We start from the raw sequence: 71,541 nt of genomic DNA on the forward strand, positions 1-71,541 counted from the left end.
ATGAGGCATTGTTTATATCCGGTATAGTGGGGCTCGAAAGGCGGGAGTGAAGTCGCTAGGATCGCTACAGTGGCGAAAGGGCATTGAAAATCGTATCGACCAGCAGTACAAAAAAAAAAAAAAAAGCTTGAACGCCCCACACGCAGGAGCATTCATATTCATCATAGCCTATTAAAATATCGCCCACCCTCTGTAAATCGGTCACAACGACAACACTTTATTTCAGAACTCATAGAAATTTGCATGAAAAGAAGCTTCGTGTGTTGCGCACCGTAATTCAGACTTTTCTTGCGCGCAAAACAGCAACGCGAGCTAGCCGCGCCCTGCAACCCGCCGGAAAGTTTCAGGTGACGTAGAGCTACTGCATATGCAACCCTCTGACTCTAAGTGACTCTAAGGTGACGCTGCGAACACTTCTAGAACACTGTAGTTTGAACGATCGGGTGGATCGGGCTCAGAAGTTCGTCAAAAACGCGCGCGCAGCCAGGGGCTCCGGAAGTATACATATGGGGGCGACGGAATGAACAGGGGTACTGAAAAATGCGTGCAGTTTCAGTTGGGTGTGGGAAAGATGACTCATTTGTGGGGATATTTGCAAGCAAAGGCCGAATATCTCTTACTCAATTTCTCTCGCCCCAGACTCGGTGCTGAACAAATGTCTTCACGAATCTCGTTGCTCTCAGCGAGTTAGAAGGCGCAATGATACGTCACCACGTGTACAAAACGGCCGCTGCATGGCAGCGGCTTTCGTGATTGGTGCTATGGATGTGGTTGCAGACTTTGAACATCGCAGGGAAGATGTCGTAAAAATATTATCGTAAGTTATTGAATTGTGCTTATTTCTTTCGTTGTATCTGAGAGCTGGAACTCTGGGGCGATTTTGAATGGCACGTGTGAAAATAAACTTCAAGCAAGCCAAGATGGAAGATGTTCGAATGCAAAATCTCAGGGGGGGACCATTGCATAGGGGGTCCCCCCCAGTCTAAACACAGGGGGGGTCAGGACCCCCCTGACCCCCCCGGGATTTACGCCACTGCTGGGGAGGTCGTAATCTTTCCATGTTTGGCCGAGCGATGGTCTGCAATTTGTTTGTCGTTGCAAAAATATTTTACGTGCTTCATGCTTTGTGTATGTCAAGAGCTAACATGCAGAAATTACACAGAGTGCTCGCTGTTTTTGTGTGGGGATCAAGTTGGGAGCGAACAAGCCGCACTAACTTGTTTCGGTCTGTCGAAAATGGTGGGCTAGGTTTAGCACATTTGTTTATACGGCAGATTGTGTCAAGATTTCTTTACTTACGGGACCAAAAGAACCCATTTCTGTTGACAGTGCTTCATGTAAGGCTTTGCGATGAACTACCAGAATTCATTGTGTCGTCGCGACGGTGTGTTTATGGCAGAGTGCGAGGGTTCCTAAAAGAAATTGTCTGGGCTGTTCAATTCTTGAAGGTGCGGTTTTCTATGGAATACCTGAGTAATGTTCCGCGGAAGCGTCTGTACAAGGATTTACGAGACGTTATGCTACCCATGCCGTTGTGTCGATCCATGTATTCTATAGGATCAGAGAGGAACGTGCTTAAAAGAGTGAAGCGAATGCCTGTGCGTGCATCGGTTAAGTCCTTCTTTTTCCAGCTGCACACGAACACATTACCTGTGAAGACTTGGCTTGAGGAAAGAGGTATTTCCATACCATGGTCTGCGAACTGTTCATTATGCAATAAGCCTGAGACAGTGGAACATGCATTCATAGAATGCTGGGACGCAGTTTTTCATTGGGATATTTTACAAAGGACTCTAAAGAAGGACCTGCCGATCACACCGTTCGGTATTCATTTTCTGGCAACATGAAATGAGGACACTGTACCGTATGACATGTTCACGCTGCTTTCCTTACACTGCTTGTGGAAAAGCAGAATGGATGTGAGGCACATGGAACTGATCCTAGGCCAGTAAGGGAGCACTTCATTGAAAGTATGCGTTATATGAAAGAATTGTATAGCTTGCAACAAGATGAACCACCCTGGATGAATGTATTGAATGAACTTGTAAACTTGAAGCGCTTTTAACTCTGTGTCAGCCAGCATGAGGCAGGCACTTTTATCGCCATTTATATGCCCTGCTAATATGTATTCCTTGTGTTTGTAAGTTTTGCCAAGCCGGTAATAAAGAAAAAAACATCCGGCATGGTCTAGTGGCTAGGATACCTGGCTCTCACCCAGGAGGCCCGGGTTCGATTCCCGGTGTCGGAAGTAATTTTTTATTCGCTTTTTATTTATTCTTTATTTGAGCGTGTCGATTCGATATTTTTGCGCTCGCGGTCGAATGAGCAGGAGGCGTGCTTCACTCATCCTCGCTCTCCGGCATGGTCTAGTGGCTAGGATACCTGGCTCTCACCCAGGAGGCCCGGGTTCGATTCCCGGTGTCGGAAATATTTTTTTTATTGGCTTTTTATTTATTCTTTATTTAAGCGTGTCGATTCGAGATTTTTGCGCTTGCGGTCGAATGAGCAGGAGGCGTGCTTCACTCATCCTCGCTCTCTGGCACGATCCTGCGGTTATCAGCCTTACCGTTGTGATGCTGTCAGCCGTCTCATCATGTGTGTGCCTAATTAAGACATAGGGGTGTCTCTGACAGGGCAGCAAGTCTTTTTTTGCAATAAACTGCAATAACTTGGACGCATTTTTGTGCAAAGAAAAATGTTCACGTGTATACGAACAGATGTCTTTTTTTTTTAGTTTGCTAGGAGGAAGCGCGAGCCGAACTACAATTACGCTTTGCACAACTACGTCTTCTGACCATTAATTTGGGCGCAGCGAGTCTATCTTCCACATCCTGGAGGAGTATTCAGTAATTCGGTTGGCGTTTCCCTCGTTATGATCCTGTGGTGCAGCGAAACTTAGAATTTCAAGAGTGCGGAAAAACAGGGACGTTCGTGTTTTTCCGCGCTGTTGAAACTTTCTTGACGATGAATTACGAACTCGCCCAAACGCTCACGTTAAATAGTTAGAATTTACGCCACCGAACCGGAGACATTGAACTCCACTGCCGAGAGGACCCTGCCGTTCTCATATCACGAATTCAAAACACCTGAAGAGCTGCGGTCTTATTTCGCATTAGGGTATATCGTAATCGTCGCTGAACACTTTTGAAAGTCTATCATTTTAGGAGAAAATATCGCACGAATGCAAATGATAAAATAGTTCTGTAATTGTTCCGGCAAAACCGTACAAGCCACTTGTAATAATGCAACCAATAATTATGACAGTGAAGAATGAGGTGGATTTTCGTCTATCTTTTCTTTTTCTCTCGCATGGTTTGTCACATTGTGAGAATTGAAAGTGCACTTGAATGCTCTAAAGGTTTTCCCCCCTTTACATATGATCATTCATTATAATTGTGTTAACTATGTATTGAAGTTTCACCACAACACAATGCTGCCCAGGCCAGTGCGTAAACTGCTAGCATGTGCATTATCTCAAGGTCTTTGCAATAAGGATGCAGTCTCAAGCCATATGTACAATACTGCACCGTACTTTTATTGTAACTAGCCTTCTTGTGACACTTCCCATCGTTTCCAGGATGTCTCTGTTTACTGACCAGCCCGGAGTCACTGGGTGGTTGGTCCATGGTCTAATGGGTAGAAAGTGTGGCTGCGGTCATATGGAGTCCATTATTATTCAAGTGTACTGGCACCGAATACAAAGAAACGCCCACACTTACATAGACGTCACAAAATATTTCCCACAAAACACAGTGACTAACATCTATGGTGAAACTAACAGACAATGTAGCTATGGTAAGTAAAGTGTTTTTAGGTCCACTTAAAGATTACTATTCGTAGTCTTTCAGTGTAGGGTACTAATTATCACACAAATGTACAGAAATTAAAGTGGACAAGAAGGCAACTTTTCGTTGGTACGGATGGAATCTACAGCTTTTGGATAATGCGTCCGAAGCTCTACCGCCGTAGCTCAACCGGTAGAGCGTGTGACGTGTTAACCGAAGGTTGCATGTTCGGTCCATACCAGTGACAAGTTGTCTTTTCGTCCACTTTAATTTCTTTACATTTATATAATAGTTACTACACTACAGCTAAAGACTACAAATAGTGTTGCCTACACCTTCCTTGGCTTCACTGTCAGTTAGCTTCGTTAAGTTATGTCTAATAAAGAAAAACAAGCCCTTGATCACTTCCACTTCTTTCATTCAAATGTCCATGATGCAAGACTACATTGACACTCGAACACATAACTTATCAGTGCACATAGCGCCCAGCAGACATTGTCTCACCACTAATTAAGGAGAGACTCATCAACTGGTTTGTGGGGAGACGTGGCTCTCCAAGCTGGACTTGGGAAGCCAGTTGATGACCCTAAATATGCCCGGTGGGCCTAAAAATCCAGTGAGGCACTGGAAGAGGGGCACCACCCACAGTAGCCAAGCAGACTTATTTCATTTAAGCTGTTTATCTCTATTACTATTCAAGTGTCCCACTTAAGCACGGATCATGCGGCAGTCAAAGGAATGTACATAGGTTATACACGTAAAATGCCGAAGCAAGACAACGCAGTACAAGGTAATAAAACCATTTAATTATGGAAAGACCTATAATGTGAATGGATAGTATCCTTGGCACGGTGTCACTTGTAAATAGTTTCCTCCGCATTTTCGTGGTGAGAGCAGACCCGCGCAGCTACGAACAGGTAGTCGCTCAACCTGTGGACAGTGAGTATACAATTTATAAAGAACCATTTTACACACGCAAGGTAGCACGAAAGAAACAAGAGACCTGAGGTAATGACTACCAGACACTAATAGCCGGAAATTTTTTGTTTCCGTGAAAACAAAGCTAAAAGGGTCAATTTAGCACTTCACTAATGCAGTACAAACACACCCATGCACAGTCTACAAGCTGAATAATATTCAGTTGTACATTGAGCCCATGACGTCTCTCATGGATTCCAAAGCCCCCTTCATTATGCATGCCAGTATAGTCATCAGCTATCTAGCTGACAGTCCATGTCCGTCACTCTCAAGCAATAGCTTTACACTCACTCCCCTCTCATCTTGTAGCAAAACAAGGAAGTGTCAGTTGTTAACATGTCTCACACATCATGTCAATGCTCCTTTGTCAGCATGGTGTATGCACGATGCAAACATAGAGAGGCCACGAGCAATATGACACCATGAAAAGAATTAGTCAAAAACGAGCAATAGGCAAGATCTCTAAAAAAATATTCGCCACACAATATAGTAGTATGCACTCCGGTGCATTCATTCAATTTTCAAGACAAGGTGCTGCATGCTGATAAAGCGTGACGTAGAGCATCGGACACATTATTTGAAGGTTGCAGGTTCGGTCCCTGTCGGCGACAAATTACCTTTTCGTCTACTTTCCTTTCTTCACATTTATATCATAATTAGCACAAATATCATACCCTATACTTTCCCTCGCATTACTGTCTGTTAGTTGTCATCAGTACTGTGTCTAACAAAGAAAAACAAGCCCTTAAAATTTCCTTTCTTTCAGTCATTTCAGTCAAGTGAATTACATGGCAATAACAGAAGTCTACATAATTTGAAGTTAAGGTCAATCCAGTCAGATGGTAGGTTTTGATGGCCAACCCACGTTGCAAAATTATGTTGCATCCATTCAGGTGAAAGCCTTTTTTTTTTAAGACTCTGCTGATTCAAGATATGCTGGCACCCCAAAACAGACAACTTTAAGAAAAAGAAGGGTTAATGAAAGTGGGCATTGATAAGACACGTAGCCACATGTGGCTGCATTAGGGTGCTCAGATAGCGTTATTGCGGCTGAACAAGTGCCCTGGTTTATTTGCACAAGCATGGCAAATACGTATAAATCTAATCGAGCAATAAGATCCGATTATTTTCCGATCACAGTTTCCTTTACTATGAATTTTACGGACTTTTCACAGGTCGCACAAAAAACTTTGAGGACGCTTAAGCTTCGCCTTCAAGAGTAAAACACGACAGCGTAATCGGGCCCTGAGCGCATTGCCATCTCCATAGAGTTTCCTAAAATTAACTAGAGGGGACTCTGGCGCTGCGAGTGTTCAGTCACCATGGGAATGATGGGTATAGTACACGGATTTGCCCAGTCTTCGTACTGGTGGGCTTCGAATGCACTTGTGGCTTTGTTTATTGCTGGGTTTTGGTTTTCTTCGGATAAAAGAATGGATCATTGTGAACTTCGAAAGCAGATTTTAATTGATGAGCCTAAAAAGGTTAAATTGGTGAAGTGGAACTGCTGACTTTTGCTGAACTTCATCTTGCAACAGAGCGGATGCAGGCGACGCGGAGCCAAACGGAGCCGAAAGAACGAAGTTTAGACAAATCCGTGTACTACCCATCATTCCCATGCTGGCTGAAGCGCCATGCGTTGCAGCTCCCATAGACACTAGCACCAGAGTTCCCTCTAGTAAGTATTGTAGGAAACTCTATGGCCTTCCCAATTGCTAACCTGGCTTCAGCTCTCGGTGGATGCCTCAACCGCGCCACAAGAAAACAAATGTCTGTGCGGGCAACACTGGCTGTTTGAAACTATTGTTGCTGTTTTTTTTTTGCTCTGAACATGGCTCATACCCAATGCAGGGGATTGGCCAAGTAGTGGGTGAATTTATCCGATATTTTCCTAGAATGCCTACTGCAAGTACGGTTGCGAAATGCCCACTACGCCATAATTCTTCCTTTTGCGAATCAGCGAAGGGCCTACTACCCGTCGGTAAGGCAACACGCGAACCTACACAGCTGCTCACTTTGTTGCTGGTTTTGCTGCTGATGATGATTAAATATGTCCGAGTGCTTTGTAATGGGTGGGCCTTTAAAACACCCACTCGTTGCGCAGTTCACGTTTTGACGCCTGGCTCGATTCTACACTTCTGCCACGCATTATTACATGCGTTAAGGAGACTCCTTCCGCTACATGACATTCCTATAGTGTTTTGTTCCGAACCAGTTTCGAGCAATACTGGGGTTCTGTGGTAGAACGCCTGCTTGCCATGCAGACGGCCTGGGTTCTGTTCTCACTCGAACTGAAGATTTTTATTATTTATTTTATTTGCATCTTTCTTGATTTTTCGCTCACAACCAACGATGCCGACACCGGAATTTCTAGGAAACAAGCTCTTTAACGCTATCGTGTTAAAATCTGTAGTGCCTATGAATTTCGATTCACAAAAGTAGCTTCACTTGTTGTTACGGTGACACAAGCTGGAGCGGGATGACTCTGTGAAAACAACTCACCTGCAAGAAAAACTGGATTGCTCTCACCACAGCACATGGTACTAAAGCTTCATTTCTTGTATAGAACAAGAAACTGCCCATCAGAAAGCTCAATATGTCAAATATGCCACTTTTTAAGCCATGCCACAGGTTTTTAATCTGCCAACACCTTAACTCACATATACGAAAACAAGAAAAAAGGAGTTTGTAAACATAAATTATTCAGCTGAACCACACTGTCATTACAAGTCTTGGGATGCTTACAACCTATGGTCTTTTTAGGCACATCGCTTTATATTAACACGATAGCATCGCTTTATATTAACATGCTTTATATTAATACAAGAGCTCGTTTCACAGAAATTCCGGCGTCAGCTTCAGTGTTGTTGGTTGTGAGCAGAAAATCAGTGTTGTTTGTGAGTGAAAATGAGAGATAGATGCAAATAAATAATTGAAAGACTTCGGTTCAAGTGGGAATCGAACCCAGGCCTTCTGCGTGGCAAGCAGGTGTTCAACCACAGAGACACGCCATTGCTTGGAACTGCTTCTGAAAAAAACCCTATATGTCATAGTCATGTGATGCAAGGAGTCTCCTTAACGCACGTAATGTTGCATCGCAGAAGCGTAGAATCGTGTCAAGCATCAAGACATGTGAATTGCACAATGAGTAAGGGGTTTAAAGGCACACCAAGAACTCAGACATATTCAATCACCATCAGCAGCAAAAGCATCAACAATCTGAGCAGCTGCGTAGGTTTGCGTGTTGCCTTATGGACACGTAGTGGGTACTTTGCTGATTTGCAAAAGGAATAATTATGGCGTAGTGGGCACTTCACAACAGTGCTTGCAGTAGGCATTGTATGATAGTTTGAAATGGCTAATTCTACGCGTACAGACATTCCTTTCCTGGCGGTATGATTGAGGTGTCCACCAAGAAGCGACGCCAGGCTACCGACCGAGAAGGCAAAGTGAACAGGACTCGATTATGCTATCGCGTTCTACTCTTGAGACAAAGCTCAAGCACCCTAAAACATCTTTGCAACTACTGGGCGCTTTTTATACACTAATTCTACACATTTCTATGTGTTTTAGTGATGTCTAATCTTATGTGGTTATGTGGCTGTAATAAATTGCAGTTTGCATCATTACTGGCTATCTTCGAATAGGCTATGATGGCACATAAAAAGAAAATTACAGCAAAAAATGCAAGTCAGTGAGCTAACAGACCTTTGTGTGAGGGTCTTTGCTCTCATGTGCTCACATGAACAGAAAGTTATGTTCACTAGAAGCAGTTTGCAACAATCAACTGTACCCATTTTACATGACACGATAACTACATACTACATAAAAGCATCCTTTCATAACCTTGGTAATATCTAAGTTTTTGTGTTCCTGTTTAACAATGTAATCAAGCACTGCCCAATGTTTTGAATAAACCAGTCAGAAGAAGGTGACCATGCAAGCTTGCTGTCTTTTTTTTATGGCGTCCTTGTCTCTAACTCCACGTCGTGCAACAAAGCAGAATTTGTAAGGTGACTCTTCAAACCTGACTTCATTGCAAATGAATAAAACGCATGAAGCAAGCACTCACCTGTTTATATATTTCATCACAACTTCATCCACCTCTTTTTCTAAGAAAAGTGAAGTCACTCTGAAAAAAAAAAAACATACTGTCATGATAATTGTGCACTATTTTTCACATTAAAGGGGTGGTGGTGTCAAACTTGTAGCTTGCGCATTCTTTGTTTCAAACGTTTCTCATTGCTCCAGGAAGCATGATACATGCTCCAAAAGTCACGTATTCTTACTAATTAATTTATTATCACGTTATTTATGTGAATGACTTTTATTTTCAGTTTCTGGGCGCCGAGTTGGACAGTGACATCACTGTGTAGGAAGCTTGAGCACGTGGGCCCACGAAGCTGTGACGCACGCAGTTGCTGCATGATCTGCTCTCGCATGCACGAGCAACCTTCCGGATGCCTTCAAGACTTACTGAAATTCTCTAATGGAAAATATTAGCGTACACAGTATTTCGGAATACGCAGGGGCGTTTGTGGAATAGTGGTTTACCAGAAGACGGTATCGGCATCTTGTGACGCTACATAGAACCACAATTATAGGTGCGTTTCTTTGTTTTCACTGAGTGAACATGGCAAAAATATGTTTAAAAAAGCAATGCATTTGGAACTACACCACTGTCAAGAACTGACACCAGCAGAGAAGTAGAATACACTAGGTTTCTGCAACAACAATTCGGTGCTTGCCTGGTTCATAGTCGTGCCACCAGGTGGCTTCACTTATACGGCCTCTCACGTTTACGGCTACGGTAAACCAGTATGCTAACGCAAAGATGTGTGCAAACAAACTAACATTCTGTAACATCACCTTTACAGGTTCGCATGACGATGTGAAGCACTTTGCAAAATGCCAGCAAGCTTGCCGGAGTTCGGCAACACGCTGAGAAAAACGAGCGAGTGTAGGTTCGCAGCCGATGCTCTCTTGGCTTGCCCCATAGTGGTGATGTGGGACACCACACATTGCGGGTCACCTTAATGCCGTCTGACATCACTAAAACCTTTGTTACGCTTCCTATGCAGTGACATCAGCGTCAGTCACGCAAGCGCTGGGTTTTGATCGCAAGAACGAGCCTTTAGGTACACTTAGCAAGAGAATTTAAATATTTTCATACGTCTACCATGTCCAACACAACGTGCTGAGTGTTCTTGCACACAGAGGAAGCTTACAGCAGACTTTTATAGCCTATAAATTTGGTGACACCACCTCTTTAAGCTATGCATGATTATTACATAATTACTAAGGAATTTAACATCCCAAAACCATGTAGTGCAGTGAACACCACCTATAGTTTGTGAAATAGTAGCAGCACATTGAATGGCAAGCACAGGAGTGTGAACAAGGTAAGAGCAGAGCAAAAACAGACAATATATACACAATAAAAAAATTTCTAGCTGCTAAAGTCAAAACTGCACTTGTTGCTTAGTTGAAAGCCATCCTGCAGATATGACTCCATTTTCTTTCATGACACTTTTGATTCAAGGTTTGACTGTATGTGCAAAGAAATCACCGATAACGTTTAACAAAATGCTTATATTCCTTAGCATGCACAAACGTAAGGATGTAATGCAGTTGGCAGCTGACAATGCTATGCAATGGGAAGCAACAAGGCTAACGATAGGACATGTGATTGCAGCAAGCAGCAGTGCGACCGCACATAAAGAACTCAACTAATTTTTACACCTATGCACCTTGATCAGATGCATTTGGCACAGGAATAAAAACGCAGTACAATACCTTCTTTCAGCACGCCGGCAGACTGAGCGGGCTATGTGGAGAGCTGCACCAGCTGGACTTCCGGACTTGAAACAACAGAAGAGGGGAGACTACTCAGTTCATCTGTCTACAGTACATTGCTCTCCTTAGGCGTACATAAATCATTCAGCCATTCAGTTATTCCAGACTAAATAATAATAATAATATTATTATCTGGGGTTTTACATCCCAAAACCACGATATGATTATCAGGGACGCCATAGTGGAAGGCTCAGGAAATTTCGACCATCTGGTGTTCTTCAACGTGCACTGACATTGCACAGTGCACGGGCCTCTTCCATTTCGCCCCCACCGAAATGCGACCGCCGCGGCCGGGATCGAACCCGCAACCTTCGAATCAGTAGCCGAGCATCATAACCGCTGATCCACTATGGCGGACAGCCCAGATTAAAGCCTCACTAGGCACGACGATCATCCATGTAGAGTACGGTCACGTGTATACAAGTACAGTCAAGTGAAACATTACACACCTGACAAGAAGCTTAGCCCCGTTCCTTAAAAAGATGCACATTAAATACCCTTGCTGTAAGACATGTTACGAGCTATTATGCCATTTTTGCAGTGCTGAACTGTGCAAGAACGTGTACAGAATGTTTCTTGTGCAATCAAGCTGATTGTGCTTACTATAGCTACACATGCTGAAAGAGACGATTACTCATGCTCTCACACATACACAGTAAATAGTAAGATTCTTGTTTGAGCACACTAAAATTTTCATAGACTAATATTTACCAGCAAGCTTCCTTACACAGATCAAGGTTTGATGTTTCTGCGCTGTCTGATGTTCAGTGCAAGAAAGTGCTAACAGTCCATTCAAAAGTAATCATGTTGCATAGTCATCTATGCATAAGACACACTATGAAGCAAGGGGCTACATTCTGATGTTCTTCAACGTGCTCTGATGATGTCAATCAAATTAGAAATGCTCTGTTATTCAAAAAAAAAGCGTCATTGTCTATTCGTTAATTACGGTATATTCTTTTTTGCAAAGAACACTTAGGCAATGATGCTATTTTACCTATGGATCAAAAGAGTCCAATAATGAAATAAAATTACAGCAAACTTGTACATATCATGTGTACTGCCTTTCTTCACGTTGTGTAGCATGGCCACGTCGTTCACGACCATTTCTGACAAGGATAGCTGCTCTTCACGAAGCATCTGTGCATACTACCATGGCAACTTATTTACACGTTTTAATACAGCAGTACATAAACACAGCAGACTAAAGGTCTGTGAAAAAAGGGCATTAATTCGAAGGAACAAGCCACAACAACACGTAATGGTTACGAGAAAAACTTGTGTTAGGGGATTCAACACTGAGTAACATGATTTGATCATTAGTTTAAACAATTCTACTTAGCAGTGGCACACAGAACAGCGAACAGAACTCAGTAATTCAGTTCGGCTAAACGAATTATTAGATTGTCTGCACTCGTCCAGTCTTCTTCCACTCTGATTTCTTGTCCTCAGCTTTAGTTCTCAAACGCCTCACCGACTAGCAGCCCAATGTACAATCCTTGAACGATTATACCACCTCAAGAACAATGTTGAGTGCAATTTCTCACTACAATAGTGATAAGAAATAGCCAGAGTGCTGACAGTGGTTTGTTACGTCGAGATCGAAAGAGAGCTATGGTTCCACTGTGCATAACCTAACAGAATGAATGTTACAGTAAAATCTCGTTAATTCGACCCCCGTTAATTCGGAATTTCGGTTAATTCGGACGCGGCGTCTGGTCCCGTCCAAAATGTGCATTGTTCTATGGCTGAGAACTCTCATTAATTCGGACAGATTCGACCGCACTTCGGTTAATTCGAACTCCCGACCGAGGTCGGGTCGAGACGGGGAAGCAGCAGCGGATACCGCCACGGCCGCGGTTCGGATATAATTCGGATTCGCAGCCGAAATCGACGGCGCATCTGAACAATTTCGAGATCGGATCATGGCCTCCGAGATTTAAAACGAGGTAACGAGATCGGATTATGGCCTCCGAGATTTAAAACGAGCTTTGCATCTCGGAGGCACATACACAATGAAAGGCAGTGCATCGCTACTGTCATCAGCAACAGGCAACATGGCGACGGTCCGTCCGCGTTATACAACGCTACAGTTACGGTCCCTAGAATATCGGACCGTACTGCCACTGTATCAACGCGATCAGCCAGCCATGAGTGGTGGATGATAAGAATAGCATAGAATATGGCATAAGGCATCGTTCCGCGATAGCACCCCTGGTGTTCCGCAACGTGCGCGGTGAAGCGTTGTGCAGGCCTGGCGTTCCGGACTTTCCGCACTCCTTTCTACGTACGAGCCGTGCAACATTTTCAACACTGACGAGACAGCGCCTGACAAGACGATCGTGTTTAAGGGGGGACCCGTGCGTCGGCGGAAATGGAGAAAAGAGCGGGTGACGGTTCTTCTGGCTACGAGCATGACCGGCACAGAGTAGTTGCCGCTGCTGGTGATAGGAAAGGCTGCGAAGCCAAGATGTTTGAACATTAAGCAGCTGCCTGTCGACTACCGCTTTAATAGAAAGGCTTGGATGACCTGGCTGCGTCAGCTAGACCGCCGCTTTGCGGCACAGTGTGCGCGGACCTTCAGGAACTTAGCAAAAGTGTGATTTCCTTGCACGTTGCCTCCGCGAAGCAAACCGCGATCACCGACTTCTTTAAGAAATAAAAGTCTGGTGGTGGCGGAAACATTTTCTAGTGTTTTGATCGTACTCGCGATAATTCGGACCCTCGGTTAATTCGGACATTCTCTATGGTCCCGTGAAGTCCGAATTAACGGGGTTTTACTGTATAAGATCGCAGACACTTACCACGGAGGCAACAAACGAGACTTAATGCCAAGCCTCGCTGACCATAACAGAAAGCGAGACATTTGCTGCATGTGCAAACTACGTAAAAGTTCACTTACTTGCCTTCACACATTTTTTGTAGAGTTGAACCTCACTAATACATTCCCATTTTATACAATTTCCTGGCACCAACATTTGTGATATCGTTAACGTGAAACTGCACAATGTTTTAGCAAATTTGTATTGTATGTTTTCCCGGATAGTCCTGCATTTCTTTAATTTTTTCAAAACATATGAAAAAGGTTCCATTGTACTCATTATGGGGCTGCTCAGAAACAGGCTACTACTACAACTAACGCGTAGACCACATCACACATGAAATCGGAAAAGTACACGAAGGTTTCTTACGGGAAGGATGAAATTCTTGAGTGGTGGCAGGTTCTCGGAATGTGCATCAATCCACTGTTCCAGCTCCTTAATGTGCTCGGCTGGAAACTCGGTTTTGGCTGTAAGATTAAATAAGAATTACTAATTTAAGTAAGCAAGATGATGTCAATCAAATTAGAAAACTACATGCTTCCTAGTTCTCTGCATTTGCACTTTCAATGCAGACCATACCATAACGAGGAACCTTTCTCCTTAAACTTGTTCTGGTACTGTTGTAAAAAAAAATAATAATAATGTGCTTCAGCCTGAATCACTTTTCTTATTTATATATACAGGTTGTTTCAATGGCGAGCTTAAGTAACACCTATTTAGAAATTGGCTTTTTCGAAGAGGGGAATTTTTCCTTCATAGCAATACCATCAGAATCAGGATGAGCAACATGCTACTGAACTGAATCGTCTAATTAACCTTGTAACTCATACATCTACCAGCCCTTCTGCAAACGGAAAAACTGAAGCAAGCTGCATGTGCACGTTGTAAAGCAGCACTTCGATCAGGAAGAATGCAACTGCTCTTGAAGCTGTAGTGCCACAAATTATAGTTTTCCATGTGCACGCATACACACCCTCAAGCAGATATCACTGTTGAGTTCAGAATGAAAAACAGTGGTGAGGCAATGCCACCCTTGTGTGGCATGGATAACGAGAGAGCGCTGCCACACTGCTAATGTGACAAACAGCAGCTAATGTGCCTTACTCTGCCTAAATGGGCATCTACTGTACTGACAACATTAGTGGTACCCAACAAGAGCTTCAGCTTAGAAATAGTGTAGGACAAATTTTGCCACTGCCTTTGTTTTTCGAAAACAAACTAACTTTTCAATGTAGGAGTGTGACCACACCCTGGTAAGCGATGAAAAATCCTTAAAACACTGGGTGTCAACGTTTTGACAGAGTGTGCAACTCGAAGCTGCAGCCTTGAAGAAGACAAGTCCACTAGCTGAAACGCTGGCTCCAATGACACCCCGTGTTCCAAGGATTTTTCATCGCTTCAAGTTTCATCTTCCCCTGAACTTCTACCTCATTTGGATTCACACCCTGGTAATAATTGATGCTTACAGACCAATGTGGTTGGTTCGAATTGCTATGCCAAAAAGCAGCAGTACACGGCAATTTTTCAATCAGTCGATCTGCTTGTTTCCAAACTACGCGTACACGACAGAACGAAAATAGGCAGTGAGAGAGTTTCCTTTCAAGTGCCCAACGTTTCTCAAAATGCGATACTCTAGAAACACGCAGAAGCCTACCTCTCTGCCCCTCCGATGCTGATGACAACGGCGTTGCGATAGAAGCCTGGAGGTCTTGGAGCAAGCACTGAACCTGCAGTTACCGTCGAGCACCATGAATTGAGATGCGACGCCAGAAAGAAAGCAAGTACGGCAGGCGAAGTAGCACAACATGCTGCTTCTAGTACTGCCTGCTTCACTGCAACTGTAGAAGAATGAGGCAAATCAGATAAGGAGGAAATATTTAAATTCCCCAAACTGCACACCCTGTAACCTTCTACAGCCTCCTATGCATCGCTCAAGTTTATGTACAGATCCCGCAGTGCAGTTCTTGTGTATTGATGATACAGTGAAGGTGTGAGAACACATATTTAACCAGAGGAAAGTCACATGTGAATGATATTGGGACCTATGTGCGTCTATGCTTCGTCCCCGTGTCATTTTCGCGCTTCTTAAAAAAGATGAACCATTTCCAACTAGGCCAAGCAGCCGTATTGCATATTGGGAATGCTCTTGTAAACAAATTGCTGCAAACTTTGTAATCAGCAGCATCGCCAGCTACTACATCAAGAACCTGCATGGCTGGGGTGAATATAGGTTGCTAGCCAACTTCACTGACGACAACACAAGATGAAAGAAGACACATCGCTGGTGTGTCGCCTCTCCTCCTGTGTCCTCCTAATGGCAGTTGTCTGGAAACGCTCCTCACCATGCGGAACCAATCAGATCAGGCAAGCACTATTCTGAATAGGTTTGTCTCTATGTCCCTGCTTATGTCCTATTACATATATGGTTTGACACCGACAAATCTTTAGAAGAAGAAAATTGGATGACACAGTTGGTTGTCCACTTTTAACTTAGCTGAACATTCAACATGCACAACATGTGTATCAATCGTATTGCCAACTCTATAGATGCAAATCTGCTAAACATTGCACAGATTATATGAAAGATGCCAAGGACATGAGTGGAATTGTAAATAGCGAAAGGCAACTTGCGGAGAGGCCCACTTGGGCTTTCTTTCTGGCTTCATGCTACAAACCAGCGGATGACATTTCTTTTCCTTTTGAAGTCTATAGCGTACACCCCTAAACCTCCAGAGGCATTTTGGCACCTTTCTGCACGAAAGGCGCTTAAAGAGACCCTCACCCATTTGAGCTGTTCGCTGACCTCTGGATGCTTTAGGATAGCGCGGACGTAGCCAATGTGAGAGTTGAGCTCGTCTGTGGCACCCAGGGCCTCGAAGACTGCGTCGTCCTTGCGCCGCCTCTGCCCAGTGTACGTTGCGGACGTGCCTGACACAACACACAGTCCACTACAGTACACGCATACGCGATTGTTGCCATCGAACATGCGACATTTCGACAACTTTTTATCTGCAACTCTGTGTTCTGTGCACACACGCTGATATTAGTAAAACCATTTGCTCTGACACGCAGCACATCTGCTATAACTAAAATCTACACATAACATTGTTTCTATATATATTTACTTATTATATATAATATAAATATATATATATATATATATATATAGTAAATATATAAGTATCGCTCTGGCTTATTACTAATTAAAGTAGCGCCTCAGCAATTCTGCTTAATGATAGAAAGATTTACAATTTAATCAGATACTGGCATAAACGTTATGTTGAGATTGCACATTACACAACACGAAAATACGGACAATTTGCACGCATATCTTTTAGTTGTACAGCACTTTCATATAACCGTTCCATAAATAGATTCGAAGGTATATCTGTTGGATTGGTTCCTTACTGTACATAACTGTTTGCTTACTGTGCATAACAAAAAGAAAATAAAAAAAAAGGCTGTGCACTACAGCATACATTACCCAGGTGAACATATGTAACTGGAAATACGCCTGTTTCAACTGTCAATAACTGCATCGGGATCAACTCCTGCAGTTACACAACTGGAAAGCAACCGATTCCAGTTACATGCGAACTCGTAGGCACGATGCTGGTTTTGCACTGGTACCCAACTATAGAGCCATGGCCAGCTGTACTGGAAGCAACCGAATAGACTAAATAATTAAATTTTGATTAAATAATTAACGTTCAACTCGAACTTTAATTGCCAAAGCGCTCTACCGTAAGCAAATGGTTCCTGTTGGACTCCAGCTGTGCGTGTGATAATTGCTCCGTGACAGGCGAGTCGCAATGCATTAGACTACGGAGAGTGCTTATAATTGTTCAGAACAGAACAGCGGCACTATCTTCTGCAGCCCATGGAGGAGCACTGCTGAGGGCTGCAGGGAAATAATATTCGAATAGAAGCGTGCGGCGTCTGCACGCCTGCGACCGCACGCTTACCTTTGTCACCCGTGCGAGTGTAAATCTTGGTTTGTCGGGGGCCGCCAGTACTGCGTGGAGAAACGTAAACTGTAGCAATCAGCACGCCACCAATGCTTCAGTTGTGTTAACGAAACTAACAATAACGTGTGAAATGTCACCTTATAAGGCGCGTGCTGCAAACCTAGAGTTTACGAGAGATCGAGCGATGTATCGCAAAGTGGACATTTCTCCCAGTAGTAGATGAATGCGGGCAAAAGTGAAACAACTTGTTGCTGGAGCCAGCAGCAGACATCAAAACACGCACCAAAAGAGCGCGTAGGCTTGGATTGACTTAGTACCGGCAGCAATTCTAAAACATGAAGGCCATAAAAGTATAGCCTTTGAGATTTCTGAATTAGACTCCGAGATCGGCGTCGCCTGAAGAAAGAGATTAGACGCCACTGAATAACAAAAACACCGTTTACTGTAATGAATTCAATTATAATTTAAACACGTATTCAGAGTCAATTAAAATGTTTTGTGGGCTTTTACATAGCTTCGATGTCAAGCAAACGCCGGCAAGCGCCATTGCGTAGGCCTCGTCTGCTAGCCTTCAGACATGGCGGAACATTCGACGTGTTTGCGCTTTTAGAAAGCGACAGCGCGTTTACCGCCCAAGGAGGCCTCGCGCACTTTGTAAAGCCGATCTAGTCGACCTCGTAAGGCGCCTTAATCTTAAACCATCCAACGCGGCTCGCCGCGTAGAGTACTCACTGCGCCATGAAAGAGACGTGCTGATGATGCACGAACGGAGTGTGTTCCGTACGCCGCCGGACTTCACGGTGCTTGCCGAGAAGTACTTCGACTTCTCGCAGCACGTCACCTACAACACGCTGGGCAAAGCCAAGCTCGACTTCAAGGATGCCGACTCGCAGCGGGCGCTCTCCAAGACGCTGCTCAAGCACTTCTTCGAGCTGGACGTGCGGTTGCCGCAGGGTCGACTGGTGCCGGCTGTGCCGCAGCGTCTAAACTACCTGCTCTGGGTCCAAGACCTGGTCGAGAAGGTCTTAGAGAGGAAAGACAACGTCGTGGCACTCGATGTCGGTGAGTGGGATGGACTCGATCGTCCCAGCTGTGCCCGGCCCCTGCTGATGATATTGTTGACACGTACGCTTCGTGCACTATGTGAAGTAAATAGTCCGATGTCATCAAGCGCTGCTCTCTCTTCATACGTTCCGGAACCCGGGGTTTGAAAACCGATTTTGTCTAGTTGACAACGGTTTCGCTAATTTTGTCCACTGTCAGTTATGACATGCTACGATGCGCCGTGTGGTTACAGTGAACAGTGTGGTGACGCACTACGCAGTATGCGATATCATGCATATGTAGTTCTACCCCGATGACGCAATACAGCCGGAGCTCTGACGACCACAGAAGAACGGGCGATTGTTCTTACGTGCAGTTTCGGTTCCGACGCTGTCGCCAGCAGTGCAGTGGTTTTGCTTTCTCTGTCGGGCTGCGATCAAGTGACCGACAGTGCGAGCTTCCTCCGCTTGCGTCCTAGACTTTCAAAAAAAAAAAAAAAAATGCTGCGTCTTTTTTTTTTCTATTACGTAAACGTCGAAGAGTGCGTGCAAAGTCTTTGCACAAACTGCATGTATGCTTGCTGGCACTGTGCAGCCAGCAGAGATAGCATATCTGTCTGTTTGCACAGTCAGTCTGTTTTTTTTGTTTTTGTTTTTTTCAATCTGCTTTATGTAGTAGAGCTACACAGTGCGCAGGATGCTTTCAGACAACTGATTGCATATAATATTTTCCAACGCTGCAGTGTGGTGCGTATGTAATATCACAGAGCGCACATGTTGAAGCTGTTATGTCCTTTCTTTGGATCAATACATGTTTCGCTGCAGGCACTGCCCATGATAACAAGCCTGTGTTGATTCTATTGCTGGATGAATTGAGCAGCCTCTCCCAAGGAACTCCAATTCTCCTTGTATTGCAGTCGTTGATTTCAAGTTGTGCGTGCATGTTTTTTTTTTTTCTTGTTATTTTTTCTTTGTTTTTTAATTTCATCCAGCATTTAATTCTGTCTACTGTGCTTTCCTTATAAAGCCAGTTATCCGCCTGTGCCGCGCATTAAGTGCCATGCCCAGCCCCATTTTGTCCTCTTTATGTAAGCTAGAATACTGGCTAACTGTGTTCTGAATTTGGGTCTAGGTAAACTGTTTGTCGGTAGAGGAGCACTACGTCATAGTCTAGCACACACCAAGCTGAACCTAGTAAGGCAACACACTATCGTTCACACCATCTGTGGCTTCTGGTGAGGGCTGACATATTGACGTGGCCTGACTGGCGCAACTTTCCAACAGGGACGGGAGCATCATGCGTGCTGGCGTTGTTGGGTCACAAGCAGTGCGGCTGGGACTTTGTGGGTACCGAGACGGATCCCATTGCCGCCACTTCGGCCACAGAAAATGTGACCCGCAACAGCCTTGAGGATCACGTCAAAGGTGAGTGCCTGCTGATGCTCCTTCTTTGCATGTACTCTTTACATTTTACCATGAAAAGCAGCTGTGATCTAAGAAGTAAGCTTATTGTGTTTGTTTGTCAAGCTTTCGTTCAGATATAGCCCTGGTATAACATTCAAACAAAAAGACAAAGAGAGAAATGGACACCAGAGCAGGTACATTCAGGATGAACCAGTGATCACATGAAGAGTATGCGAGAGGGACGAGTGTACTAAGGCTGCCAAGGAGTCAGTTGAACCAGTCAGTTGAGTCAGTTGAATTCGTTATTTTTCTTTCATATGGAAAGAAAAAGGATTGAACCACAGAAAATTAGAAAAAGCTACCTGAACACAGCGCAAGTATGACAAGGACACCAGAAGGAAAAAAGGACATACCACGACACTGTAGTGTGTCCGTGATGTGTCCTTTTTGGAAGGGACAAAAAAGGCTATTTGCTTTGGGAAAAAAAACCATTTGCTATAAAATCGCTTAGCTAAACTGCAATTGCAATCGGTTCCGTGGAAACCCACAGGGTTGGCTGCCCTGCAAAGGCATTGGCCCGGGACCGGGACAAATTTTTTGGCAATTAGGAAGCATTATTTCTGAGAAATCCGTATGGATTTCCTTGTGGCTTAGTGCTACGAATGGCTTATTGTCAGATTCCCTTCCTTAACTTAGCTAAACCACAAACAATTATGGCCTCTCATGTTCTCAATACTTTAAAACTGCCTCATGATCTTGAGGAGCCTGAAGTTGCTGCAATGTTTTTGTCGCTTTAAGCCTCACAAATGACTGTAGTCTGACACCAAAATCTTTGATTCTTTCTTGCATCAGGTCTTGGGCAAAGTTTGTTTTTAGAAGTCCAGAATGTAGTAGCTGACTGATTTCTCCAAGTCGAATTTTTCAAACCTACTCACATTGAACTGCCACCCATCCACTCTACATATCCAAAGTGCAATGGCCATCGAAATTTATGCCGCTGCTACTGAAGCATTTTACGAGGAAACTTGATTAACATTTTCCTGTTTCTCTGTTTTGCTGATTACTCTAGCTGCGATTCTAGAGCAGAGTGCCATTTCACTGCATCACAATTAGACAATAATGAATTAAATTCTGAGATTTTAGATGACATAACTGCAATATTACAATGGGTCCTGTCATAGTGGGAGACTCCATACTAATTCTGACTAGCTGGAGTTAACATTCACCTTATTTTAAGTATGTACTAGACAAGTGTTGTTGCATTCTGCTCCCATCTAAATGTGACCATCAGACTCGGGATTGAACCCAGTGCATGAACTTGAGTTCATCACCACAGTACCGTGGGCTGCTACGCCACCGTGACTGGTCCTGTTGTGCCTAATTGACATTCATCATTTTGAGTAACTGAAATATTTTGCATTTTCCACCAAAATTCAGTCCCCATTCCTTACGACTGCAATAGTACTTAAATTTTTCAGTTGGCAAGTCTGCCATCGTACATTGGCTGCTAATGCAACATGCTTTATACTCACAAATGCTCACTTCGTTTTCCGTGGATGCAGTGCTGGAGGTTGGCTCACTCGTTGAGGCTGTGGAGAAGACGGAGTCGCACAAGTTTGACGTGTGTGTCTGCAACCCACCCTTTTTCACATCGGCCGAGGAGGCAGATGCCAAGACGAAGGCCAAGGAGCAAGGGCGCACTTCTCCATCTTCGGACATGGGGGGCGTCGAGTCAGAAAAGGTATACCAATCTCGGAGAACCATCGGTGTGATTGGGCCTCAGGTTTGAATGTACAAAGCCCGATTGATGTTATGTTTCGTACATTTGTAAACCTTGTCAAGGCTTTCTTCTTATCCTTGCTAAAATTTTTCGGCACATTGAATTGAATTACAAGAGCTAGTTTAAAAAATCAACAAAAACTCAATAGAAGTGTTGTGCAATACAAACACTATAAAAACTGCATTTTCTCACGGATAACCCGCACAAGATATGCAGAACATTCACAGCTAAAGTCGAAGTGTGCGATATGCACGAATTTCGGTGTGTGGGTTGGCTTCACGGCACTGCTTCACAGTAATGCAAGGAAGGCATCTTTACGGCAATGCGCAAGGTTCTTTTTCATTTTTATTTTTCTGCAGTTTCTAGTAGGGGGTGCGAGTTATATGCGAGGAAATCAGGTACCACGGAACTACATGCATGCAGCTTTAGCACAAGCCTCATGTCTAAATAAAAAATGATGCTGATGTCAGGTGTGCACCCTCCATTTACAGGTTTGGGCAAACTCGGGAGAGACAGGCTTCTTCAAGGACGTCTTGCTGCGGGACAGCCTCATACTGCGGGACAAAATTGGGTGAGGACCGTGACCTTATGACACGATGTAAAATCCTCTTATTTTATGAGCTTCACAAGACTTATCACTGCAGCCAGTCGTCACAAAGGCCTTATCACACTTACGTTTGAACGCCACCTGTACTGAGAAGTTTTTGTTTTAAGTGCCAAACGAGCATAATTCATAATGCTCTGGTAACCTTTCGCGGCATCATGGGGAGTCATCAAAATGCGCATGACACCCTTCCCTGGCTCTTTCTGGGGCACTTCGCTTTTCGTTCTTTTGTATGGATTTGAAGACTATTCTCTTTTCTGCCGATGTCTGTGCATAAGCTTAAAAGGAACATCGGATAAAACATATTTAGTACGTATTCAGTGTGCTGCACCAGCTTAGTCCATTTGCTATAATCTGGGCTTCACTTTTCCAGCCTGTTAGCGTTGCACGTACCATTTCGTACCTGTGTTGTAGGCAGTCATTATCAAGCCATTCACTATGACCATTCATTATTTATTTTGCTGCAGATCCATAGTTATGTAAATTTAGTTGCATCGCAGTGAAGTCTGGAGAAGAATTTCTTAAGGCTATCTGTGCTTAAGGCTAACTGTGTGTTTCTTAAGGCTTTCATGGTGTGCACTCGACCTGGAATGGAAGTGTTCATAATTGTGTACTGTGTTCATTGTTGCATCATTAACAAATGTAGTACGTAATCCTCAAAGGTTGGTGTGCAGGCAACCCCTCCCTCTCCTCCTCTCCGCCCTTGACCCGTAGTGTCGCGTTTGCGAAATTTTATCAGTTGTAACATTCTCAATATGTAAGGTGTGCTCAGTATCAGCGCTGTAGTCCACTTGTGACTATGAAAAAGAAAGGGATAGTCAGAGTACTGTTCTTTTCTCCTGATAATTGGGACCTTTGTTCTGGCAATAAATGCAAATGAATTTTTTTACGAAATACTTCATCGGGCTGAGCAACACCAGCACTTCCTTCAAATGTCTGTTCAATCGGCTGAAAAACTGAAGTGTGCTCAATTCTTTGTGCAGCCTGTACACCTGTATGCTGGGCAAGAACAGCAGTGTGAAGGAGGTGCTCAGTGCTCTTCAAAACAAGGTAAGCTTCCCCAGGACACTGGAGGCTGGTGGAGAAGCAGTAGAGCGCAAGAAAGTTTCATCAGCGAAATGTCCGTATGTGCACCATCGTCTCGTTGCTTTTAAACTGCACTTTCAAACTTGGCTTTCGGTGCATAAAAAAGGAAAACAAAGCTTTGGCCACAACTGCCATTTGCAATCAAACTTATGCTCCTGTGGCAGTGTGCTGGACATGGTGACCATTTGTTTAGGGTTGTGCATACTACAGACACTCTAAGACTAGTGTCATCTGTGCGTTTGTCTCAGAGGCCACAGCAAGCAGCGCTAAAACAGACACGAGCACTCTCATGTAAAGTTGTACAGTTAGTAGTTCTTAAGATGACAGCAGCGATCGCTGTAAGAGCCTGCTGCCATTGCCGAGGTCTGCTGACCTTCACGTTGTGTTTCCTCCGCAGGTCAAGTCCTCTCGTGTTGCAGAGTTTCACCAGGAAAGACAACTCGCTACGCCGTCGCGTGGACCTTTCTCAACGTCAACCTCCAAAAGGCATGCGAACTCATTCTTATTATGTGATACGAATTCTTGCTCCGTATCACTTCCACAGTGACCCATTTTAGTAGAGCTTTTAGCATGATAGACGTGCAATGGGATAAACGTGTATCGAAATGTTGGAGTACACAGATGCACATGGAACCTTTGTTGTCAAATCATGTTTCACTTATTTGTTGACATGGGTGTCGATGCCAGCAAAAGTAGCCAGTCAGCTTTATGAACGCGATGACAGTAATATTCTAGGAAGTGTTATTATCGTTCGCGAAATTTCACAAATAAGGAAAAGCAAGAGATTGCCATTTGCATAAATCGAACTACATAGGTTCAAACATAGGTTTAGCGAAGTCATATCTGACATAAGTAGTTAGTTCATCATATCTGATATTCGTTAAAAATGAATGTTTTTTACACCGTAATGTAGCAACAAGATAATTTTTCATAAACTTCCAGTTTGGAGAATTTACTTATGTCTAGTAACTTGTTATAATCCATATATACATCATATCAAGCTACAGCTGTAGTCCTACTCAATGTACACATTTTGCAGTGCACGTTTGATGCAGTGCACATTTTTATGGGACAGGAATGCAAAATGCTCTACTTCACAATGGCTCTCTTAGCGTAGTCGTGTGAATTGAAAAATCGACTGCAGTCAGTCATCAACTCAGTGGTGACTGTTATGTGTGTGCCTGTGCAGCTTCCGTACTCCAAGGTGCGACAGCAGAAGCAGCAGACCAAGATTGAACTGGTGCTGCCGCACTCGCAAGTACCGGTCACCCTGCGGGTTCACTACGTCTGGCGGGAACTGATCAGCGCCCTCAACTCCATCGAGGTACATATTGCCTCGGCACAGTGTATACATGCGTGCTCTCTGTTCTCCAGGAGTGGTACTGTAGCGAAGTGGAATCTCGCAATACACTCAGGTCTGACACAAGGATACCTTCACTACATGATGCTGACGTTGGTAATGGGAATTTTAGCCTTGCAGTAAAAACCTCATTAAGTTGGATTTCACGGGAGCTGAAAAATGTCCAATTTAAAGGAATGTTCAGTTATCAACTGTACCAAGATAACAGTTTACAAATGCCTACTGCATGAACAAATATTCATTTACCAAATGATATTGGAAAATCCTGTTCCGATATTCCAAAAAAAATCAGAGTGGAAGCTACAACCCATGTCATCTGGCAACTTCCTTCACATATGCAGCCACAGCGCTAGACCTGTGATTTCATTTAAGATGTGCTTTTTGCGGCACATCCCAATAATATTGTTTCCAATGAGCTGGCTGGAATAGATTGTCCGTTTGTCACAGTGTATTCAATGAATTTGATGCTAGTATGGGGGCAGGCCACAGTACAATCGCCCATCAGCGTTCATCAGATTTGTGACATTGGTGGTCTTTTCACCGAGTTGAAATTTAAATAGTGCGCTGCATTTATTATCAACAACACTGTGGTCAATATCAATGTGATTAGAGATGGCATCCACGCATTTCTGAAGGCACAAAGGCTTTGTGATGAGTAAAGGTTTAGATTAGGGATGTGCGAATAGTACATCTTATGTTCGAAGCGAATAGTGATTTGGTCGAATAACTTCAAATCGAATAGTTCGGATAGCATGTATCACATATTGTAAAGAAAAATGAGCACATTTGTCATGACCCAACTAACCTGCACATTATTTTTTTGAATTGGAACAAGGCATGTGCGAATGTCATTCTTTTTGGTTCTAAGAGAAGTGGAAGCAGGATTTGAATTTCAGTAGGATGCAAGTGATGACTGGTAAAATATGTGATTTTAAATTTCACTAAGAGCATATAAGCCCGTATAACAAGCTTTTAAACTTTAAAAAATTGTTAATCGATGTAAGGGTAATACATTTATTTAACCTGGAAGTGGGGCTTTGCAGCTGTGCAGATTTTTCCTGGAAAGGTGTTCTCACAGCATAGCACAGCTACGCTGCGGCGAAACCACCTTTACCGGGAGGGGGGGGGTTACATGTAGTCTAGTATACACCTATTCGTTCATTTCGAATCTACTTAAATTCGTCACCTTTCATAGCACCAGAGAGAGCAGACATGCGACCAGCCGGCTTATGTCCATATAGCCATGTACAGGGTGTCCCAGCTAATTTGGACCAAGATTGAACAACAAAAAAACCAAGAGCTCTAGAAAAATTGCACCAGCTGCATATTAGCAGTATAGTTGGGTGTACTCACAACCAGTACCTCTTTCATCCCTTGGTCCTAATAATTTTTAATTGGGCATATCTTGAATGCTACCTAAATAGTATTCGCACTGTAAGAGATATACATTTGCCTTCAAGCTCATCATTAATTTATAGATCGAATAGCTTTTGCAGCGTCAGGTTTTCATTTACATTGGCAGTTGTCGTCGGTGGTTTCTGCATAGTCTTTCTTGTGATGGGCTTTCTCTATGGGAGAAGATATAAGCCAGGAGAGAGCACTATAGCATGCAGCCAGCTTCTACTTGTGAACTCTCTGTGAAAGCATTGCCTTTTCTTTACGGCATAGTGCCATCCCAACACATACGTGTCATCTGAGAGACAGCCTATTGGCCGAGTATGTTCGGCCGTGCTGGTGTAGCTCTGTCCGCACTGCATACGCACTCTCACACACCAGTAACATGTTGGGCTGGTGCTCTTTTCTTTTTCGGCTCCAGTTGCGTTGCACTATCTTCTTTCCTAACTTTTCCTTCTTTCGTGGCTTTTCTGTTGCCGTAGCTGGACGCCAGTGTCAAAAGGCGTTCAAACACAAAACAGACGACACTGTCCACCAGTGGCGTGCGCTCGGGAGGGCAGTTTGTGAAATATTTGTCTGTCTTGGCAGGTCCCCTATGAGATCATCAACGAGGGTCAGACATGTGCCACCTGTGGGTCAAGGCCAAGGAGAACACGTGGACGCACCTGAGGCGCAGGCGCCGGGAGATGGAGCGCAAACGCCGCATGCAGGAGGAGGCCAAGAAAGCCGAAGAAGCCCAAAAGCCCAGAGACGAGCCTCCGGTCGTCGAGCAGACACAAGACTCACCAAAGCAAGGTCGGCTGTGACGATGTCAGTGGTCTTGCGAGTTTACTCGAGACATGTTCTCAAGAGACGCTGTACAGCAATAAGTGTCCAGTGTGGGTGAAGCTAGTTAATCAGTCGACAGGACTGCATCTTCGCTTACAGTGCAAGTGAAACAAACCGAAGGCTGAGGTCGTGTTGTGTAGTCCTTCCACAGTTGTTAGCTTGTTTCCTTCATGCTGTGAGGAAGCTTGTGTGCATTTCAGCAACTTTGTAATGTGCTAGTTGCCAAGAGAGAAAGGCAATCGCATATAGAACGTTCCGATGCACAACTATATGACTTGCTTACACCCTGCTGCAAGCAGCTTGTGTGGTACAGCTACAGCCGCTTCACTGGCCCAAGGCCAGTCACGTTCACGTGATCAAACATGGCCGTGCCCTTGCAATGCTGCAGAAAGTCGCCCATATATGCTAGCGCCTCCTCGTCAACACCAAAAATAGGAAAACACAGTCCCCTCATAGACCCAGTCATGATCAATTCCCACAGTGCATGTGATCTGCCAAATTTTTATTGCGATAGCAATTATATGGACAGTCTCGGCTGGATTTTGCCGTCGCCGTCGCCGTCGCCGCCGTCATGCACCGTATATGTAAGTATGTATATATAAAAGCCCCAAAGAAAAATAATTCAGAAAAATGCTTCCGAGGCGCGGAATCGAACCAGGGACCTCTTCCGCCGCAGCGAGTGGCGCTAGCCACTACGCCACGAAACGCAGATCGTTCACGTAGGTAACGGCGAGCGTTATACACACTCTTTACCACTGGACGGACTCAGAGACGGCTGCGCTTATAAGCGTTTCTTCATTACCAGCGAGATGGCGTTAGGAGCACGACAGGCGCATTTAAAAGTCGTCAGCTCGCTCGCTCGCTTCTTCTTATACTTGCGCAGGGAGAACCTTGCCGTTCCGCTGTCTGCTCGCGCGGTTTTCTTGTGCTGAGGGGAAGAGGGATGTTTCACGCTTTCACCATGATGTCCGCGCTCATGTTACGCAGCGTACGAAAGCCACTCGAGCTCAAGGGACGCCGCTAAACGAACAGAGATGAGCGCGAACTATCAAGTGTCACAGCTCGACACTTGAAGCACGCTAGTTTCCTTCACTGCTTCGGCCGCCTTTGCAACAGGAGCACTGTTCAAACTGGAGTATCCATTGGCGAGCCTCACTTCATATAGCATTAGTTTCTTGCTATCGCATTCATTGCTTCGGCCTTGCGGCGAAACTGTGACGTTTTTTTTTTACAGTAAAGAGCTGTTGTCACTAACTGACGTTTAAGATGCACTCAAGTATTAATCTATCTGTGTTGTTTGCCTTGAGTGTCCATTTAGTCTGCTTGCCTTGGAACTAAATAACCAACACATGAAAGAGTACGCTTTTGCACTTCAGTCATGTCTGTCCAGAGAAATCGAAACTTCAACATGATTTAAACATGGCTCTCTACAATGCCCTCTATAAAGCTCTCCTTCCTCCACTTTTTTCTTTCTTATTCTCAGGGACGCTAACTTGGAGGCGTCTGTCAAAAAGAGGCATCTGATGCTGAATCTACGACGGAGCCATCAAAGTTGGACGAGACCACTGCTCAGCCCGTTGGTTCTTCTTCGGACAAGCCCTGTAATATGGAAGTTGATAAACAAGAGCCAACCGAATCGTTAAGCGAACCGGTCACGGAAGGAAATCCAGCATTAGAGCTGCCCGAGCAGTCCGCTGCTCTGTCTCAGAGCTCCACGAACGGGCCGTTGTCGGAAGCCGAGCCAAGCGAATCCACCGACGTGCCCGCCGAGGAACAGGAGGCAGCGTCGGAGTCTTCCGCTGTCCCGTCGGAAGCTGAGGATCCTTCGGCTGCTGTCACTTCCTCAAATCACGTGCCACCACAGCCAGATCCTGCACCGTTGCCCGAGCAGTTGCCGAGTTGGTTGACCCCGGAAGAGGCCATGGAAGGCGACGTCAGCGCCGATAGCGATAGCTACGAAAGGGACGGCGTCAAGAGGAAACAGGAAGACGACGGTGCCGCAGACGAGCCGCCAAACAAGATTCAACGCCAGGATCACAGTGACAAATCCTCCGAGGAAAGTGCAGTAAGTGCACATACCCATAGATTCTAGGTTTCCTAAGCTCTCCTCTGCTGGGGTGGGGGAGTTGTACAAAATTTCAAACAAGGCTAGGGCCTGCAGCCAACAGTATCCACCTTCTCATGCTGTCATTAACAATTTGCATTACACTCAGTATTAGGCAATGGTAGCTTTTCCTTTTTTTCTTTAATAAAGTGAAGTGTATCCTACCTGTTTGTTACAGAGGAGGAAGCCGGTACCTAATAATACTGCAAAATCAGCTAGTAGGTAATACATTATTTGGAAATAACAGTGCTGTAATGTTGATAAAGAACAAAACACACCATCCTATGTATTATTTTCATAAACGTGGTTGGCTGTACTTGGTTTTGCGAAAGCTTTAAAAAATCAGAAAACACCATTGAAATGTTCAATAAGGATTCGGCAGGGGCTAGTTTGTGTGGCATCATTCTTTTGCTGCACTATACTGAAACACCAGGACATAAACCTGTTCGAAATGAGAAGACAGGACACATATATGAGAAGACAGGACACATATGTGTCCTGTCTTCTCGTTTTGTCCTGATGTTTCAGTACAGCGCAGCAAAAGAATGAGCATTGAAAGACTTTGGAATCCTCTAAAGCAGAGCAGAGATTTGTGAATTCTGAACCCACATGAAGTCTATCCGACCACAGTTGGGCATGGATGGCCACTGCAAAGTTATCATTATGATGCAAGTAAAGGGACATTTTATAGGAAAATAATTTTAACTGTAATATAGTATATTACGCTTCTGCAACACCAAAAAAGAGCGCCTCCTACCACGAGTATGCATGGTATGCCAGCAGAGATGTCAAAGCAAGCAAAGTGGTGACACCACTTTGGTGATGAGCTTAATATGACAGGATGAAGTCTGAAATCCGTTACATCACATCGACGTACTAGCATTTAAGTTTCACCGCAAACCTCAATGGCTGTCCATCCTTCATTTTCTATACAGTAGTGACCTCTTACAATGAAATTGACCAAATAGAGTTCTTAAACAAAACTTAACGAGTCTAAGCTAATTTCGGGTTTCTCTTCAGTATCCATTTTTTAATTCCTTTACAATTTTCATTCAAATTAGTCGACGTTGTCTAGAAAAAAATAAAATTTCAGGAACCCTTTCCCTATCGGGAAAATGGAGGCAAGCGAAGCTTAGTGTGCTTGCCTGACCTACTACTTTCTTTCTTTCAAATTACGCAATGCTCCCTCCTAACTGTTTCCTTCCTCCATGCTGTGAATTGGACCTTCACTCATTTGCTTAGCGGCACAACACTTCAGTTGCCACAGGCAACAACGACAGTCGCCTTCATATCCAGGCAACATTGAAATGTGGCAACATGAAATGACATGTCACCTCAATAAAAGATCAGATTGCCGTATCAGGAACAGCTGAGCGCTTACAAGCCCATGATAGAGAGAGAGAGAGCATCAGTTATTGCAAAACGGCGCATACAAATACGCGTGTGACCGGCGCACATTCAAGGGCCACATTTCTTTACGCTTGCGGGCACCAGGTTTTTTGTGGTCACACCTACAACACCCACAACACTTGTGAGGCGATACAAGGTTCGCTTGGAAAGTCATTGTTTTACTATGCCAGCCTTAGCTTTGTCATACAGTGTTACAACCACCGTGCGGCTTTGCAGGATGACATGGCAGCTGACGAAGGCGTCGGAGGGGCCAATCCCGAACCGGACAACACGCCGTTGCTTCTGAGCACCGACATAAGAGTTCGGCGCATCTACGCCGACATCGTCATCCACATGACCATCCGAAGCGGCCAATCAGACGTGGCGCATCAGTTGTTGCAGTACATCAAGACTGCCTTTGGGGAGTGTAACCCTGCAGACTCGTTTGACACTGCATCCCTCAGTGGCTGTATTGTTTTGTTTTTTTCTTGTCTTTTTTTTTCTTCATGTTTTGCACATTTGGGACTGTCATTACGTTTGTCACTTCATCTGTGTTGTGTGAATGTGTTGGTGTGAAGAACTACTGTCAGAGAGGGGTGTGTTATTTGGTGTGAATGTTTCATTTGGTTGCGGTGCACATTGAGCAAAAAAAAAAGAAATGAAAAAATGGACTGGCACCTTTTCAAGCGTCCTTTTATCCTGCAATGCATTAAAATCTCGTACAAGCTCTTAAGCATGCTTCTTTTATTTTGCGTCATTATTTGTTTTGGTTTATTTCTAACTAGGAATTAAATTTTTCCCCAGTCATTGCAAAATGGCTGCTTTCCTGGCTCTTCAATGTGCACTCGCATCACACACTCGTCAAAATGTGATCATCACAACTGGAATTGAGCTAGCATCTTTTGGGTCCGCAGCCAAGCACCATAACCACTGAGCAACCACAGCAGCCCGTTAAGCTGCATAGCACTTCCACACGTTCGAATTTCTTTACTGTCAATGCAGACGTCCATAGGTCGTGTGCACAATGATTACTTTCGCTTGTATATGCACCTTGAAAAGTGCATCGTCATTCCAGTGAAGCTGGGTGATCAACTGCAGCCATTGAAGTCACCGTGCTTTCCCTTTTTTTAACATTTTGAACAAAAGTTGATCGGTTTACTATAGTGTAGGCTTGTAGAATTTTATTTAAGCAAATACTAATGAGTAGGCTTGTGCGAATATTCGAGCAGTTTCGAATATTCGAACGAATATTACAGTATTCGAATTCACTTCGAAACGAATTCATATTATCCTAAATTTCGAAGTATTCGAAATGAACGAATAGACATAAATTGCATGCAAATCCTGTAAAGGTGGTTACACTGCAGTGGAAGGGCGCTGTACGGTGAATACACCTATCCAGGGGATATCCGCACTGCCGCGAAGCCCCACTTCAAGGTTAAACGAACAAATTACCCTCACATAGATACATCATTTTTTTAAGTTTAACAGCTCGTTTACCGACTTATATGCTCTAAGAATAGTAAATTTTAAAACATAGCGTATTTTACAGGTTATCACTTGTATTCTACCGAAAGTCAAATCCTGCTACTATTCAAAGTTGGTTCCGCTTCCCTTTGAACCAAAAAGAATGACATTTACACATGCTTCTTTTCAATTAAAAAAAATATTGTGCAGGTTAGTTGGGTCATGGCAAATATGCTCATTTTCTTTATAATATGTGATATATACTATTCAAATTCAATTCGAAATTATTCGACCAAATCACTATTCGCTTTGAATTCACTTCTAACCTAAAATCTACTATTCGCACAAGCCTACCAATGAATATAAAAGAATGGAAAGGGAGTAGTAGGTCTGAATAGTAAGGTTTACATAAAACCTTGGTGTAAGTCCACGAGTGATTTTAAAAGGCTGGTTCTTTACTTGCCAAAAAGAAAACAGTTAAAATGTACTAGTTCACTTTTGAAAGTCTTGTTTTCCAGATAACTATATGTTGTTATTTTTGCAGGTTACGCATGTGCATCTTATTTTTCTTTCCCAGTCTGTAATATAACCTGCTCTAAGACTTTCACAAAATTTTGAAGTGCAGGTAATGCACACTTTCCATTGGGGTGTGGTTTCACAGCAGCATGGGCCACACTACGATGAAACTACCTTTTCAGGCAGGTTACACGCAGAAAATGTGAACTGGAGGAAAATTTGAGCACTAAATTTAAGAGCCCAAGCGAATATTAAATATCATAGCGCTTGATCACATATTGGGAAAAATCAGAGTATTTTGACGTCACTGAGAAGCAGCGGCTCCTTTTCAAGCTAGGAAGCAGTTTAAAATTTTGTTCTGGTTGTCTGCGTCACTGGCGACTTTCATCTGTAACGTGTGGTTTGTGGCGGTACATAAGTTTTGCAGTGTCGTGCTGTCCTTGAACTATACAAGCAATTAAGACCAACGTAATACTCGTCAATAGTTTCAGGCGATCTACTTACATGGAACCTCCACAATTAGCAGCACATTCGTCTCTATGTCCGCATTTTGTGAATCAGTCACAATTTCACTCGCTCGTTAGGACATGGGTGCTATGGTGCTCGGTTACCATATAGGCAAGCAACTTTTACGTAAACCTGTTCATAAACATTCACAGCATGCAGCTTTCGCTGTGAAACTCCTGCAGCTTCATTGGCAAACTGCTATTTTGTACTGTACCAGATGTACACTCATCAGCAAAGCTTGTGGGACGCCAAACTTTATAGAAAAGCCTCTATTCGCACTTTGTCTGGAAACATAGCCTCCAATTAGATGTTCCAGCCTGTTGTAGTTATTGCCACCTGTATAGTTACTATGTTAGAAGCATGATTCACTAACAGAGCAGAGATTACCATTTGCAGTGGAGCCCACGTTCCGTAAAATTTTGTTGTCGAGTGCACCTGCTCCATGCTCTTAATATGACCTCAACGCTTGGCAATTCGCCGTTGATGAATCATATTATTGTTGCAAAGCAGAAGCAACTACCAGTGCTACAAATTATGTGGTGGTGATGGTGATTTTGCCACATGTGGGGTTAGACTGGCAGACCTGGCCGAAACTAAAATCTGGCATGCGCTGCAGTACGTGGCGTGTTTCTAGGCAGCATATTAACCTTTCGATGCCTGGATTTTATTTTTCCCCCCAAAAAAACATTGCTGTTAGATGTGCTCGTATGCAAGTTAAGACCATCCAAATTACTCGCTCACGATTTTACCGTGCCAGATGAGATTTGTAAACTAGATTTTGAAACTAAGTTGAACTGGTCCCTCATTTCTACATCTCAATTTCTGCATCTGAATACAGTAGAACCCCGCTGTTACGTTCCCACTGCTGCGTTTTCCCGGCTGTTACGTCGTTTTCCGCCGGTCCCGGCATAGCTCCCATAGGATACAATGTATTGGGAGCCCGCTGTTACGTCGTAACTGTCGGACCGTTCCCGTATGATACGTCGCGAAGTGCGCTCGGAGCCGACCGAGTGATTACCAAAGAGAGCCGCCATGGTGCATTTCACGCAGCTTGGCCTCGTTTGACCGTAATATTAGCCGCATGAGAGGCGCAAGCAACAGAATCTTTCAATTGATGCAAACAAAAGCATGGCCTTCGAGATTCAAATTGCAAAGATGGCGTCTATGACGTAACTGCACGCGAAAGCAAGGCCTTCGAGATCGGCATTTACTATTGACAAAAGCATAGCCTTTGAGATTTGTATTGCACAAACATGGCGTGTATGACGTAATTGCTTGAGAAAGCAAGGCCTTCGAGATTGGCATTCACATCTGCCATCGCGTTGGCGTAGACTCATCATCGTTATTTGTCGGAGAGCGGGAGGAGTTTGAGCTGGTTGGAGCTCGCACGGTCGTGCGTGCGGTTCGCGGTCGGACTCGCCGCGCCGGTCGTGATTGCGTGTGCTTAGTTCTTTCATCCCTACAGCTGTTGGTGTTAAAAAAATCACATACGTTGATTACATTTCTGCGGATGAGGCCGTCCTAAGCTCTGCGTTTCTATCCATCGACTAGATCGCGGCTGAGCGCGCCAATTTTCGTGCTGCTCGTAAGAATTGAAATAAAATTCTGTACCACTAAATATTTTGCCGTTTTTCCTGTTTTCGGCTCTTACGTTTCCCGTCTCTTACGTTATTTCCTACGGTCCCTTCAAAAACGTATCAGCGGGGTTCTACTGTAGATACATAAACACTCTTACATTGCATGTGAACCACTGGTTCGTACAAGATGTCAAACATGTGATTGACATCACATACATAGTGTGCATATACTTCTCTCGGCCAAGCCATCTGTCCACAGAGCGAAGATTGTAAAAGGCAGCGTGGTGCACCCTATATTTGCAGTGGTTCCAGAGTACGAGAGAGCCAGGACGGCTGGTCGCTTTGTGCGCAAAGTCTCTGCATGCCTAATGTTACTGCTCATGTTACCTCACTCAAGCGTGAGGCACGAGCATTGTGAAAGCAGAGACAGAGAGGAACAACTTTAATAAACATATGGCTCCTTTGTTGCTGAGGGTGGAGCCCCTCGTCCTGTGCCCCACTGGCTATTCCGGCTCACCAGGCCGGGTCAATAGTCGCCAACAGGTTTCCGAAGTCCAGTTTCATGTCGTGCCTCCCTCAAACAATTTACGAGTCGTTCCTTAATTAGATGCGAGACAGTGTCTGCTGTGGATACCGTGTGCACAGGTAGGTTGCGTGTTTGCTGGATACCGTGTCGGGTGGAGTCGCACCATGGACATCAGTCACTGTGCTTGCTGTCGCTGGGAGAAACTAATTAGTGCTTACTCATACATACATTATGCCATGCTCAGAGATTTAATTAGCACGCAAATGTGCATGGAGCCAATGATACCACTTCTTTTAATGTTTGCCTATTACAGTGTTCCATATCACATACCAAGTAGTTCATGTCTCGAGCTTGTTATTCTCCCAGTTTCTGCCCCATACGTTAGAAATGGCAAAATGGAATGCTCGTATACTCTCCACTTTAGCGACAGTGGTAGGCTGTCAGTCGCGAGTTGAAAATTCCTACCATATAATTGTGGGCCTAATGGCAAGAGTTTTGGGCTGCTGTGCTGGAAGACAGATTTCACAGATTGATTCCTCAGTAGCAATATATAGCCAGACTTCCAACTTTTAAAAATACTTAAAAATTAATGGAAACCAGTATCTCCGTCGTATAGGAGATTTATCCCAAACGTTCATTACAAGAAGGTTACAAAACGAGTATTTTTGTCACATCACAATGGCCACCAGTTGAGCGGAGCAAATTGAGACTGCTTATGTGCAAGACTGTTAGATGACACGTTACAGGCCACACTGTATTCTACCGGTGTTTATTCACTAAGGATCATTAGCGAACAGAAAATGTGCGTAGTGTTAAGTGTATGCCCGAAATCGTGTGCTTGAAGACTCTTGTTGATAGAGATTTTTAAGAACATCACATCAAATGAGTGTGCAAGGATGCCATTACTTAAGAGATTGTTTCATGTTCAAAAAGATGTAGCAAGCTTTTCTGATGAAGCACACCCCCAAAGGCAACCAGACGTCTGGCAGAGGGTCTGGTTTAAAGAGCACACAGCAATGGCATAGGTGCATCTTAATTTGTTTGTTTTTTTTATTCGGCTTTCCTACATTCAGCGGTACAGCAGCGGCATTCAATGGTAGGAGACAGGGCAGGCGGTGCAACAGAGAAGCTAATGAGCGACACCCGCCGCCACACTTTGTCCAAGAAAAGAAGAGGGCGAATTGCACGTAATACAAAGAAGGGCATCACAAAATCTCACACAACAGGGGTGGCGACGTGAGGAACCAAGAAAAGAACACTAGGTCAACATAGACACATGTACACATATAAGTACTGTACAAGAAAGAGTGAAGCAATTAAAAAAAAACCTCTTAATGGCAAAACAAAGGCACCATGAAAAAGGATTCTAAAATATATATATAATAAAGGTTTCCAATGGCTCCCAAACAAGCCAACAATAGCAGAGCAGCACTTTCTATGTATACCGGGCATTGTATAACTGTCTGTAATTGCCCCAAAGAAGATAGTGTCTTTTATTTTCAGACGCAAAGCTTAGCTGGCAAAAGCCAATTCCGTTTCAATGAGAGAACACGGCAAGGACCGCATGGTTCTAAATTGTAACACGACCAGCTATCGAGCGCAACAGGGTCCCCCAAACGCCGACGAACAAACTGCCCAGGCTTTACAGACAGTTATACGAGTAACCCGCATGCCTTCGCTCACGAGCATCCCTATAAATATATCTCTAGGCGTATGTAGTATACACATAGGACTCGGCAGCACACGCATGCACACACACTCCTACTAGATCACTAAAGTGAAGGGTTGAACACTGGCCAATGCTGCGGCCAGTCTGCCACGGCCAGCAACGTGGTCTTAACCGAAAGCAATAAAAGCAGTTCAGAAACTCCTCAAGTCTGAAGATGACTGGCTCTAAATATAGAGGCTCCCAACAAGACAGTGCCACTATGGAAATGAAAAGTACGGTGTGTCAAAAGTTAAAACTTTGCAAGTCGCTCGACAAAAGCGCCCAGTGCAAATGCCAGTTTACATTAAGTCTATGCATTCACGGTAATTTCACAGCAAATGACATTGACTCTGCCCTCCCTACAGTGTCGGTATTTTTTTTTTTTTTGTGCTGCACTTAAAGGCAGTAGGATTCAAGAGTGCCGCTTTGCATGCACTAAAAGCAATAATCGCCAGGCTTGCCAAGATGTGCGAATATCATTTTCTCTCGTGCCAGAGGTCCCGAACGCAAAAGCTGCGGACGCAACCGCCAGCCAATGTTGTTAACACTTTGAAAAGCTGCAATGACACACAATTCTGACTATCCGAACGAATGCAGAAATTTCGTGCATGACAGTGCACGCACAGTTCAATTCTCAAAGCATCTCCCAAGAAAGCTGTCAATATATTTCCACCATCCAATCGGCATCGACGAGCTGAACCGCAACATTGGCGCCGCACAGTTCACCACAAACTCCTTTTCTTTCTGCCCTAGCAGGCACATGAAATTGCCAGCGGCTGCAAACATTAGCTTAAGAATGTGTTTTTTTTTTTTAATGACAGCAGCATTAGAACAACTGCAAGCACATTTGAAGAATGAAAAACTGCCATTAAGGGCAAATGAATGAGGCTCAATTGTCAATTCACGGTACTGATACACAGCTTCAGAAAACATGATAAGCATTCCTCACACTCCCATTACAATTGAACACGCCGTTAAGATGGCACCACAAAAATAAAAGGATAAGATGCAACAGAAGCCACCGGCTGACTTTACCTCAGCTTTGCGCCGCAGTAATCACTGGCTAGACCTGCTACTTTTTCTAGAAGTCTCCACAGCCGAGCAAATTGAAAAAGAATAAAATGCGCATTCATAAGTGCCGCGCAAACGCAGTTTTCTTCGAGAACAGTTTGCAGGGAGGCGAAAAGCAAGACGCAGGGAGCACGCACACAAATAAACTGCGCACCACATCGTTATTATATCCCCCCTCTGCTGGGGCTTGATAAAAAACAAAAGGAACACATGTATTTACAATTTCCTTGCAAGCTTCGGGTTAAAAACAAGGCCCCGCACCCCACCCCCAATACTTTCATCAGAGAGAGCCAGGGATGCCTTTTTTATAACCAAGCAGAAAAAAAAGTAAAGTGAACTGTGGATTCAAACGTGGTCACTATAGAACCTAGAGGAGAAACGGCGCAGTATTGCAAAAAATAAAACCACAACGGAAGCCAGAAACAATGCCTACCCTCTGCACGCGAGAAGAAAACCCGTTCCGCCAGAAGGTCACCTGACAAAAAATATTATAGAAATGAAATTGGTTGTCAGAAATAACGCGTAGCAATACATCTGTACTGCCTCATTTCACACAGGTTCACACAAGACTGGATCGGACAGTAGCGTTCCATTGAATAGTGTCCGTCAATTTTTTTTTAATTCCTTCGTCTAATTTACGACGAGTGCAACAGCCTCATTTCAGTGGGCTTTCTTCACCGCTCGGTACTGCTTTTCTTTTTTTCAGTCTAGCCATTTAACAAACCTCACCAGCCAACCACGTGACCTCACCAGCCAACCACGTGCAAGACGTCTGGCTTTCGGTGCTTCCCACACAGCCACAGGCACCACGTGTTTTTCAAACCCGCCTGTCGCATGCAGTGATACAAACCTTGTAGCAGCTTTAGGAGATTTTTCATACCGGACATGCACGGAGCTTCATCGAGCATTCTGGAAGTTCTTTGCAGAGGTGGCACACGCAAGAGGACAGAGCTGCATCAACGGCCACGAGCATTATCTCACTGCTCAGACTACAGCGCTACGGGCAGCTGGCAGCGATCGCACAACCAACAAAACAAACACGCGGTCTCTCTCCGCCAGGGGCAGACTCGTTTCTCTGGCAAACGAAACCCTGACAGAGCGCAGCGACATTTTGAAATCCTGCAAACTGTACACTGCAGTTTCACCGTTGCGGTGCCACCATCTAAACCCTTACCGCCACTATCCACCCTTTCGGTCGCCAAAGACACCACAACACTCACGAAACCGTCTGGGTCACCCTCCCCGCAAAGAGTTCCCAGGATGCCTAAAACTTAAAAAAAAAAACAGACAACAGCACATGTGCTCTCTGGTTGGCAAAATAGTTAAAAAAATGTTCTGGACAGACACACCCTCTGCACCAAACACGGCGTCCACTTGAAACGTAGGCAAGAATCCTGCGTTCCCGAGCCACTTGGTGCATTGGGCAGCGGCTTGTATGTAAACAACGCAGCGTTGCAACAGCAGCAGCAGCAGAAGCAGCACAGTGGTTGTCAACGGCGGTGCGCGACGATCCGCAGCAGGAACGGTCAACGAGCGGGATTGTGGTGGTGGTGGCGACGACAGCAAGGTTACTGAGGCCAACGTAGGGGCAAAAAAATTTTCAGGCTGCAGTGTAGCAGTTGAAGAGACTCGGGAGGAATGAGCTGAGTCACTGCCGAGGCTTGTTTGCAGGAGGGACTGCTGCTGCTGCGGTCGTCGGTCCTTGACCAGCAGTGCGCCGCCGCCCATGCTCGGGGCAGTCAGTGGTGTCTAGCGGCATTCCCACCTTGACTGTCTGGTCAACGCTGCCCGTCACCACGTATGGCGCTGTGCGGTGGAAATCTGCATGCAGACATGTACGCCCGTCACCAACGGTTGACAAAAGGCGCTCGTAAGAAACTTTGCCCCACTGCGCAGTAAATGCAGTCAGTCGTTATTTTCCTTAAAGACTGCCAATATCGAGGTATACTACATAAGGGGGGGGTAAACAATGTAAATTTACAAATAAGTAATATATTTACAATATAGAATATCTTCACATTAACACACATACACACAATGGAGGAGCCACTTCATCAGGGCTCCTCCGAGTGCCCTGTTAGTTATGAGAATGCCAAGTGTCCCTTGTTAGTGTGTGCAGCGCACCGTCTGCTAAGCTCACCCAATTAAGCGCCGGGACGTTCGCTGTAACGTACGCATGCGTTTGTCTGTGAGCAGCGTGATTCTCCGCGCTCAGAAAGCACCGGACTGAGCAAAGTGTGCCGAGTTCGTTCTCAGGCCAATGCGAGGACGGCGAGTGCTTTCATTTCTGCGACATGCACTTAATTGAGGCGGTCCCGCAAATGGCGCGGCAGCGAACGGAGTGTTTGGGTTGTCACCTGTTCTTAAAAGCGTGCACCAGCGGCAACAGCGCTAAGCCACACTGCGGAGCAGGCAGTTATGATAAGTTTGTTGGGTTCGTCGCGGGAAGAAGTGCCGCGGCGCGTTCGTCAGTAGCCGTCGTCATGCCCTGGTCTATTTTGATGCTCATCCGTGTGGGCATCACCGCACTCGCGCCGAAGTCTTAGTAATCACTATCACTGGTCGACCGTTCATGCGCTTACCATAAAGGCGCGACATTGGAAGTTCTTTTCAGTAATATATACGACCGAATATTCGAAAAAGATCGAATATTCGAGTCCCTTCGAATATCGAAACTTCTCGAATACAGTAGAACCCCAGTGATACGATCACCGCTCGAATTTCGGGGTGATACGAATTTTCTGTGGTCCCGGCCAAAGCCCTTTAGCTTGCAATGTAATGGACTACGGTTGTTACGAACGGATTTTCACCCCGCGACGTTTGATACGAACGTAAGCTACCACGCAGGTACGAACAGGTGCTGCTCGCACTGTCGCAGAAGATGCGCCAATCGCGCGGCCGCAGGAACCCAAGCGCGGGCAGCGTGCCGCGCCGTCAGTTTGGCCATCAGCGGCGCGCCGTAGCCTCTGAGATTGTGCGCGACCATCTTGAAAGCCTTAATGCGCGTTTGTGTGCCTTCGTGTACAGATGACAGATGACGTTAGCGTCGTGTTTTTCTTTTTTTACGCGCTGACGAGTGCTGCTGTGCTCGAGGCAGAGTCGTCGTACTGTGTTTGCACATGCCTGCCACGCCGATGCAAGCCATGTCCTCGCAATCAGACATGCCTTTAAAGGTGGACGAGGACTGAAAGAGGACGTTCTTGGCGAAGGAGCTAGGCCTCGCAACGTCAACATGCACGGTTGTTGAAGGCGCGCATACCCGCCAACTCTCCAATTTGCACCGGAGACTCCCGATTTTTTAGCAGACCTCCCGATTGTGCGGGCACGGCCCTAAATATCCCGAAAAACATCCCCAACACCAACGCAATAACAAAAGAATCAAAACAAAGGACAGCGGTTGAAAATTTTCTGGCCTTCATATATCGCGTGCAAAGCGCTCCTTAAGTCACTTTCGTCGCAGTACTTTGGTGTCATGCGAAAAAGCAAACTAAGATTAGGAAGGGGCTACTAGCTGTCACGGGTCACATCACACCTGGTTCATCACGCACGCAAGCAACGTATGTTTACAAGTACGAATATGATCATTCATATCTTAAAACTATACTGGAATTTCTTCAGAGCACTTCATGACGCTGTTACGGCCCTGAGAAACAATAAATGAAAACGGATGCCAGCTTTCTTTTGTCGCAGAGTAATTTTGCATATTTTCTGGTGATACGAATTTCGGATGATATGAATACAGTCGATCCCGGATATATCGAACTCGAAGGGGACCGCGAAATAGTTCGATATATCGATAATTAGAAATACGAAATATCCGTATGTAAGGCTTTAATTAAAGCACTGCAGGCCTCGACACAGTTTTCTGAAATCGTAAAAAGCGCGAACATGACGATTCGCTCACATATCCTAAGAGCAAGGCGAGAACTTCTTTTTGCAAGTTAGCGCACTTTATTTCGCATGAGAAAAGTCCGTCAACTTGTCTTGCTTCTTGCGCGCCGTGAATTCATCAAGTCATCGTCAATATTATTGAAGCTTCCAAATAAGTAAATTCAGCACCTTCCGCCACAACAGCGGTGTTCGACGCTGAACGCTGATGCGAGCTCTGTAGCGCGGTAGAGGGTTTGCGGTGGCAACGGCGGCTGGCATCTTCAAACCGCACGGGTCCATTTCCGCAGCACCGGCAACGTCAGCTATGATCTCGGCATCGATGCAGTAAGAAACAGCTACGTCGTTATCTGCACCGATGAAGTCACTCGCCGTGCTCCCGTCCGATACGGCGGCCGGAAACGCTAAGTCGCAAAATTCACTGACGCACCGTGCGCCGTAGTCGGCGGTCATGACGCGCCCGAAGTCGTCACCTGGCACCAAGGCCCGTAAGGAAACAGTGCACGATGGTGCTTTACTTGACGTCGTTCCAAGCACCGGTCATCATTTTTATCGCTCCGAGCGGGACAATGCTTAGTTCGACTCCCGAATGACGATTTACCAAGAACAAAGCGCAAAGTACACATTCTGCAAGAGATGCTGCACGAAGAAACATTGGAAACATTTCTCCACCGTCGACATGTTGGCGATACCGATGGCACTTGTGGCTTTGCAGACGGCAGCCGCTACTTTGGCGATAATGCGAAAAAAGCGTAGCTTCTGAGATCAGCATTTTAAAACCGAAAACACTAAAAATACGTCACGAGGTTGCGGATCTCGAAGGCCGTGCTTTGCGAGCCCGCATGCCATCGTGCACGAAGAGACAAGGAAGGGAATGCAAACATTACAACAAGGCTGCCAAGTCACTTCAAATTCTCATTTTGGTGCCCTCAGCAATCAGCCTCTTTGAAAAACACTAGCCATGCGTTAAAACCTGCGGACCGCGCGTCAAATATACGGTGAACTGACAAGCGCTGCGCAACTAGAGCAACGCAATTTCGTCCCCTGCGCGCGACGAGGGATTGGAACTTACAAGAACGCGGCCGAAAAATGATCAATTGTTGTTACGAAAATGCACTTTCTGGGCTTCGGCGCGGGGCAGCATTCGATATAGAGGATGTTTAGCTGTGCAGGTTCGATATACGTGCACACCAACCCCATACTTTTGCATGGGAAATTCAAGGGGATTTCTCAACTGTTCGATATAGCCAATAATTCGATATATCCGAGTTCGATATATCCAGGATCGACTGTATTTTTGGCGATCCCCCGAGATTCGTATCACCGAGGTTTCACTGTATACGGTTTTCAAATTGAATACGAATATTACAAATGTAATAATATTCGACTGATATTCGAAACTTTCGAATATTCGCACACCTCTGCTGTTTACCTGTTCTAAGTTTTGCAGTCCAAGCGTCACGCAGCTTCTTACCCTGCGGACAAGTGTGAGGGCTGACGCCTACGTCTTGCAGACGTCTTGCACTACAGCACCAAGCACTGGCCTGCCATATGACTCCTTCAAAGATAACGACTGCACGTATTGTGCTTTGAAGTGTTGTCATATGCACAGCCGAGGTGGGAAAAGCTCCCCACTTTATGAGGCTTACAGTGCAGGTGGCATTTTAAAATTTTGTTTCCTGTGTGCGTCGCTGCTCCCGAAGGAGATGACGCTGCCGCTGCGACCATGTGGTCTGCCAAGCACGCCACGGCGATGGTGGTACCAGCGTTTCCAGTGATGGGCTTCGCACCCAATACTAGGTTGTGGGTATTATGGCACGCACCAACACCTTTCCAGGAATGTTTGCCTGTTCTTGCATTTCCACCATACTTTTCTTTCTCTCCATTCACAGTGAGACGAAGTGACGGCTGCACTGTCAAGCAACCCTGCCCCGAAAAATTAAGTGGGCAGTTTCCATGGGAACCCCCTCGTCGGCAGTAGCACCCTTGCATTTCTGGCCATCGTCATCAAGTATGGCAGTGATGGCCATGAAATGAGCGCCCAGTAGTCTCACTTACGGGAGCAAAGTGCGACTGTCATAGAGACGACGTCACACAGAGAATTAGAGAGGCAAGCAAACGCTGCTCACCGAGCGATGTGCAGAAGTGTGAGTGTGCCTCCAGGGTCTTGCAGCAACGCTGGTGTGCCAGCTCCCAGACACGCAACGTCTTGTCGTCCGAGCAGCTCAACAGGTATTTGCCACCGGGGTGGAACTTGACACCACGCACCCAGTTGTCGTGGCCCACCTGAGAGATTCAAAAGTAATACAGGGGTCGGACAGTGCATGCGCGTTGCAATGACAGTTGCATGTTACATGCCTCCATTACTTTTGGAATTTGGAGTGTGACGTTAATGTTCACAGGGCAACTCCTCCGAAACGATTGCCACCACCCACCCCACGCCTGTCGTCTCGTCTTGCTGCCTAACACAACTCCTCCATCTACACTAAATGTTGCTGCTGCTCTTGCTTTGAGCCATCTTGCTTCGGTGACTCATTGTTGTATTCAATATCAGTTCTCTGTTCAGTGCACTCCTATGCCAATTATGTTTTTGTTACTTGTTTACGCTATACTAAAGCGCTTTTGAATGGCTTTAAAGGAGCCATGACATGGTCGCCCAAAGACTTGTGGTTTTCAGCGAAACCTAGAAGTAGAGGGTCTATTATGCCTATACAGATTTCAAAAGTGGGCCGTAAAAGAATATTTCAGTGCACAACAAGCCCTAGAAGTTGCCAGCTGTAAAACCCGCCCACCGTTGGCAACCTCCATTTTGCCATGGCACGTGTGACGTCACGTGCAGCACGGAACGAAGCCGTCGTCTTCTACCAATATTTCAGCCAATGCAAATTGTTCTATTTCAGTGTCATGCTGAAAAATACTAAAATATCTCGATATCACGCGCAGCTGACCACGGAACAACATCGTTCGCCTCATTCAGACGCCTGCATAGCTGGCTGCTTGTTACGTCACTGCTTGTGAGTGCACCAGTGTTGCCTGACTCTCGGGCCGCTCGCGTGTTTTAAAATATTCGATTATAATTTAAGTGCTCGACCAAATGCGCTAAAATTTCGCCAGCTTATTTGTGAGTGCACAAGGATTAATCCACATAGCACAGATTACGATCGAAAATTGGGTGTCATGGCCCCTTTAAACAAAGACTAGGCATGCAGGACACACTAACGCAAGCACTTTACACTTCATTTAGTCATGACTTTACTTTCAATGCTTTGTTTCTGCCGTACAGTCTTCTGTTCCTTTTTTTTAATTGAATGTTTTCTTGCAAACTGAATACCTCTCAAACCTTCCGCCATGCATGGCCGAAGGTTTGAGAGGTATTCAGTTTGAGAGGTATTCATAGTATCATCTAGCGACATGTGAAACGGTCATGCAAGAAGCCAATATCCTTGCTTCATAAACGGAAATACAGCATAAACCACATATAATTTATGTCACCAGAGGCACGAATATCCGCACTAGAAGTAGTACCGTATTACAACCAAAACAACATTTTTGAAAGGCTGCACGTGTGCAAAACGTAACGAATGGGCAGGGATGTGATTCCGACAATCGAGGCATGCGACTCGGGTGTAAATTTGCAAATGCTGAAAGAGTACGTCCGCAGACCTGCGGTGCCGACAGAACGAACACAGAAAAAGAAAAGTGCCGTAGCAGAAAGTTGCTGACTAAATTATCAGACCTCCTCGTTTATGCAGACTTTGCCGCGGTATCGCACTGCGCAGAAACCACTGTCGAACGGCAATAGAAATTCCGCGCGCTATATTCCGGGTGCATGCGCGATGTCGAAAAAAGTGATGCCCATGAACCGCCATTCGAGTGTTGCCCATGCACGCCTCATTTTCACTGAAGATGTAAGTCAGCCCTTCGAAATGCAACAACTGCAAAACGTTCAGTTAACAATAACACTTTGACTTGGGCAAGTTGATACAAACTCACGACGAATGCAGCGTAATATAGGCGCATATCAGCGCTAGCATTTCGTCCTGCTTGTAAAGATGCGATTATTTTTACACTGTTTTCTTTCTTGTTATTAGATGCAAAGCATCTTATAGCGGAGTTCAAACCGGTGGTGGTGGTGGTGGTGGTGCGGCGTGACCACACCTTACTGCGCATGCGCATACCCTCTCCACACACACCCTCTCCCCTTTCCCCTTTCCACTCTGTCCCCTTTACCCTCTACCTCCCCCTCTTCCCTGAGGCACGGGCTAGACATGCCGAAATTCTCTCCTGCACAACGCAGCGCCAGCGCATACCCCCCTCTCTCTCTCTCTCCTCTCCTACGCTGGCCCCCTCTCGCGCGCCTGTCGACCGCGCTCCCCGCTCGTCCTGTGAGAATTAACGGCCAGGCTAGAGAGAAAACAAGACGCGCGTAGTGTTCCTCTTTGCGTTCCACGGCGCGAGGTCAGTAGAATGCCCAACGAACGCCAATGGAACGCCATCGTGCAAGTGCTCCAGCTTCTCATCGCCTCATAGTCCCCTTTAGCGAAAAATGGTGCAATTCTTGTAATTCTTATCAATGTTTTGGGCGATATAGCCAAGTACGGTGCATAAAAAGGCCTGGCCTGTTAAAGTGCAAACTCGGTTGTAAGTCGGCACTCGTTTGTGTCTATGTGTGTCTCCTGCCTTTGTCCAAGTCGTTCTGCATTCGTCCAAGTTTAGTTGACTCCGCCCCAAACCGCGACTGATTGATCGTGTACAGTCGCAACTGATGACGCAGCTAGCGCTCATTAGGCCTAGTGTGCGGCCTGCAACTTGGCAAGCGGTCGCGGTAAGCTTGCCCAAAACAACACTGAGATCAGGCATAGAAGAGATCGCACTCACAAGCTAAATCAAGCACACACGTGTGTCAAAGTTTCGGTTCGCTGTCGGGAGAACGGGTGCGGCAACTATCCAGAAAAGTCAGTCACATTGTAAATCCGCCTGCTGGTGGCAAGGTGAAGGCTCCATCGATTCCCGAGCATTGTCATGTGCTGGGGAATCGAGGTTGCATGTGCACTAGCTGCATGCTGCACGACACAACTACCGTATAAACGCGTGTAAGGGCCGCACCCTTGTAAGGGCCGCACCCCGTTTTTTTTGAAGTGCATATTCTAAAAAAAAAAAAATCCGCGTAAGGGCCGCACCCACACTTTCCTCAACCAATAATATTCAAATGCGCGCGCGCGTAAGCTTCTAGGCGTAGTCGATAGATGGCGCAAGGAAACGCAACCATATATATATATATTATATATATATAATATATATAGATAATATATATATATATATATATATATACAGTCGAACCCACTTATAACGATCCCACATAACGATCTATCGGTTATAACGACCATATTTGGGTGCACTTTACGATTTTCATATGCTAACCATTGAAGCTGCGTCCAGATATAGCGAACATTTTTCAAAGCCTCCTACTTTTACAACGAACACTTCAGACACGGTCGCGGTAAAAATATGGCGCATAGAAGCGAAAAAAAAGTTTAAAACTTCCTTCTAAAGCGTGACAGGGGCGCGCGCTCGCGCGTGCCCCGCTCCAGTTTACTCGCGACTAAGATACCCAGATCGGCGAGCACCGCACGCAGATTTCGGACGCTGCGAGCGAGGTCGCTCACTTTTCAGGCGTTTCTTCAGTGGTAGAATGGCAGTGGGGAAAAAAAATAGTAGGCATCATGAAGCCTTGCGGTCAGCTTTCGCACAGTAACCTTTCCTGACGCCGTTCTCTGCAGCTACGACCGCCTGCGATGAACCAACAATGCCTTGGAACGCAAGAAGGCATAAATGCAATTGAAGTGATAACCGCGATAACTTTCCATCGCAAAAAGGTTCACTGCGTCCCTAAACTCGTCGACGCCACAATGTGCCGCGAAAAGTCGTCCGTCTTTCCGGTAACGGCAGAGACCGGTCGATCGGGGATAACGATTTCCGCGCGATTGCGGCGATGCCTTCGCGGATAAGCATCAGAAAAGAGCGAAGGCGAGGGGGCGGCCGTCGATGAACGTGCCTGTAAGGTCGCTCTATGGCTGCGAGCCGTTAAGGAGAGAGGGCAGAGGCCCTTAGCTAGCACGCCGATGGTGGCTGCGGTTTCGCGCCAAGGAATGAACCGCGAGTTCGCGGAAGGCCGAGAGGGGTCTGCGCCGTCTCCCGCTGTGTTCGGGAGCGTTCAGGACGGACGAGCCGTCTGCGGTGGCGCCATGCGGGCAAGTGCGTGCTGCCTCCCGTTTGGACGTGACATCTGGCCCAGAGCCGCGGCGGCCTGGTTTTCGAGCTCCAGGAATTCCGGTCAAAACACGGACTGGGTCCGAGGCGCTGGCCGCGCTGTTTGAAGGCATCTGCCGGCCACGGGGACACACTGCAGAATACCCCCTGTGTGTCATGTTCGCGCCGAGTCGCAGGCGACGGTCTGCTTGCTGGCCGAGGAGTGGAATGTGTAAGCGATAAATTCTGCGCACTGTGGTGTGGCTCCTGACACCGTGAATGAACACGCGTGGAAGAGAAAGGAGGAAGCAGTGTTTTCTCGGAATATCTGGGCTTTCCGTTTAGGCCCTGCCTGGTGGGCGGGGGGCCAAGAAATACTTACGCTCTGGTTGGCCTCCGTGGTCAATGGATGGACAAAGAGCGGCCACCGCCCATTTTCTTTGTTCTTGGCAGGAGATATCGAGCTGCACGAGTACGGCAGGACAGTCTGGGCTGTAATCAGCGTTGCTGATAGATCGGTGAGGCTCCGTACTATGTACGTAAGGCTAGCCTGGGCTGAAATCATGTGTTGATAGATCAGTGAGGCTAGCGGCCGTGCAACGTAGGACAGTCTGGGCTCTAACTTCTTCAATAAGTAGAAGAGTGAGACTGTGTGTTATTCCTGTTTAATCTCTTGTATATTTCTAGCTCAGTTGTATCCATTATTTTACGTTCACATAAACTACTAAATTCATCTAACCACCACTGCTGCCTACGTGTGAATGCATCATCGCTGCCGATCATCAACGAGATCTCCGTGATCGACGACGACGAAGGACCATCGAAACTTTACTGGCGCAGCCCGACAGGATCGGCAAGCCACACGAAGAGCAACTGCAAGGTGTCCATCGAGCCAGAGACGCCGACTGCAAGGAGGTGCCAGCGAGTCCCATCGCCATCGAAAGTCGTCGGGAGCCGAACCACAGCGGAGGCCCCCAGTAGAAACGGGTGAGCGGGATTCCTTACGCTTGTCTAAGTTGGCAATGGCTGTTGCTCTGTGAGGCTAGAGATGATCACGCGCAGAATGGCAAGCGCTGTGGGGTCTAGGTGTGGCGAGGATGGTGCATCTGAGCAGAGAGAAGATCGGAGACAGCAGGAGCTACCGAGCTTCAGAGAGACTGAGTCTGAGCAGTCGGTCACCGGAGGTGGTAGTGGGGCGCTAGGCGCTCTACAAGATCCGGATAGGTCAGATCCAGAGGGAATGGCAGTACGATGCCTGCAGCTCGAGCTCGAAAAAGTACGCCTACAGCTTGAATGTGAACGCGTAGCCCTACGCAGAGCAGAGATTGAGCAATCGAGTAGGTCGCCTTCGATGTCGGGAACGAACGACCGCCGCCATACCGGCATTGACGGAGTAGCACAATGCGCTAAGATGCTGAAGGCATACAGGTTGCCGTGCGACGCGGATGTCCCGATGTGGTTCGATGAGGTGGAAAAACTGTTTTCATCCTTCCAGGTACCGGAAGAGAACCGAGTACACTTGATAATGCCTGCGCTGTCTGAGCGAGTCCGCTATATGCTGTGTAGCTTGAGTGAAGAGGAGTTGTTGGATTATGAGATCGTGAAACGTGCGGTACTAAATGAACTTAAGCTCACCCCAGCTGAGTACTTAGACAGGTTTCAAAAGGTGACGAAGAAAAGAGAGGAAACATGGGCTCAGTTCGCTTCTCGGGCCAGAACGTACTTCGCGTATTACTGCAATCTCGTAATGCGGATACTAAGGAAGCGGTTGCTGAGCTAATGGTCGCTGACCGAATGAAGGCGAGTTTGGGCCCGGAAGGTCTAGAGTATGTTCTTTTGCGGGAAGGGCGAAAAGTGGTTCAAACCTGTAGAGGTTGCTAAAGTTCTCGAGACTTTTGAACAGGCGAAAGGAAAGGGTCGAGCAACTAAGACGGTTGGAGTGCCAACTGCTCCCGCCGTTAGCCAGGCAGACCGGCATAGAAAAGGCCAATGTAAGGTGCTACATTTGTCGCGGTCAGGGTCACGTGGCTAGGGATTGTCCTCAGGCCTCAAGTAAGGAGCAGCAGGCGAAGTTGGCCACTGTGCCTAAACAGAGAGTCCACAATGTCGCCATTGTTGGTAAGTTACCGCCACCCGAGCAGGAAAGGGTGCTGAGTGCGAGGGTGGAAGTATTCGAGCGAAGTGCTGGCTCGGGCCGGTCGAAACTGGAACTTATCCCGATCACGTGCGGTGGCATAACTACTGAAGCTGTGCTGGACACAGCAGTGAAATAACGGTGATACGTGAAGGGATACTTCCGCAAAGGGTAAAGGATTCATCGGGCGCAGTAAGGCTCCAGTCGGCGTTTGGAAAAACCATCCAAGCAACTTTGGCTACATTGCCAATAGCTTTAAACTACCCGGGAGGGGTGGGACAACCACAGAAGGTTGATCTGGTGTGTGCTATTACTGACCAGCTCGCGGATGGAGTTAACTGTCTGCTGTCAAAAGAGGATTGGGAGTTACTGCATGCACAGGAAGACAATGGAGTGAACGGGAAAGTGTTACGCATGTCGTCAGTGCAGTGGGACTTCGATCAAGTGAAATGAAAGACAGCGATACAGCAGTTTTAAACTGTGGCCGCGGTGAAACGGTTGATGAGGTTCAAGAATCGGGAGAAAGTGGTCCCGCTTTTTGCCGATCAGGTCACTAATCAGCGAGAGCAATTTAGAGCTGAGCAGCTTTCAGATGATAGTCTTCGAAGGTCATGGGAGGATGCAAGAAAAAGAAAGCTGGCATGTTTGTGGCAGACGGCTCTTATACCATCAGGACGCTTTAGCGGGAGTCAAGGTCAGACAGTTAGTCCTGCCGGTTGAAAGGCGCAGCGAGGTGTTGGAGCTGGCGCATGAGTCCTTATGGGGTGGACACTTGGGGTCGAAAAAGACCAGGCAACGCATAAAGTATAGTTTCTTTTGGCCAGGAATGGAAAGGGATATTGTTGAGCATTGTAAGACATGCCATCAGTGCCAGACGCGGTCTGATAGAAGGCAAAGTGACAAGATACCCATTACGCCACTCACGCGGCCGGAACACCCATGTCCAGGTGGTTAATGTAGATGTCATCGGCCCTATCGATGTGCCGTCGGCGAGAGGCCCAGATATGCCCTGTGCCTCGTTGATCTTTGCACTAGATGGCCTGAGGTGGTGCCACTCCCGATCGTTGACTGCAAAGGCCACATGCGAGGCATTACTGGAAATATTTAGTCGCACCGGTGTTCCGGAAATGGTCTGTTCTGATCAGGGCACAAACTTTAAGTCACAAATGACACAGCTGATGTTGGAAAATTGGGCTGTTCACCAAGGTTTTCCACCCCTGAACACCCCGAGAGCAATGGCGTGGTGGAAAGATGGAACAGGGTTCTCAAAATATGCTGTATCATGTAATAGAACGTGACCAAAAGAATTGGGACAAGCTTGTCCCATTTGTGCTGTGGGCGTACCGCGAAGTGCCACATGACACCACAGGGTGTCGCCATTCAGGCTGTTGTATGGCAGAAACCCGACCGGGCCTCTATCAATTTTGCAACAGACCTGGACGGGTGAAGTAATTGTGCCGGCAACTCTAAGAGAGAAACCATCGAAGTATTTGCAACAACTGCGTGAGCAACTAGATCTTGCCGCGAGCGTAGCGGAGTTGACAAGCACTGCACACCAGGCAGATATGCTGAAGTGTACAATAGGAGGGCGCGAAGTAAAGAATTTAATGTTGGAGACCAAGTGCTGCTATTTGATACAGCTAGGGCAACAAAGATGGCGGCCAGGTGGTTGGGGCCGTTCACGATAACAGGTAAAGAGCGGGAACACTCTTATCGCCTACAAAGAATGACGGAAAGTCCTCGGTGGTACATGCAAATCGGCCTCAGGCCCTACTATGCTAGAGTAAGCCACGTTGGAGTGGTCTTCGAGGAGGACGAAGAGTTGGTGACGTGGAGTACGCGCCACAGGCGCTGCCTACTGCAGATAGAGAGAGTGTGATACCCCCGAAAGCTGATCACTTGCGTCCTGACGCGCGGAAGGGATTGAGAGGGTATTTCAGAAACATCGCTGTGTTTTTGATGGAAAGCCTGGGATGGCTCAGGTAGGTCGGCATCGTATTGAGTTGGAGGAGAGTTGTAAGCCCAAAAGGACATTCCCTTACCGAGTTCCAGAGCTGTTTAAAGAAAGAGGTTAGTCGGCAGGTTGGAGAACTTCTTGATCTGGGGCTCATATACCCAGTGGAAAGTGAATTCGCACACCCGGTTGTGTGTGTGGGTAAGAAAGACGGGTCAATGCGCATGTGCATTGATTATAGGACGTTGAATGCTGTCACGCGCGTGGATGCCTTTCCAATGACTAATCCGCGAGAGCTAATTTTCAGAGTGGGGCGCGCAAATTTCATAACTGTAGTTGACCTCAGGAGAGGGTACTGGCAGGTGCCAATGGATCCCCAAAGTGAATATCTCACGGCGTTCGTGACACACGATGGGCAGTACGCGTGGAGGGTAATGCCCTTCGGTTTGAAGAACTCAGCAGCTACCTTTCAGCGGATGGTTAATGCATTGCTGTCAGCACACCAGGCTTATGCATCAGCGTACCTTGATGATATAGCAATTTTTCAGACACATGGGAGGAACACCTTCGCCATGTGGACACCGTGCTTAGGATTCTTGGTGATGCCGGTCTGAGGGCAAGCTCTGAAAAATGCCAGGTAGCGCAGACACATATCCGTTATCTAGGACATGTGGTTGGCTCGGGAACTCACGGCCCAGACCCAGAAAAGATAGCTGCTATCAAAGGCCTTGTACCGCCGCGCACAAAGAAGGAAGTGAGAAGCCTCTTGGGGCTTTGTGGGTATTACCGCGAGTATGTGTCGAACTACGCGGACGTCGCGGGCCCGCTCACAGCGTTAACTAGGCGGAGGGTGCCAAATGAAATCCCATGGGGAGAAGATGCCCAGGAGGCGTTCGATAGCTTAAAGACGTCGTTGTGCCAGGCTGTCGCCATGAACACTCCTGACCCTCATCAGCCATATTGGCTCTTCACGGATGCGTCGGCCACGGCAGCCGGAGCCTGTTTGGCTCAAATGTCGGCAGACGGGAAAGAAAAGCCGATAGCGTTCGCTAGCCATCGATTTAACCCGACACAGGGGCGCTGGTCAACGATAGAAAGGGAGGCGTTTGCAATAATATGGCGCTCAAGAAATTTGACTATTGGCTCTTTGGAGCAGTGGTGAATGTGGTCTCTGATCATAACCCTCTGTCCTACCTGACCACCAGCACTCCGCAGGGAGCAAGCTAGCTAGGTGGGCACTTTCATTGCAGCGATACAATGTCACGGTGCGCCATCGGAAAGGCGCGCATAATGCCAATGCGGATGCACTGTCAAGGCTCAGAATGGCTCATGGGAGCCAGCTCAATAACGAGCCATGCTGGCTTGGACGGGCGTGAATGTTCCCGTTCACCTCAAGTGTGGTGTGTGCTGAACTATAGAACTGCACGGTACTCTTCGTGGTGCATTGGACTCTTTGTAGATATATGTAGCTGTATCTAGAGCGCTTGTGCCACGTGCATACTAGATTTCTTTCTTGTTTCTTTGCGAGTGTTGTGCTTTATAGTGAAATGAAATATGTCGTGTTACCTTGCCTGTATAGCCCATTTTACATGTATGTTTTATTGAGTGGATCATTCTCAGCGTTATTCCGCACGAAAGGGCTGCTTTTCATGGATCTGTATATAATTTTTCATGGAGCCCGGACGTAATGCTTCCGCGGCCTTTGTTTAATTTGTAGTATAGCTGAGCACGTTTAGAGCCCAGTATACTCTTTAGGAGGGGCGTGTAAGGCCGCTCTATGGCTGCGAGCCGTTAAGGAGAGAGGGCAGAGGCCCTTTAGCTAGCACGCCGATGGTGGCTGCGGTTTTCGCGCCAAGGAATGAACCGCGAGTTCGCGGAAGGCCGAGAGGGGTCTGCGCCGTCTCCCGCTGTGTTCGGGAGCGTTCAGGACGGACGAGCCGTCTGCGGTGGCGCCATGCGGGCAAGTGCGTGCTGCCTCCCGTTTGGACGTGACATCTGGCCCAGAGCCGCGGCGGCCTGGTTTTCGAGCTCCAGGAATTCCGGTCAAAACACGGACTGGGTCCGAGGCGCTGGCCGCGCTGTTTGAAGGCATCTGCCGGCCACGGGGACACACTGCAGAATACCCCCTGTGGTGTCATGTTCGCGCCGAGTCGCAGGCGACGGTCTGCTTGCTGGCCGAGGAGTGGAATGTGTAAGCGATAAATTCTGCGCACGTGGTGTTGGCTCCTGACACCGTGAATGAACACGCGTGGAAGAGAAAGGAGGAAAGCAGTGTTTCTCGGAATATCTGGGCTTTCCGTTTAGGCCCTGCCCGGTGGGCGGGGGGCCAAGAAATACTTACGCTCTGGTTGGCCTCCGTGGTCAAGGGATGGACAAAGAGCGGCCACCGCCCATTTTCTTTGTTCTTGGCAGGAGATATCGAGCTGCACGAGTACGGCAGGACAGTCTGGGCTGTAATCAGCGTTGCTGATAGATCGGTGAGGCTCCGTACTATGTACGTAAGGCTAGCCTGGGCTGAAATCATGTGTTGATAGATCAGTGAGGCTAGCGGCCGTGCAACGTAGGACAGTCTGGGCTCTAACTTCTTCAATAAGTAGAAGAGTGAGACTGTGTGTTATTCCTGTTGAATCTCTTGTATATTTCTAGCTCAGTTGTATCCATTATTTTACGTTCACATAAACTACTAAATTCATCTAACCACCACTGCTGCCTACGTGTGAATGCATCATCGCTGCCGATCATCAACGAAGATCTCCGTGATCGACGACGACGAAGGACCATCGAAACTTTACTGTCATCACGTCATCATGATTTTCTACACCACTCGTCCCCGACGCCACAGAATGCGAGACGCCGACGGTCAGAATTCGTGTTTAGTGAGGCATATAAGGCTTTCGCCTTAATGTTACTTACATTTGCACTTTCACACTGAACACCGCGTGTTATTTGCCGTGGCACTATGTGAACAGGTAGGAAAGTTGCGTCACTTTTTGTATAGAACGCTCTGTTTTTTTTCTTAGTCGAAGAACCTCAGAAGTTCAATTTCAGACCGCGATACCAGCATGACATCACTTTCGTTGTACATATAGATAAACATGCCAGCGCAAATTGTTTTCTATCCACAGAGTACCTTTCCGAACATTCATGCGAGTTAAAGAAACACTAGGAACCTTGTTGAGCGCATTGTTGGCGAAGTAGCGCTTCTACGCGATTTTGGTAAGCCTGCGCATGTTTATTTTGACAAACATTCCGACAGATCCTACGCGTTAAGGGATTCGACCTCATGCGAAGCAGTCAGGTCGATTTTTCGCTTTGCCGAGAGTTACGACTTAAATCGACTACGCCATGATTACGAGGCGTGCGTTCGGGGGGACGGCGGATTCAGTTTGATTTTCTTTAACTCTTTCGGGCACGGTGGTCTCCCACGGTAACCATCTTTTCTTCATTTTTTTTTCTCTTGAAGCACACGAGCCCCTCGTGTCAAATTTTATACGGCACGTTTCTAAAGCTTTCAACATAGAGACAGAGATGATGCCACTTCGTTTGGGCTTCATTGTTACCGATTACGTCTGTTTTCATCCGGCTACCGTCGTCTTCAACGCGCGCTAAGCGATGGACCCTGGATATTTTTACAGAAATTAAGGTACGTCCGGTTGGTATTAAGTTGATAGCTTAGAACAACACATTTTATAAGTAGCTAATACCAAGGAATCCAGAAATTAAGAGCTGTACTCAGTCAGCACAGAGCACTGGGTCGTTGAAGTTGGTGGTCACCTAGAGTGACCACCATGCATGAAGGGTCTTAGAAGGCTGGTAATATATTATTTTTCGTTGGTGCTTGGAGGAAAAGTTTTGCGAAATAATTTAATGAGCCTTCAAAATTGAGATGGATCTGTGGTATATACAATGTTGCCGTGCTCCTGCAGGGAAAAAAGCACTATTTTGCAGCCTTACAGCGAAACTGACTGATTGACCCTTACTGCATTGCATGGTGGTCACCTCAGGTGACCACCTCATATCTTTTGAACTAAAGGTGCCAATTTTTTTTTGCTTGTGAGTAAGAGAAAATCATTTTCTCAGAAAGAATTCACTGTTTTTGCATGAAACTGTTTTCTGCCAAAAATGCAGTTCTGTGCGTGAAAGATTAAAAGCAGACTTGCATCGAAGGGCACGAGAGTTCCTGCACTTCACAATCATTGAAATTTGGTCGCCGTGGCGGGAAATTGAACCCGCGTCCTTAACCTTAGCAGCGCGACACCTTACCCATAAAATTGCCATGGCTGGTAATACTGATCCTTTCGTTCACAAGTCCTATTTTTTATGACCGACCACCTTTGCTACCAATAGGTGGTACTCATTGTTAGGCTTGAATTTGTTCTGATGCAAAAATTTAGCTTAAGATGTTTTCTAGGGTACGGTCGCGGATAATTTCGTGATCTTACTCTGTCACTGCAGGGCTGGGCCGACGTCAGCTTTCACGGCTCTTCCCAGATTCCGACGCCTAACCTGGACGCCCTGGCTGCAGACGGTGTCATACTGAACAACTACTACGTAACGCCGTACTGCACGCCATCGAGGGCCGCCTTAATGACCGGACTTCACCCAATACGCACAGGCAAGGTCGCAGTCATTCAGTGTACACCTTGAGAAAGCACATGACTTCACCTAAGCTTGCTTAAACGTCATTCACAGAGAACAAATGGTGAACTTGTGAGAGCGCATATTTATTTAATGACAACGTTAAGAGCGAAACACACGCAATGCAACATGAATCGTACAAAAAAAATCGGGCAGTTTGCACTAAGTCGCGCGAAGCTTGGCACAACGAAGAAGTGGTCCACTGCCGCTCGCACTGCCAGTCGACCGACACATCTAGCACGTCTAGCGCGGTTTACAATAGATATGCGCGGCTTCCTCCTTGGTCTTTTTCTCATTTGTTCTGTGCTATGTTTTACTCCCTCCCCCTCCTCCTTTCACTCATCCTTCTCACCATCACATCTCTCCACCTCACGCTCACTTCCCTTCCCCCCCCCCCCTTGCTACACTATACTCTGCTAGCGTGCCTGGATAGCCGAGTGGTTAGGACGCTAGCCTTCGGCTCGAAGGTACGCGGGTTTGAATCCCACCTCATGAAGAGTATCTTTTTCGGCAAGAATTTTTCTCTTTCTCTTTCTTTGCATATTTTTTCCGTTTCTGTTTCTCTCGTTCTATCTTTCTCTCTCTCTCTTTCTGTGCTCGTTTTCAGGGTTATTACAAGCCACGCCATGGTGGTGTGTAGTGGGCATTGCCCAAATTCTGCGGCACATACCCGTTCACGATGATGATAGTTTTCGAAAACGGTCGCACATTCACACACTTTACGTTGAGACAGAAGAGCTTCGCTCTTAATACTATGTGAACGAAGCGTTCGGTTCAGGTTTATTTCAAATGGTATTTCTTTTAGCTTGCGCGCTCTTTTTGAATGATTTGATTGCATATGTGAATGAGTTTGGTATCATAATGGCATTAGAGCGTAGCAGGTTTATTTTCTTTTAGGGGCAAAGCACCTTAGAGTCTAGGCTTGTCCGTTGTGCGGTGTCCGTGCTCATGGCGCAGCACCGTGTAAAATCCCGTAAAAAAGGTTTAACAATAGACCAATATCAATCATAATTGTGACAGAACGATTGGAAGACACCTAGAAGCACAATCCATTATACTAGTCGGCGATTTCAAGGTAGGCATCATGGAGCTTAGGACCTAGCTTCGTCGACGCTCACTGTCCGCTGTCACGGTGGTTAGAAAACCGTTGCTACAGTCGAAACATATGTGTATGTGAATTAAAAAAGGTGTACAATAGAAGAACAAGAATCATAAGTGTGACGGTACGATATAAAACACCTACAAGCACAAACCCTTTATACTAGTCGGCGGCTTCAACGCACACATTAGCGACCTTAGGACCGAGCTTTGTTGTCGACTTTCACTTTATGTCACTCAATTTATATTATACGAGGCGACGCTCGGGTAACATGTGAGACACACACAAAAAAGTTGAACAGTACACTAATATCAATCATAATTGTGACAGAACAATATAAAACTCCTACAAGTACAAATCCTTCATACTAATGGGCGACTACAACGTAGACATTATGGACCTTAGGACCTACCTTCACCCCCTAGTCACCATTCACTTCGTGTAGATGCGTTCTATACCATAATTCTCTTTCTGCCACCAAACAAAAATGTCAAAACACCATTAAAATAGCGAGATTAAACGCCCATTATTCAAGCATATGACACCACAATGCACCCTGGAGGGAAAATACACGAGAGGACGCTGCGGTGCAAATGCCTATGTAAGCGTGTTCCAGACCACACATTCTCTTTCTGCCAGGATGAAAACGAACTTAAGGCGCGGCATGTTGCGGCTCAACGGGAGCGTCGACGACAAGCTACTATTCCTGAGGTGAGGGCGGGGAAAACGGCGGCAAAACGGCAAAAATGACAAACGGGAGATTCACGTTTACCGAACAATCCGCAGTGCTTCCCCCGCTCATCATCATTCATTTCGTGGATATGGCTGGATTTTTTATCGTCAAGCTTGTACCAGCCCCGAAGCAAGGGAGGGCAGAGACCCTCACATTTTTAACACACAATCAGACGCTTTTCTTGACTACAGGAAGCCTTTGTTTTTATTCTTTCAATACGAATAGCACCCGGCTCTTATACTAGCTTTCCTTAACTACATGGTCCACATGACTCTAAGCTGGCTACATGGAGAGAGCAGAAGTTTTCAGGTTTATTTTATGCTGACGATATTGTCTTATTTGCGGACAGTCGAGATGATATACAGCGGCTGGCGGATATATGCGGAAGGGAAGGTGACGCTCTTGGACTAGGATTTAGTGTAACAAATGCGGATTGATGGTATTCAATGAACCCTGTGATCAGGTGGTGTCAATACAGGGCCGAGAAATACCGAGGGTCAGGGAATACAAGTAACTCGGAGTATGGGTAAATGAGAGTGACAGATACATGGAGGTACAGGGAAAAGCCTCGGTAGCAAAAGGAAAGAGGAATGCTGCAATAATGAAGCACAGAGCGTTGTGGGGACACAATAGGTACGATGTGCTTCGAGGTCTGTGGAAAGGTGTAATGTTTCCGGGGCTTACTTTTGGGAACTCAGTGGTGTGCATAAGAGCAGAGGTGCAATAGGGAATGGATATAAATCAAGGGACTGTGGGACTAAGGTTGAGCGTTGGGCTAGTTGGTGCAGCATAATCCAAAGGTTTCACAGCGCATACAACGAGGACGAGCAAAGAAGAGACGCTGTGTGTGTCGCTTCTTTGCTCGTCCTCGTTGTATGCGCTGTGAAACCTTTGGACTGTGGGACGTCTCGCGTTGGGTGCTCACGGGAAGACGACAAATGAGGCTGTAAAGGGCGATATGGGATGGGCATGTTTTGAGGCGAAGGAAGCTCAGAGCAAAATAAGGTTTGAAGAAAGACTAAGGAATATGAAGGAGCGTAGATGGGCAGAGAAGGTGTTCACTTATTTGTATAGGAAGAGCGTGGACACACAGTGGAGAAAAAGAACTAGGAGGCTCACTGGTAAATATACGGCTGGTAGTGTAAGCGATATTGCAAAAAAAGAGCGTTAAGTGAAAAGTCAGAGAGGCGGAGAGGATTTACTGGACGGGAGCTATGGAGAAAAAACCGGCTCTGAGTAGCTACCGAAAGGGCAAAAATGAAATAAGAGGATGGCATATTACGATAATTAAAGAAAAGCGCTTTACCGTTTGAAGCCAGATCGGGTTGCCTTAGCACGCGTAGTTATAAAGCGAGATTCAGTAAAGATGAAGAACAATGCACGTGCTGCGGGGAAGATCAGGAAACGGCGGAGCATATTCTGATTGAATGTGGAGACATCCACCCAGGTGTACGATTGCGCACGAGTCTACGTGAAGCCTTGGGTTTTAGGGACAACAATGGAAATTGAATAAGCCCGCGATTGAAATAAGAGACGGTTGTAGTATTCGTTGAAGACAATTGGTCGGAAAGGACAAGAATAAATATTGAGAAAAGTAAGTACATTCTGCCATAAAGGGCAGAGAACTGGGCTGAGAATTTACGTTTTTTTTTTTGTTCTTTTTTTAGTAGTAGGGCAGATTTACTGGAAGTGAAGGCATTAGACCAACGTTAACAAAAAATGTAGTTTTTTTTTTGTTTCTCGAGCCTGGTAGCCCACTTGTCAACGCCCCGTTATAAAGGGGACGCCGCTCATAGCATCCGTCCGTCCGTCAGTCCGTCCGTCCGTCCGTCCGTCCGTCCGTCCATCCATCCATCCATCCATCCATCCATCCATCCATCCATCCACTCATCCATCCACCCATCCATCCACCCACCCATCCATCCATCCATCCATCCATCCATCCATCCATCCATCCATCCCATCCATCCATCCATCCATCCATCCATCCATCCATCCAATCAGCTGGGACGCCGTATTTCTCGCGGCATCTGCCTACCCGCAGGCGGGCAAATTATTTGGCCGCACTTTTGTGATTCAATGGTTAAGATGCTGACAACGTATTTTTCTTTCAACATAGTACATGTTGAGATTGAAGTGTTTCACTGCTCGCATTCTACAAAGAAACTGAGTACGAACTACGCCGCCGATACAACGTGAAGGTTTGGGCCATCGTTTGTTCTCCATACTGAACACCACTAAGCGTCAAAAACTATTAGACACTCGATGGTGTAACTTTCCGTCATTTGTCTAAAAGTTTTTGCGGTTACTATTGTCGAGCCATCACAGTAGTGGTTTTGGCGGCCACCTCTAGTCGAGTTTGGTACGCTTTTTTCTTGTTCGAAGTAAATACCAATCACTACGAAAGGCCAGCCCGCTGGAACAACTTATATATGCGATTTAATAGAATTTTAACATGAGGAAGAAGTTACCGCGATATACTATGCATTTTTATAAAAGTGTCCGAAGATCCACAAAATAAGGAAAATGCGATATTTGTACGCTGCCCTCGTAACAGCAAGGGTAGAAATGCGGCCTTGCTGCTAGCAGAACGTAATAATTTTTCGCACAGAAGCAGCACAAGGACAAAAAAGAAGAGACATTAAACGTGCGCTAAGTTTTTTGTAGCTGTAGCTGCAGACTTGTTAACGCGGCTATTAACGTTCTTTGCAGAGGTAATTGTATAAATTAAATTCATTACCATTTTGCTAGAGGAAGATAGGCGGTCAGGTTGAATGGGAGAACTGCAACCCTTCTTAAGAGCCAATTGCTATTGTATAGGAGCTCTGACATCAAACTTCAAGGTGGAGATGTAGGCTTCACTCGATAGCTTGGTATGCATAAGGTTTTTTTTTTGTTTGTTTTTTTAGTAAAGTACAATTGGTGTCCGTCAAGTGGAAGTTATATTACTTCGACGGCGAACAGTACACGAAAACTCATCGGGGCGTTGAGCACCCTGCGGCATCGACATTACTGTGACGCCTTTAGCGAGGCGCCGACACCGGCCTGATAGCCATGACGGTATCTTCGACTGGTCGCCTGCGACTCAGAGGCGGACGAATTCGGCGTCGCTTGCACTCAGAGGCAGAGCATAAACACGCGAGCCGAACGTGACACTCGCTGCCGGAGGAAAACCGGCTCAGGTGGAATGACATGACTGCAGCGAAAATCCGGTTTCTAGTCGAGGCTGTCTTAAAATGGCGGACGCGTAGATGCAACAAGACATCAACACGCGAGCGCTCAACTGGGCGAATTGCCGCTCGCAGGCACAGCTGAAGTCGTCATCGCTGTCGTAGCTTTCGCCGCTGGCTTCCGGGTAGGTCTACAAAGCAGATAACATCAACTCAGTGCTCGAACAATCACTTTTTTCACATGTTGACAAAATTGCGCAGATAGCAGACGACGCGTTCATTTCATATGACACCGCCGCGACCACCGCGCTGTTTGTGATCACGTGACCGGAACCGCTCGCATTTCCCCGTCGAAAGGGCTCGGAGTAGCTCGGAGCGCTCGACTAGAGAGGAGAGTGATCGAAAAGAACCAGCCCAACGCGAAGCGCCCTCCGTTTCAGCCAGCAAAGAGAGTGCTGCTCGCGAGAGCGCGCTGTTGCACTCCAAAACGGCCAGCAGAAGATGCCGTGAGTGACGATGTTCTAGTAACGATAACGTCGACGATAACAGTGTTGTCATCGTGGCGCCGACTGGCGGCGACACCTGGCAAATATTTCAATCTGGCTTGGTTTGTCTCAATCCAGGAGAGGTATTCTGGATGTGTCCACCCAATGATCGGCCCATTTCGGCCGTCTCCGATTGGCTGGAGCTCGGCGATCAGCGCGCCGCCAGTTTCCGGTTCTTCGTCCGTAACGTCGTTTTCACGTAACGGAGCTTTCACAGCTCTCTACAGGCGAAGTGGTGCCCAACGAGACAGAATTCCCTTCGATAACAGGCTTGGTCAGGAGGTGGGTTGGCGACCGGCAGGACGCGCAGTTGAGGGGCACGCGGGCCTTTCGGAGTCCGGGGTAGCTAGTAACAAAGAAAATAACCATGGGCACTCTTGGAAGGGTAGCATTGCGAAAAACCAGAAAAAAGGGTAAAAGAAAGACGGAGAAGGCGCGTGGTGCATTTAGTTACATAAACATGCAGGGTGTCAGAAAAAGGGCAAAGTGGTTAGAGATTGAGGAGCAGTTAAACAAATAACAGATAGGCGTTATTGCGGTTACAGGAACACACCTTAGAGACAAATTTATCGGGCAAGTTCTTATGGATCCATCTTGGTAGGAAGCGCGCATCTTTTACAAGAGACAGAAGCGCTTAACTTCAACTGTAGTTGAAGTTAAGCGAATTGAATAAACGCTTATAAGCGTTTATTGCAAAACGTACGAATATATAGGGGGGAAAGAAAGGAAGAGCAACGAAGAACACCCCACCCAAAGCCCACGTGTCGTGCCATACAATACACCATACAAAAAACAAAGTTCTTTCCGCGTGTTCTGACGTTTTGCAATAAACGCCTAGTTGAAGTTAAGCGCTTGTGCCTCTTCTTTCGGTGTCCTCTTGTAAAAGTTCTGCGCTTCCTACCAAGATGGACATTTGGAAGAGCCACCACATATTGGCACTTATATTTGGGAAAAGTGCAACAGGCTCATACCAGAAAGGAAAGGTGGGGGTGTTGGAATGCTAATTTATCGCGGAGCCAAATGGGATAGAGTGAATGAAGCGCTTTCAGAGCACCTCTGGTTTTCGGCACAGTAGGTGGAAAGAAAACGTGGCTAGGGATAGCTTACTTGTGGACGGGGAATAACTGCAGCGAAAAGCATAAAAAGATAGTGGTTTGCATAAGGACGGATATTAAGGAATCTGGTAATGAGGCCGAAATTATCCTTCTAGAGGACATAAATGCCCGTGTACATGACCTTGACGGATATTCAGACAACAATGGGAACGTATTGCTAGATCTCTGCGAGCAACACAGTCTTCAGATAGTTAACACGGGGCCTAAGTGTGGTGGGCAGATCACGTGGGAAGTCGAAAACATGCAATCGAAGATCGATTATTGTCTCATGACTGAAGCAATTTATCACAAACTGAGAGAAATGAGAATAGACGAGGAAGTGATTAACAGCTTCGGTAGTGATCATGAACGCATTACATTACAAATGGGATGTAAAAATAGAAATAAGAGCATACAATCAAAGTTTGGCAGGTTATATTTAAATGAGAAGCAAACAACAAATGTAGCCGCATGACTCGAGCAAGCAGTAGGCAAAATACCAGGCAAGGACTGGGGGTATTGTGAGCTGTTACATGTAATGACGAGTGAGATAGGGTGATAGAAGAAAACTTGGCCACGCATGGCCCTTGCGCCATTAAAAAATAGAAGAAAACTATCGAAACAGCATCATCTATCGAAAACTGTTGAAACAGCACCATCTTTCAGTAGAGCAGCATCACGTGGCATGAAGACTTCCATTCCCTTCATGACGTGAACGAAGTGTGTCATGATAAACATCCGACATCGCAATAGAAAGTGACCATCGGAAAGCAATAGAAGTCAGCAAAGGAAAGCTTTCCGGATAATTACCAGCACTGACGCAATACCCCTGTAAAGAAAGAAGCGATAATAAAGGGCTGTGCTCAAAGACGACGACGATAATGTTCTTACGGGCCCTCAGTGTCTGAGTCAGTCTCTCGCGTTTTTTATATTATTTTAGTGCCGGAACCCGGGCTGCACTGCAGTATTCATGCCCCCAGAAACATTACTGTCACGCGCCATAGACTTATCGTTTAGTAGAGAGACAGTCAACAGCAAGGACAACGAAGTATGTCTGTAGACTTTTCGCGCTTTGGCCATCCACAACAGCAACCGCCGATCTGTCAGAGGTATTTTAGATGGCGGAAGCCAGAGGTCTTTCATCAACGAAGACGTAGCAATGAAGATGAGTTTCAGGGTAGCAGGAGAGAGAAAGATAGTGCTTAACACGTTTGGCAGCAATATCTTCTCGAACTGAAAGCAGCAAAGTGATTGAAGTGCCGGTACGCAGACAACACAGCAGCCGCTTTTACTTCATGGAAGCAATTGTTGTTGCGTTCATCTGACACGACATCGCTGCACCGTGAACAGACACCCGTTTTGTACAACTGCGATTGGAAAACAAGTCCTTGGCTGACGACCAAATGTTTGTGCAAGTTGAGGAAGGACATAGTGTGCTGATAGGATCTGACTACTTGTGGACCATCCTGACGGGTGAAGTTATCGCAGCACGGAAGTTCAAGAGCTCACTGCCGTCAACACTTGCTTCGGATGGACGCTGCAAGGACCAATTCGTCAGACTTATTTTCGACCACAGCACTTATTTGATAATCTGGTTCTTCGAGTATACATCACCGAAGTTGAAGATCAAATAACTCCACAAATTTTGCAATTTTTCTGGAAACCAGAAGCAATAGGCGTTGAGGACCTCTGTGAGCCGTCTTCAGCCAAGTGCCTGGAACAATTGTTAAAGACCAACTCAGGTCTAATGCAGGTACGTGGTCGCGTTGCCGTGGAAGGAAGATCGCAAAAACCTCGTCGGTGACAACCGCCACATTGCCGCCAAACCTCTACAGAAGCTTGCGAGTAGACTATTACGACAAGAAGGTTTGCATGACCGCTAAGATACAGTCATATGGTAGTATACGACACGCAGAAGTCGTGCCCAAGAATGCTCACGATCATTATCCAGTTTATTACATGCCTCATTGAGATATTATCGAAGAAGATTGATTAACTACCAAACTCAGCATTATGATCGATGCATCGTCTCATGCAACAGGACTACTGTCACTCTACGACTGTGGAAAAGCGAGCTAACTAAATTCCTGAAGCTCTAAGTGCACTACTTCATTTTCACTGGTTTTTGATCCCCCTGATCTAAGACCTGGAAGAAAACATTCCTGCAGAGTGAAATGCAAGAGCAGACAGACATGCTTTTTTATTTATTTGGTTGGACACCACAGCCGACAAGTATAACTCTCATGTCGAGTGGGGCATGACGCGCGTGACATTTTGGTCAACGTCTAGCCCATTCCTCATGATGGCTACCATTTATAACCATCTAGACGACGTTGGTCCTGAAGACGAGAAGGTGGCGGCAGGTATGAAGAAGTCGTTTCGCAGTGATGAGGTGCTGATTGGAGCAGATACATTCAAAGAAGGGTCTAACGTTTACGAAAGAACGAATACAATGATTAATCACGCCGGAACGAACCTCCGAAAGTTGAGAACTAATGAAAAAACAATGCAATAAATTTTTCTAACAAAGTAAAAGCCATTAGATGGAAGCTCCAGCTTCATTGCGACTGTATTAGGAATGCACTGCAATACAAGTCATCGCAATTTTGGATTTGATCTGAAGTCAGTCGTAGAATGTTTAACGTCAACAAACACAAATACAAAACACCATTTGCCAAAGACAGCATCCGAGGTCTTGCACCCACTTGAAGTACTCTCACCCTTCACAGTGACAGCGAAACTTTCAGCTATTGATGATCCCGAACGTTTCGTGGGATGGTGAGTTACCGACGAAATCAGTACGACTTGCAATGAACGTTCTACGGACGTCTTACAGCTTGGCTCGACTTGAACTGCGCGCTACATCAGCAGCAGTCTCCAAGCAGTGCTGGGCAGTATCGAAGATACATGTATCTTCGATACTATCTTAGATACTCTCTGGGTATCTTGTATCTGTATCGCGATACGTCTCGCGAGACGTGTATCAGTATCTGTATTTCCGATACATTGAAGAATGTATCGTGCATCTTAAGATACAAGATACTGCGATCTCAACACCACGATGCGAAACAATAAACGTTGACTGAACTCCGCTTCTCAAGCCGATATGCTCCCACTAAGCCGCCAGAGTAAAACTTAAGACAGTGACATTATTTATCTTTTCGCCAGAGTTTTCCAGCGAGGGCAGGAATGAGCTCTGAGCATCCCTATTGAGGGAACAGAGTCACGTGGTGGCGCTCGCGTCGTCTCGAGTCGACAGACAAACGCGCGAACGTCTACGCCCAAAGGACATTTTGTTTTCACGGATCTCTTTTTTTTCTTTTTAGTTGTGTCAGTGCTATGGCACTTGGCTCTTCGCCACTGTCCTATTCCACGTATTCCAATGCGTGCGGTGTTTTTTGCACAAAGTCTGATGCCGCTGTAGTGTCGTTATCGAAGTTTCTCTTGCGTTGTGCTTCGTTACGAAGCCTGAAGAAAGCAAAAAAAGGGGTTGCTTTGCGTCTCGTGGCTCTCACACATCGGCGATTTGAAGGACCTCGTCGATGCAAGTTTGGCTTACATGCAATGAGATTGACTTATATGCAAACGAGATTCGAACACCCATAGCACCACTGGTACCGATGCTGGATTTAACAGAACAAGCATTCGTTTAATAGAAGCTATTTTGGCGTACGTCTGTTTTTTTTTATTCAATGAGTCTTTAAAATCATAGTTGGATTGTGAGCACAAGTTCTTTCTAAGGTGTCCTTTTCCATCCCATACATTACCTATGTCTCTGTATTGCTTTTTTCTGGTCTGCTTACGGAAATATGTCTTTAACGTGCTGACAAGGTAAGCTCGAGATCTCTGCTTTATTCTCACTTTTAGCTGCCTGCATAATTTCCTCTATTGTTTACAGACTTATACTCTACTTAAGTTTACTGTTACGTGAAGGCGACGTTGAGAACAAATATATAATAATCTGCGCGTGCTTGGAGTATATAGTAACAAAAATTCTACTTACTGCTTAGTAAAATAGCGAAATTGAGTTTTCATTATAATAACGTAAATTATCAGCAGCCATCTCAGAGATGTTAGCAAAGGGATTGGAGAAACATTGTTATACAAAATACTCCATTTTTCTTATGAGCGTCTCATCGAGTCGGTTTACGCTATTTTACATAGGCACTGAATTTTCTGTAGTCTTGCCTTAAATGCCTAATTCTCATAGCTATTAGGGGTTACACGTACTTTGTTTGCTAAGCAGGCAATAAAGAAAAAAAGAAAGCAGCGGTAGTCTAGTGGTTATGGTGCTTGACTGCTAACCCGTAGGTCGCGGCGGCCGCAGTTCGATGCCCGCGTGCTTATATCTAAACTTTATAACACCACGTGGTCGAAATTTCTGAAGTCCTCCACTACGGAATCTCTCATTATCCTATCGTGGTTCTGTGGGATGTTAAACGCAACAATTAAACGCATAAAACACAGCTAATAAGTATAGAAACGCTATCCAGGCGGCTCTTGGGGGTGCCGCCTGTATCATGTTTCTATACATATTAACAATGTCGCTTCCAGCTTCTCGCTGATGTACACCTCTCCGGTGGTCGGGTATTGCGAAAACCGTGCTACGTTTACGGACAAGGTAGAACTTAACAATGGTATTTGCACCATTGTGCGGAGGCGTCTTATTGAAGTACTTGTGATTAGATCACATCTCGCTACTGGTCGACAAGCAGAGCATAGACTCCACCCAATTACAAAAACAGCAAGCAAAAACCGTTATCAGCGAAGTGTATAAAGAGCTGTCATGATATGCAGCTAAAGCAACCCCAATAACTTGTTTCAGAACGAAAGTAAGAGACCTTCAGCAAGAAATAGAAAACTGTTGAGATACTAACAGACATTTCATTCGAATGAAACAAAAATGGTCGCAGTTAATAAACTTTCAAGCGAACATTTTTGTGCATCGGCGTTTAGCGCTATATTACCGTATAGACAGATATATAATAACAAATTGCCGAATGTATCGAAGTATCTTAAGATACAATTGGAATGTATCGTATCGGATACAATCGGCGTTGTGGTGTTTTGTATCTGTATCTCAAATACTTCGTGCCTGAATATCTTGTATCGTATCGCGATACAATTTCAAAGTATCTTTGCCCAGCCCTGTCTCCAAGGGATCACGGATACGCCGCAACTCCACATGTCTGTGGTTGCTACTTTGAAAGCGTACAGTTCACGCGCGTATCTCAAGGCAACGAACCTTGCAAGGAGAGTCTATTTCTGCGCTCACAGCGAATGGTCAGTTTGCACAGTTGAAAACGCTCACGTTACCGAAGCTGGAGCTAATGGGCGCAGTCATCATAGCAAGGTTTTTGAAGTACATCCGATCTGCATAGGATTTCCGAAATTCTCCTTGTATTATATGGACTGACTCTACTGTTGTGCTAAGTTGTATCCGAGGAAACGGGGATGAACTCGACCAGTTCTTCAACAACAGAGCGTAGGAAGTTTCAAATGCAACTATGCATGAAGAATGGCGTTACTCTCCAGGGCAAGAGAATACAGCTGACCTGTTCACACGCGGAGTATGTGCAAAGCATCTTGTCGAAAGTTCTATCTCGTGGAATGGTCCAGAATGGCTCACGCTAGGTAAGAATAGCATGCAGAACGAATTACAGTCTGAGAAGAAAATTTCGTCCTGGGATCGGAGCCTACAATATCTAATGCCCTCATGGAGGCCCAAAAAACAGATGAAACGTTGATCGACTTAACCAAATTTAGTGATTTACAGAAGTTTCTACATGTCACAGCCCTCGTATTGCGGTTTGTGGAAAGATGTCGGCATATGGGAAAACCCTGTCAAAGAAAGAGTTCCGGTGAATAAACGAGCACGCGGAAGGAGTATGGATTCTTCGCGTTCAGAATGAAGCTTTCAAGGAAGGTATATGCCATTTTCCAAGCGGAAATCTCATTAACAAATACTCGTCACTGAGAGATCTCCATTAATTTTTGGTCTGGAAGGAATACTTCGCCTTGGCACACTACTTCAAGGGATGGATGGTACTTACCAAGAAAAACATCCTGTCATTCTCTTAGGTAAACATGCGTTAACAAGACTAATTATGACAGGTGCACACTACAATGTTTTACATGGTCACGTGTAAGCGCAATAATGCAAGTGCGACAAAGATTTAGGGTAATACAGGCTAGACAAGAAGCCAAGAAAATCATTAAAGGGGCCCTGCAACACCTTTCTTAGTTATATTGGAATAGTCTCATTATTGACGTATGACTCTTCACGAGTCATATGCCGCAAAAATTTTTCGAATCCGTCAAGTCTAAGTGGTGTTACCAAATTATAGAGATCACGTTCCGCAGCTTTCTCCCTCAGCTCAACGTAGCGAGCTCGCGGAAAGCTGCGCGCGGCGTGAAGGGAGGGAGGGAGGGCAGAGGTGCGAGGAGGCGACGTCAGCACCGGCGGCATTTTTTTCTCTCTGGCGTCTCGGCGCAACCACGTGGTCTGTGGCGCCACTTCCGGTCAGCTCGCGCGGTCGTCGTCGAGCTGGTCGAGCGGCGGAGACCATCGCACAGTGTATCGCGCGTGCTTGAAAACTGCGAGTCGGTTTGGTAATGTTGGGTGTGCACCTCGAACTGCCGTAGTGTTTTCATCGCTCTGCCAACCATGGATGCAAACTTGCGTGCGCGTTTGGAACGAATGACAGCTGAGATGGGTTTTCGACCCACACTCCGATACACCGCCTCGTCGCACTGCTCGCGCTTGAATCGTATTCAACGCGGCAAAGCTGCGTGCACCCTTCTCCCAGTGGCGGTACTTCGATGCTGTTTACTCTTCGAATGCGGGCGCACAGCGAGTGCGGGCTGACAACAAAGAACTAAAGACTAGAAGAAAGGATCGTGGGGCATCGGGCCGGCGCGGACCCATCCCCCGGCTGTCTGCAGCTACCGTGAAAATGCGAGTCTGCTTGGTTGCTGTGTCGCGGTTTCTCGGGAACCTGAGACTACGGGGAGGATACGCCGAGGTGCGGCTCGATGACATACTGAACAGACAGCGAACGGCGGAGCCGATCGCACTGTGTATCGCGTGTGCTTGAAAACTGCGCGTCGGTTTGGTAATGTTGGGTGTGCACCTCGAACGCCGTAGTGTTTTCATCGCTTGCCAACCATGGAAGCAAACCTGCGCGCTCGTTGAACGAATGACAGCTGAGATCGTTTCGGCCCATACTCCGATACACCGCCTCGTAAGACGGCACTGGCAGACGACCCCGAAGCGCCGCCATTACCGGACGCCAGCACTGTTATCGGAGACATGCTGCACGGCTGCCTCGGTCGGTCGTGAGAACGTGCCGACGATGCAGTTCCCAGCTGACGAGGCAACACTCGAACGGCTGCCACTCTCAACGGCAACCGGCGATGGTCAAAGCATAGAAATATTCACGTTTTCGGCACTGCGCATGGCGAAGAAAACGGAACCACGCAACTACGAGCAGACGAGCTGTCGTGAGACCGGAAGTGCTAATATTAATGTTTGTTCGGTGTTTTTAACGCGATAACAGAATTTAAACATACATATTATCTACTTATTGAACTCAAAATTAACAACGAAAGTATAATGAGGGTGTATCGTGATTAGAACATCAGCCAATGGTAGAACTGCCGACAATCGCGTCATATTTTGCGGACTAATACATCACTTGTCGAGAGAAGAGGGAGCGATTTTCAGCTGACTTTGAGAATTTATTGTAAATTCCAGGCCGTGCGCATCGCTATAATATTTGGCTCGCGTGTTCTCGGGAGCCTCGACTACCGATCGGCAGCGCTTTTTGAGCATGCTCGAAAAGTGTTGCAGGGCCCCTTTAATGCATGTTTCTTGTGTAAACGATACAGCACAAAACCTAAAGGTGTGAAGCATGAGCCTGTACCTGCAGACAGGATCAGAATGTCTCAAATGCTTGAAGTTGTGGGAGTAGACCGTGCAGGCTCTCTTTACGTAAAAGTAAGGGAGCCTGGGCCTTGTACCACTAAATATTTCGTTTTGGTTTTCACCTGTGCAAGTGCTAGAGTGGTGCACCTCGATCTGACAAGCGGCCTCTGATCAACGATCTTCCTCCTCGAGTTTCAGAGATTTCTCTCGCGCAGAGGAGTTTTCCTGACTATCTATCCTCACAACGTCGTCGTATTGATACTTGCGAGGCTTCTGGAGCATAATGAATTAGTCACCCTTCGCCACTTTCCTGGCTTCCTATCGCATCGAATGGAT

At 46.1% G+C, this 71,541-nt stretch overlaps 3 protein-coding genes and 2 non-coding genes across 5 annotated transcripts; 4 read left to right on the plus strand and 1 right to left on the minus strand.

Annotated features, from left to right (window-relative positions):
• The first annotated feature begins 2,176 nt into the window (after nt 1-2,176).
• On the plus strand, nt 2,177-2,248 carry Trnae-cuc (transfer RNA glutamic acid (anticodon CUC)). Its single transcript has one exon. It is a non-coding gene; the product is annotated as a tRNA-Glu (tRNA).
• Nucleotides 2,249-2,355: 107 nt separating this feature from the next.
• Nucleotides 2,356-2,427, plus strand: Trnae-cuc (transfer RNA glutamic acid (anticodon CUC)). Its single transcript has one exon. It is a non-coding gene; the product is annotated as a tRNA-Glu (tRNA).
• A 2,142-nt stretch (nt 2,428-4,569) lies between these two features.
• LOC119376014 (corrinoid adenosyltransferase MMAB-like) lies at nt 4,570-18,149 on the minus strand. Its single transcript, XM_049411351.1, has 8 exons — nt 18,142-18,149; nt 17,407-17,456; nt 16,224-16,369; nt 15,096-15,168; nt 13,811-13,908; nt 10,560-10,624; nt 8,836-8,895; nt 4,570-4,715 (listed from the first exon to the last, which is right to left on the minus strand). Exons 1-8 carry the CDS (start codon nt 18,147-18,149, stop codon nt 4,640-4,642), a joined length of 576 nt encoding a protein of 191 aa, XP_049267308.1. The 3' UTR covers nt 4,570-4,639.
• Nucleotides 17,397-26,775, plus strand: LOC119376011 (RNA N6-adenosine-methyltransferase mettl16-like). Its single transcript, XM_049411352.1, has 9 exons — nt 17,397-17,470; nt 18,155-18,471; nt 19,737-19,877; nt 21,419-21,597; nt 22,128-22,207; nt 23,224-23,290; nt 23,724-23,812; nt 24,516-24,650; nt 26,670-26,775. Exons 2-8 carry the CDS (start codon nt 18,165-18,167, stop codon nt 24,625-24,627), a joined length of 975 nt encoding a protein of 324 aa, XP_049267309.1. The 5' UTR covers nt 17,397-17,470; nt 18,155-18,164; the 3' UTR covers nt 24,628-24,650; nt 26,670-26,775.
• Nucleotides 26,702-31,140, plus strand: LOC119376010 (fibrous sheath CABYR-binding protein-like). The gene is made up of 3 exons (XM_037646007.2): nt 26,702-26,876; nt 28,424-28,974; nt 30,640-31,140. The coding sequence occupies exons 1-3, from the start codon at nt 26,702-26,704 to the stop codon at nt 30,976-30,978; spliced, it is 1,065 nt and encodes a 354-aa protein (XP_037501935.2). The 3' UTR covers nt 30,979-31,140.
• The last annotated feature ends 40,401 nt before the right edge of the window (nt 31,141-71,541 follow it).

The sequence above is a fragment of the Rhipicephalus sanguineus genome, unplaced genomic scaffold (genome assembly GCF_013339695.2).
Source record: "Rhipicephalus sanguineus isolate Rsan-2018 unplaced genomic scaffold, BIME_Rsan_1.4 Seq1066, whole genome shotgun sequence".
In the NCBI taxonomy this organism is placed as follows: domain Eukaryota; kingdom Metazoa; phylum Arthropoda; class Arachnida; order Ixodida; family Ixodidae; genus Rhipicephalus; species Rhipicephalus sanguineus.

What these genes read in the sequence shown, in the direction of transcription:
- LOC119376010 (XM_037646007.2), top strand. Translation starts at nt 26,702, where the DNA reads ATGTGCCACCTGTGGGTCAAGGCCAAGGAGAACACGTGGACGCACCTG. An exon ending in ACAAGACTCACCAAAGCAAG is followed by an intron (nt 26,877 to 28,423) that starts GTCGGCTGTGAC and finishes TCTGTCAAAAAG; the next exon opens with AGGCATCTGATGCTGAATCT. An exon ending in AATCCTCCGAGGAAAGTGCA is followed by an intron (nt 28,975 to 30,639) that starts GTAAGTGCACAT and finishes GCGGCTTTGCAG; the next exon opens with GATGACATGGCAGCTGACGA.
- LOC119376014 (XM_049411351.1), bottom strand. An exon ending in AGCATCGGAGGGGCAGAGAG is followed by an intron (nt 13,909 to 15,095) that starts GTAGGCTTCTGC and finishes TTAATCTTACAG; the next exon opens with CCAAAACCGAGTTTCCAGCC. An exon ending in GTGATGAAATATATAAACAG is followed by an intron (nt 4,716 to 8,835) that starts GTGAGTGCTTGC and finishes CACTGTCCACAG; the next exon opens with GTTGAGCGACTACCTGTTCG.
- LOC119376011 (XM_049411352.1), top strand. Translation starts at nt 18,165, where the DNA reads ATGATGCACGAACGGAGTGTGTTCCGTACGCCGCCGGACTTCACGGTG. An exon ending in CCTTGAGGATCACGTCAAAG is followed by an intron (nt 19,878 to 21,418) that starts GTGAGTGCCTGC and finishes CCGTGGATGCAG; the next exon opens with TGCTGGAGGTTGGCTCACTC. An exon ending in GGGGCGTCGAGTCAGAAAAG is followed by an intron (nt 21,598 to 22,127) that starts GTATACCAATCT and finishes CTCCATTTACAG; the next exon opens with GTTTGGGCAAACTCGGGAGA.